Source organism: Malurus melanocephalus, unplaced genomic scaffold (assembly GCF_030028575.1).
Source record: "Malurus melanocephalus ecotype Western Australia unplaced genomic scaffold, MMel_1.1 scaffold_25, whole genome shotgun sequence".
Taxonomy (NCBI): domain Eukaryota; kingdom Metazoa; phylum Chordata; class Aves; order Passeriformes; family Maluridae; genus Malurus; species Malurus melanocephalus.
This window is the reverse complement of record NW_026623257.1, coordinates 1661538-1724845: the sequence shown is the minus strand read 5'-3', so window position 1 is coordinate 1724845 and position 63308 is coordinate 1661538. Positions and strand designations below refer to the sequence as shown.

The 63308-nt window shown below is 40.7% G+C and overlaps 2 protein-coding genes and 1 long non-coding RNA gene across 5 annotated transcripts; 1 reads left to right on the top strand and 2 right to left on the bottom strand.

Moving 5' to 3' along the window:
* Positions 1 to 3392: 3392 nt before the first annotated feature.
* Positions 3393 to 17075, bottom strand: OTULIN (OTU deubiquitinase with linear linkage specificity). Of its 2 annotated transcripts, none has more exons than XM_057390379.1 (8): positions 16891 to 17075; positions 15055 to 15384; positions 12512 to 12585; positions 11634 to 11728; positions 10351 to 10494; positions 8010 to 8135; positions 6723 to 6992; positions 3393 to 5475 (listed from the first exon to the last, which is right to left on the bottom strand). In XM_057390379.1, exons 1-8 carry the CDS (start codon positions 17034 to 17036, stop codon positions 5281 to 5283), a joined length of 1380 nt encoding a protein of 459 aa, XP_057246362.1. In that variant the 5' UTR covers positions 17037 to 17075; the 3' UTR covers positions 3393 to 5280. The 2 variants fall into 2 exon arrangements, with proteins under 2 accessions (XP_057246362.1, XP_057246363.1); XM_057390380.1 differs by having other exon boundaries at positions 3394 to 5475; positions 15055 to 15380; positions 16891 to 16953.
* A 4131-nt stretch (positions 17076 to 21206) lies between these two features.
* On the top strand, positions 21207 to 32867 carry LOC130589172 (uncharacterized). The gene is made up of 4 exons (XR_008967070.1): positions 21207 to 21276; positions 22515 to 22634; positions 24001 to 24090; positions 32810 to 32867. It is a non-coding gene; the product is annotated as an uncharacterized LOC130589172 (long non-coding RNA).
* Positions 32868 to 33458: 591 nt separating this feature from the next.
* Positions 33459 to 55866, bottom strand: OTULINL (OTU deubiquitinase with linear linkage specificity like). 2 transcript variants are annotated; one of them, XM_057390376.1, is made up of 8 exons: positions 55694 to 55866; positions 40566 to 40725; positions 40426 to 40457; positions 40230 to 40321; positions 38024 to 38173; positions 37148 to 37276; positions 34748 to 35020; positions 33459 to 33638 (listed from the first exon to the last, which is right to left on the bottom strand). In XM_057390376.1, exons 1-8 carry the CDS (start codon positions 55785 to 55787, stop codon positions 33459 to 33461), a joined length of 1110 nt encoding a protein of 369 aa, XP_057246359.1. In that variant the 5' UTR covers positions 55788 to 55866. The 2 variants fall into 2 exon arrangements, with proteins under 2 accessions (XP_057246359.1, XP_057246360.1); XM_057390377.1 differs by lacking the exon at positions 55694 to 55866 and adding an exon at positions 52033 to 52090.
* Positions 55867 to 63308: the final 7442 nt, after the last annotated feature.

Sequence of the window (63308 nt, the reverse complement as noted above, 5' to 3'; positions counted from 1 at the left end):
CTGAAATTTGGTGGGGTTTTTGCTGTTTTAGTCGTAAACCCTCCCTTTCCTCTATGTTTTCAACCCTATTAGCCAAGCAGCTCAACAATGACCCCAGAGAAGAGATTTTATTGCTTCTCCTGTCCCCCTTTTGAATCTAAATCCAAAATACATGCTCAGGTGAGAGAATAGAAACTGCTTCAAACTGCTGCTTGCCAGCTTCTTGAAAGGAACATGATCCTCCAAAATGCAAGTGCACTCATGACGCAGTTTGCTACACCCTGGCACAGAAGCTGAACTTTGGCAGCAAGAGATGAACCTGCCTAGGAGGGGCAGGAAGCAGGCTCTCACCCAACCTCTTTCAGCTCTGCAGAACCACCCCTCAAGCAAAACACCCAGGTCTTCTGTATAAAACAAAGACCAAAATGTTATGCAATACTGGGGAAAAAAAAATCAAAGTAGAGAGCTTTGGAAAGAGTTTGAGTGAAATGGCACATTTTGTAGGTTTATGCCCCATCTTGTACATCCTCCTTGCTCAGCATAATTTATTATTTCTCTTACCTTTTACACAAAACCAAAAAAAAAATCTTGTGATGCAGAAAACATTCAGAAACATGAGGACAGTAACAGTTCAGCAAGTGGTCCACCTCTAAATATATAGCCTATTCAGTTTTACACTGAGTGTGTCTTTCAGCTAGAAATATTTTTTTTCATCTCAGTAAGTGCAGTATAGGCAATAATGTTCTGTTTTTCAAGGCACTTTAAATTTTTGTAAGTATCTAGGCTACAACTGTTTTCTCCCCCTCTCTAACAAGGACAGTAAAAATAAAATATGCTTTGTGCACCTTCAACTGCAGTTGGAAACTTAACAGGTTTATACATTTTAAAAATTATTTGATGTACTCTTGGACAGTGTGAGAATCCAACCTCACCATTTCTCCCCATACATTTTTTTGGCACTATTGTAGCCTCATGTTTGTGAAGCAGGAGTAAGTTATGGTAGAACACAGACTCTCCAGAGTGATTCTGGCTGTGAAGACCCACATRCCTCAATACTTCACCTGAAGGTTTGAATGAATCCATAAACAAAACCAGATACTTAGCAGCCAGAGGGCTTGCTACAAATTTCAACTCCTGCTTGCAGATTCTTTTTCAAGSTATAAAACAGATGAACTACTTGATATTCAAAAGACTAAAAATGTAAAAGCATGAAAAATCTCAAGTTTCTTGCCACTTCATTTCACGGTGTTCCACATGTCTTCAAAATGTCTTTCACCTCCCGAGGCAGRAATAGCTTTAACTAATATATCCTGTCATGCAAGTCTCTAGAGATAAGGCTGATGCTGCTAAACTGTGGTCTTTTGAGATCACTAGATCACGAGGCAAAGATCAGCAGATCACTAGGTCACACGGTCATTTCGGTGGTGCTGTATTTTCTCAGCACGATCGGTATTTGTGTSTCGTCACCGTGCCCTGCGTTGGAGCACCACGCTGAAGTGACAAGCCAGCAGATGTCCTTGCTGTGCCTCGGGAAGGAAGGGCTTCGGGTGCCACCAGCTGGGCAGTGTGGAAGCATGGGCAGTCCCTGCGTGCTGTCCCCTGGCCTGCAGGGACACCTGGTGACAGACTGGGAGGGAGTGTGGGCTCGCCCTGCGGGAGARGGGGACCCGGGTGAAGAGCTCCTGGGCTCCCCTGCAAAGCCACTCAGAGCCCGCGGCAGCGGCGGGACAGAAGTGAACATTTCAAGCGATCAGTCTGTGAAATGCCACAAGACTGTTTCAGAAGAATGGTACTTGTTTCACAATTACTGTACATGTTTTTTCTCTCTTTTTTTTTTTTTTTTTATTATTAAGTCCAGGAGTGATTTGTAGGAATGAAGCATGCAGTAGGTTTTCAAAGCAATGTTGTTAAATCACTGTTTATTTTTTTTTTTTTTTTTTTTTTTTTAATATAAGTTGTGTGGGTGCACAAGATCCTACAAGGGCCGTGTCTGAATTCTGTCCCATCCCAGCGAGCCACAAACACTTGAAGAATTATCTGATTCTAGAGAGATGGGGGGCAGGAAAATACCCACCATGTTCAGCCTACATAAAAACCTAATTTCAATAAAATGAGGGTTTKGGGTTTTTTCAATTTTAAAAAATTRTATTTTTCAGACTKRAARCCTGACACTTAAGAGCATGTGCAGAGACCACCTACTACAGCCGTTGCAGCAGCTGACTGCTGCAACAGCCCAAAAGAAAYGTATCCCATCAAAGACCTGGTGGGCATGGGTCTAAGAACACCACCCCAAACCCCACAATTCCAACAAGGGGAAATTTGGCAAACAATCCCCTAGAGGAGAGACAGCTGGTGATCACATTCAGTGCACCCTTCCTTCCTCAGCATGCCACAGTATTCTCCCAACAGCCCTGATAAAACAATTTTGTCATGACTGACCAGTTCTTCAATGGCTCAGTACATTTCAGGGTGTTTTATTTTGCCATCCTGACAATTTACAGAGAAGTTATGAATAGAGGTAAGAGAACTCATCAGCACCCAGCCAGAAATGAATGCTCTGGGGAAAGGGGACTAGAGAGCCAACTTCTTTGAGAGGMCTCTAACATGCTGCACTTTTCCTGCTCCACTTTCAGCTCTGTGGAATTAATAACATTCTCATTTCTGAGTGCTTGAAGTTCTTCCTCAAGAAATTCATAAATGGACATATTCTTTCAACATGTCTGGCTTGGAGCACATGAGTCGATGTCACAGCACAAATATTCATTGCAGCAASCTTCCAGAACATGCTGCCTGTCATCTTCCAACATTAAGCAAAAAAAGGAGCATTCATGAAGTACATTTGGCCATCTTCAGACATTCTTGGTCCTGTACTGCCAGCTAGCATACTACAAAAACAAATGGCAATTATGTCCAGAAGAAATCAAGATACAGGAGCTGCACAGCCAACATTATTTATATACCAGGGACACAAGATGACGAACTGAGCCCTGCACTCAATATACAGTGCAAGAGCTCCCTCTCCCCACTTCCCTTCAATATCTACTCGGTTCCCTGACCACATTCACCAYCCAGGTGAGATAAAAGTTCCCATGTTGCTCTCCACCCTCCTTCACTAGYTCTTGATGAGAGAGCTGTTGCTGTCATGCAAAAATACTTTTGGCCAAGAGCTGGCCAAGCTTTGGCTCAACTATCTGAATAAAAGCACAGTCCTGAACCAAACACACCAGGTCCTGGTGACTCCCACAGGACACTGTTAAGCTTCTCCGAGCCACACCCAGCCTGAGCTCGGACAGATTGCCGGCTGCAGAACCAGGCATCCATTAGCTTTGTAATTTACTAAGAAACAGAATAAAGGTAAAACAAAACTTTGTGTAGACATCAAAAGTTTTTAGTGAAAAATACATACAATATGACTTAAGCACCTTGTGCCCACTCCCACCTTCCCAGTTCAAGATACAAGCAATGATTTGAATGTTTCCAGTCTTAATGGCTACAAACTCAGCCCCTATAAGGCCTCTGCTTTAGAGGCTTTTGTCATACATTCAGAATTACTGCTCTAAATGTGCAACAATACCTTTTTCAAAAAGGTGTTAAATCTTAAGAACATACTACAATTTGATAATCTCAGTCAATTAAAGAATAACTACATAACTTCTATCAGAGTTGTCATTTGCTAAACTTATTTTTGCTCCTCTTCAGCTTTTCTTGGATAACAGCAATACAGGGAATTATTTGGCTTTGCTGCCCATGTGCAARCAGCCTACTTTACATGGGTAACTATACTTTGCAACTTTCATGAATAAACGAACTTCAACATGGATTTCAAAAATCAAAACATTAAAAATATAAAGCAAGGCAGAAAACAGGCCATAAAACAAGAAACAAAATGCTGTCAGATGAATTAAATTTATGTTTATTCCCTTGTAGCTCCCAGAAACTTGCAGTAACAAACTAATTTATTTAGAAGGCAACAAAAACATGACAAATATAACAGAGTACATGATAAGMCTCATTAATGTGTTTAAAACACATTTTAAAACATAGTGAATACACATTTTCATTGTGTATATTACCTTTCACAATAATAGTTAACAAATTAATTTCAACTAGAACAGAAGAATTTTGCATGCCGTTTTCTCCMRAAAATTCTAATGTRAAGTCTTTATAACCTTATCCCATTTACGTAAGGCCTTCTAAGAGAACTCAAGTGACCTTTGTATGACCAGCATTTCAGTTAAATCAGCTTTCACTCTCTTGTTCAAAAAGTCATCTGTAGAACATACTTCCGCTTGAACCTAAAAACTGAATGCTTCATTGTTTAATTATTTTAAAGGTTTGTCAGCACTTCCAGCATCTGATACATTTGGTATCCTTTCMGTTTAAAGCATACTGAATAACTGTAAGCAGAAACAGAACCTCCCACATCTCCACTCTTKGGAGGAGTAAATTGCACCAGAAGTTAGTTTCCATCTACTGCACTCCCTGCCCAAATAACAATCCTCATGTTCTCCAGAGCAGCTGCCAGAGAGGATTAACACTACAGGAGCAATAACATGAACAGACATGGAAGCTATCAGGCATGTGGGTATCTCCYATCAGCTGTCATAAGTGGGAATTCTGTGTAGTCTTTGAATTTGTGACTATCCAACAACTTTTATATTCCCTTATCACATTTGCCACGTTCCTCTCCACAGGTTGAAAGGGGAAGAGCAGCTCATTTTCAATGCAACAACTGGCTCTAAGTAAGAGACACTCATATAGGAAAAAAACAACTCAAAGCAGTAGAAAACTTTAAGTAACATCTCCTTATAGCATAAACCATGGCAGGCATTAAATTCTAACTGCAAAAGAATTGTATTACTTCCAGAGACCCAAGATTTGTATAAACTGCTCCTAAGCACTGTTACAAATATTAGCCAAGACACTGCCACTTTACTTTCCCAGAAATTTCAATTGCCATTATTTTGGGGAGCAAAAGGTTAGCTCATGTTCTGCCACTGACCTCATTAAAAGAAATAAAAAGAATAAATCTATAGTTCTCGCAATTCTATTCAGAGTAAGTCCTTCAAAAAAAGGACTGCAGGAGCTTCCTTTTTTTTTTTTAATGGAAACAAAGCCATGCTTGCAAAATTTTTGCTATTTAGGATAGTGCCTATTTGATATTTTATTTCAGATGTCAACTTCCAAAACACAGATTTCAAGGTGTAGATTTAATCATACGGATTCTGTCATCGTCCTGTTTCAAAATAGCGTGGAAAACCTCCACACGCAGCACAAGTCTGTCTGACAAAACTCACTTGTTTACAGCATTGTCTCTTGGCACATTCTGACTGGAATATTATAATGTCTATCATCTTCAGTTATGAGAGTCACCACAGGCCAGTCCTCCTCCGGGTCATTGGGGTAAAGCGTGATGAATTCATCAGTGCTGTACTTATAGAGTCGGTACACTTGGATGGTATACTGCAGAGCATATGCAAGAAGAAACATTTCCACCTACATTGGGAGAAAGCAAATATAAGTGAAAAATTCAACATACCTTATACATGATTCCTCTCACAAAARTATAAAACTAATATCTATCAGATATAATTTTTCAAAGAAAAAGTTTATGAAGTGAGAAGGCATCTCTTGTTCAGTATTTCCATCATACACCTCTCTGACACAATGCATTTAACAAGAAATTCTTCAGACCCACAATGGCATAGCAGGAAAAAAATCCGAAAGAAAAAATACTTAACACAGAGAGTCTCACTTCCCTACTGCTGCAAGCAGGTAGGAAAGACATTCTCTCGTATCAGTATTCAGCCTGTTGAGTCACTTAAAACCAGACAAGAGCAAGTTTTAGGCAATTATCCTCTCACTCTTACAGGGTACTTTGAACATTCCAGCCAAATAAAAAGTAAATGGAAAGCCCTTACAAAGCCTGTTGACCAGAGACGGAATTCAGGAAAAGAAGCTGTAAAACTCTTCTACCTTGTCTACTACAGTGGCAAGCATATCCTATTCTAAATAATAGTTTACAAAGAATCTTACTGAAATGAAAAAATCTAGTCAGCACAAAAACAGGCAACATAACTTCTGGACTAAATTGAGCAGCAAAAAAGTCACCAGTGATTCACCAATTTTCACAGAAACAGCAACTGTCTCATCTATACTGCAGTAGACAGATTTTTAAGACAAAAAATAAAACCAAAACTTCCACATTTCTATAATTACAATTAGGTAGAGATTTTAAGTGCAGTATCCAACTTGTAACGAATTCAATKGGATTTTTTAAAATGGATGTTTCTAGAATCTTTTAGACTACTCAGACATTTTGGCTTGGGGCTTTTTTGCCCCATTTTTCATTTAAGTCATGTATAAATCAGTAATTATCATTAGCTTACCAGAATTCACCAAGCATATGCACTATATATGGTCTTCTCTTCCTAACTTGAGTATTAGCTTTTATCATAGTATTTCTTAAAAAGCTAAATCTAAGAGATTATTAAAAGTATTCTATTAATAGAAACCCCTCTTTCCAAGGAATGCTCCCTGTCAGCCACCAGMCAAAAACGTGTGTCAGAGGAAAGTCTTTACAGACTCACTACAAGCAAACAGTTCTAATACATTTATCCCAACAAAAGATCAGACAGCACAACACACACCACTTAGTCAGCCCAACAAAAGCTGCGTGAAACTACTTGAAACTAAAATCTCCGAAACAGGAAAATAACACTTTAGGAACAATCTTTCCTTACTTGTTCAAGGCCTCCACTGTGACCAATATGATTCAAGTGATTATGCATTAACTGACAAGGGTTGCTGGATGTATCCCGTGCAAACAGGAGCCAGGAGAAGACAGGCACTCTCCTTCCATTTTTATCGGCGTTGTATAATTCAATGGCAGTGTTAAGCATCAAAAATTTCAGCGCTTCATAGAGACTATACTCCTCRTCTTCATTTTTAAACAATTTATCACAAGCTTCTTGTTTCTCAGTGGGACTCTTTATTTCACTTATATTCTTCCACTAAAAAAAAAGCAAACCAACAAGCCATCACACACAACAYAAATCAACAGCCATCATCCTGTGAGAGCTGCAAAAGGCCACTTTTGAGTTGTCAGATGCTCAGCACAAGCACTCAGAATTTAACTTATGAAGGGCTTTGTGCCTTTTCAAAAACAAGAATATTTCCACAACTCTACCCCTATCAAGGTCAGGATGACTTAGTTTGATTTTGCTTAAATTGATCTGTAAGCAAAGCAAAAAGAGGGGATGCTGACAATTGTTGCAAGGTGGCGGAACAAATATTGTCATGGGACAGTAAGCATTGAGGKAATAACCTATTTATCTCCTGCCCCATAAATCCTACATACTTCCTATTCTTTACATTTCTGTTACTCAGAATGCGTATTTCATTCCAACCCTCAAGCTGCTGAATGCAGTATTCAAAATACTCTTAAAAGCCTTCATAAAAAGAGAATTTGCATTCACAGTAAGACAGGAACAACTGAAAATTTTTTAGTAGGTTCCAGAGTTTCAAGAGGGAGAGACCATGAAGTAGGGAATATGGTATGAACACTTAAGGCCATAATCATATTCTCATGACCTAGAATTAAAGTGTGCAAAAATGGAACAAAAACTACTCCTTTGAAATTACTTCAGTGTTGTTCTGTATTTTTCTTCCCTTAACCTCATCCAGCTAGGAAAAGGATTTGTCCATAGWACACATCATTCCTTCAAATAAATAAAAGGAATAATAGAGGCAAAAAGCTACTCTGTCASATTAATTTCTTAATTGAAGTCTGTCGAATTAAGTTTTCTACAGAGCTGCCTGCAAATTAATTCCAGCTATTCTAAGTAGTGCAAGATCAGACACCTCTCACATATCTGAACAGCATCCTCTACTCAATTKTTTTGAAGTATGCATACAGAAAAGGGACTTTCACTACTGAATGCATCCTTATGCTAAATTCACTACATTCAAAACTCTTCGTCACTTTTCTTATTTACAAGTGATCAAAGAATATCAAATACTTTTCCAACCTTTTTCCTTAGAAGTATTAAATACTCTTTTATTTCATCACTTATTTCTCCCATCTTCTTGCCAGGTTTCTGTTTCAGCTGCCACTGCTTGATCCAGTCATACTTGCTCAGCAAGTTTTCAGGAAGCTGGAAATTGRGAGAAGAAAAGGCAGCTTAAGTCAAAAGTCTGGAAAGGGAAAGCCACTAAGCGGCATATATATATATATTTTTAACACTTTGCACCTTAAAACAATGCATCATATGTTCTTCTGAACACATCACAGTAAGATGACCATAGCCAAACACAACTGGCTATTTATAATATTTGTTGGGTAACCATCAGAATGCTGGTCTATTACTATTTGCAGATCTAACAAACACATGAACACTGGAAAAATTATTCACTATTCTCAGGCCTTCTTTTTTGTTTGTTGTTTTATTTTGAAGGTTTGTTGTTTTTTAATTAAAACACTCCCCCACAACAGATAGATGGAAGTGATTGTGTTTGAAAGTGTCCCTGAACCAACAGAAGACAGCATCCATCAGATAATCCAGAAGTCTTGGTGGACTGCAAACTACTTCGTCCAGAACACATAAACTGCATTTCCTTTTCAGGAAGCACAATTCAAACAGTCTGAGATAGGTATTTTATTAAAGAAGAAAACAACCTGGAAATTAGCTGACGCATCAGATCATGCTTTAGCCTCWGAAGTGCTCCTTTTACTACTCATTTGCTATACCTGTTCAGTTCAGAGCTTTTACACTTCTCCTTAAGGATATCCTTCCTGGCAGTTGCATATCCAGTTTTGTACCCTCATCTATTAACCCAACTTACCACTCGAACTGGAAGACCAACTTGTGTCTCACAATGGATTAAATACTTGTCTAGAGCAGGCCACCAGCCACTACCAGCCAATTTTCAGTTTATTGGGACTCCAAACTTGTAATATGTTCTCTTTAATGGCAACCAAGTATGTGTCAGATAGACACACACCTTCCCTCAGCCTGGCATCATATGCTAAATGGACACAGAACTAAATAYTCAAAAATTATATGCTTCTACAACYAGACATGTGCTTGTAATCACCATTTAAAATTAAAAACAAGAAGAAAACAAAAAAAATATTTGTACTGCCAGCTGTCACCATACACATTTCTCTTACGTGCCTTCTGCTTTGATGCAATTTATCATTTCAGTTAAGTTTGCTTTGTAGGGGTACACCTTTTTCAAAAATTGTTGATTATCATTTGACATTTTCTTCTATGAATCAGTAGCAAAAAAAAAAGAGATGAACATCATTAAAAACTTCAAAGTACATAATTTTAAAAAAGTTTGCATGCTCTTTAAAGCAGCAGTGGGAAAAYTATGTTCTTTAGTCTAATAATGTGGAAATGGTTGACAGCTGAATGTGTTTTTTTACAAAAAGGAAACCATTTTGCAATGTACTKGCAGTAAAGCACAGAACTATTTTTATCAGTAAGTACAAAAATATAATCACTAGACATTTACTTAACAATGATAGTGGCCAGAATGTGAAATTTTCAGATGTCCTCTAAAGTTATACAGAAAGATAGTACAGAGCAGCGTGATTCTACCTGGGCTGCTACTCTGTACACTGAGTCTGCATCAAACATTCACCATGCACATTCTCAGCAGTATCCTGACAACTGCAACCTTACTCAAGTGGCTCGCTTTCGTGTAGGCAGCTTCTTAAACGTTTTTCATGTTCATCAATACCAACATTGTTGACACAAGAAAACTTCTGGAATATTCTTCTTCTACTTGTAGGAAGATACCTTGCTTTTCTTATATATCAGTGCTCCACAAGAGCTGTTCTTCATGTCACGTTGGAGTTGCTCTTATGCTTATTTTAAGCGACATTTATGACACACATTCTGCAAAGCCTACAGCATCCAATTTGTTATTCTGCTTTCTAGAGAAACCATATATAGCACAGAAGAATAGAAACTGTAATTTTGAAAAGCTGGGGGTTCCTCAAATGTTAGAATAAATTGTCCATATTTTTTGTTATTGCCAGCTGTTTCCAGGAAAACCTCTTATTGCCACATTATATGCAGTAAGAAGAAACCAAGAGGGCAAGATAAGGATACACAAGTCACATTACAATTGACATTACAGTAACATTTATATACATTATSAACTGGAAACCAAGGGCACCTAGACTCTATTCCAAGTTGAAAGAATCACTGTGCACAAACAACCATCTTGAACATGACAACTTCTCAGGGGACAGTGAAAAGTGAGCATATATACTGCGTAATAGAGAWATGAGGTCATGTAATTATCAAATAGGTTAGACTCAATATTACCCTACTGTCAGAAGATCAATTTGACACATACCATAGTAAAATCCTCACTCTGCAGCCACCTTGGCAACTGGGTAGCTTGGCTTAATGCTTGGAAAAGRGTTGCTCTGAAAGCACAATAGTTATCACCTCGTATTCTCCTTATAGATGCAAACTTCTGAGCAACTGCTTCATACCCCTAGAAAAACAAAAAACCCAAAGAACATGAAAGCATTAATAAAACATTGTGACATCACATACTGGTAACATAAGACATATTGGAATATTATCATCCAAATCCTAATCCTATTTAAAAAAAAAAAGAAAGAAAAGCTTGACCCACTACCCCTTTTGGAARTTCAAATGTTTTTATATTAAAATTATGCTTTGAAAACAACAAACTGAAGAAATCTAATAGATAATTGGTTGAGGCACTTGTTCGATGCCAGAACATAAACATCATTGAAATRTGGGTAGCTAACTGACTTAGATTTCCAAAAAATATCAAACAYACACAAGGCTACACATCATGCTTAAAAAGAAATTTCAGCAATGGTTAATACTACTTACCCAATACATGTCACATGTAGTTTGTTTCTGCCTCAGGGAAAGTTTGTGTTTACACTGAAATATCTTGACATGTGCCTCAGCACATTTGTTCCCTCCCTGCTGTTCCCATAYGCAGTTGCAGCAGAAGCCACGATGTTGAAATGCAGCTTCTGTAGCTCAGCTACCCTGGCAAGGGCCAATGCCCTTTGTGTCTGTATTTYTCACAGTATCCTCTTCAGGGTGGCATGGGGAGTTTTTGATTTTTGTAACATATTTTTTATGTTGACTCATACATATTGCTTAATTTTCAAGCAACAAAACAACTGTGCTTTCTTTTCTACCATTCTAGCTCAAGATTAATATAAGAAAATTAGTTCAAAAACTGGGAAAAAAAATCTGAAGAAAAATATAAGAAAACCCATGGAATTCACCAATTTCAGTTATCCGCCTTCCGTCCAAAAATTTGGTAATCAGCTCTGTACTTCAATAGTCCAAAAAATTAGCACTTTATGGCCTTAAACGAAATATAGAACTTCAACTGAAAACAGTAACAAAGGACTGTATTAATCAAACTCCTAAACTATCAGCAAGTAGCTTTATTAAAAAYACATTTGGTATGAGCACAAAGAAAAGCATCTGCTGGTTGTCAACCACTTCTAAGACCTCCCAATGTACAATACTGCTTCTGCATTTCCTGTCTTAAAGGACTGACCCCATAGGAAATCATGCAGCAAACATACAATCAAAACCAAAGAGCCTAACGAAATTCAACTAAAATAGACCTGCTACCTTTCTCATTCTTTTTGCTACTGGTGTATTTCCTCTCCATTCCTTTGCGCAATACTCCATGATGTCCATTTCAGGAGAAACACTTGGCTTATGTTCTGTGAAAATAGAATATGCAACATTATACAGAAAACAGAACAAGGCAGAAAGCACATCAAATTTCTACATACACTATCACTTTAAAATTACATTAGTGCCAAATGAAAYTGGCAGCACAACCTGTAGCTACTAAGTAATTATTACTATGGGAGGGGATAAAATCAGTTTGCTCTGAAAATTACACATGAGGAAAAGTAATGATGTAGTTCAACAAGACAGAGAATACTCTGTTCCTCTCTTCTGCAAAAATTAATTGGCAAAGAGGAGAAATCAGTAAAGTACTCTTCATTTTCTCAGCAAGCAGAAAATTCATACAGCAGCCAGACTATCAAGAAAGATGAGGCATCTTTCAGAGYAAATCAGTAACAGTAGCAGAAAGAAGAGATAGTTTTGCCTTGGAATCCCAACAGCCTTCATCCCAAAACCAGACTATACTGAGSTTATCAAGGCATCCCAACAACAGATGCTGCTATGATGATTATGAGTAATTCTCAAGCACAGCACTCATAACACAGACTATATGACTGCTTTCCAAAGAACTCATATYCACTCGTAAAGTAACTACAAAAACACAGGGAATGATATACTATGAGCAATTAATTTTACAGAGAATTGATCTTTTTGTGAATTAAACTGTACTATGAACTCTGTCATAAGTAACTGCTATTGYACAGACATCTGTGCACAAAAGCCCCAGAAGAGAGGGTGTCAAGACAACACACATCAGTGCTACAGTGAGTYGCAATATAACATTTGAAACTTAAYACAAATTTCAATTTTACCTGATGARTTTGCTTCACAAAGTAGTATTTTCTCTCTCTGAATTTCTTCTTCATCACGATACATGTCCTCCTCACTGCAATAAAAATCAATACATACTTCATGTAACAGCACAAATTTTACTCTCTTTTTCAACCTCTCCCCTGTTTACAACTCAGAAAAGTATTTAAGTTTTTCTACCTTTTTTTTTCAACTCAATTTGCTTTCCATCTTACACATTTTCATAGAACCAACACTAGCTTTCAGAAAGAGAAAAGTTTAAAAAACCCTCTCAACAGTTCCCCTCCCATATCTATGACACTAGGTTGGTAATAAATCATTGTCTGAATTTCTCTTCTCTGGCTGAATAGATAAAAAGACCCTTTGTGTTTTTAAATTTTACAATATAAATTTGCAAAAGACACAAGCCAACACATCTGTTGCATTTATGAATAATGCAACTTATGCATGCAACTAAGAACACATTACTCAATAGGGTTTGTATCATCAACATCACTGGGACTGACCAACCTGCCCAGTACTGAGCAGAATACATGACAGAATACAATGAAAAGTTGCCAACTACCTGCATCTAGTTTAAATGTTATTAACTCAAAGGAGAATTTCCACCATGATCCAAACTGCAGCCTACAGGCAGGCTGAAATACAGAGAAACATTTCTTCCTCAAATAATATGGGCTTTTTGGCCAAGGTATGTTGTCATAAGAGTCAAACAGCTGCATTTGAGCCTATATACGACATTCTGAAGTCAAGTTATGACCATGAGGGAGGAAATGATACCCTACAATAATACAGTTTTTATGCACAGGCTAGCATATGTTCTAGGATGTGAACATTACTTTTGAGAACGAAGGTCCATATGATGTTCAAAAAACTGACACTAAATTGCTCATTCCATTCTTGAGAGGTGTTTGTCATATAACTGCATCTAGCAAATAAATTTCTAAAAAGTACTCACGGCTTCACAATTAGAATACTTAAAAAACGTATGTCACCAAACATATTAGTATGTTTTAGGCTTACCACTAAGAGAAGATGACATCGAAAGTCAGTTTTTTGAAGAAAGTACATAGGCAGAAAAAGGCTGCAAGGTTATTTTTTACTGCCCACTACAGTTAGTAGCTTCTAATCTACTCCCCAAGAACACCTCAAATCCAAACCACAGTCTGCCTGCAAAAGACTAGGAAGAAATTAAGGTAGTGACCCTGCCACATCTTACATCCCTAGGAGAGGACAAGCAATTAGGATGACTGCAAGAAAGGGTTTAATGTAGCCAGATGGTAATTGGATTACTTTCATTAAACTTAAAARGATAGACTGCTAAATGGTGGCTCTGTATTTCTTTTTCTTTATATCCAAACCAGCTTACTCAAACGATCTGCATATATTTCCATTGAGAAAAAAAAAATCATTAGGATAAAGGGTAATGCAGGTTAATACTCGGAAACTCATCTGCTGTGCTGTCATATAAAACTAGCTCAGTTTTTTACTCAAGTGCTCAAGTAGCTGCTTGAAATGTCATTTTTAACAACACTAAATTATTAACTGAAAGTGAAACAATAGATATAATAGTAGGTATTACACATAGTACTATCTGGTGAGAAGAAAGATCATAGAAATATTTGTTTCAGGTCTATATTCACTTTACTATATGACACTGGACAAAGCCTAATTTCTCAGCAGTTTGAAGTCCATTCAGGTCTGTGAAGACTTTCAGAATACTTATCCTTGCTTGAAAATACTATGAAAAAAACCCACCCATCTTGGTATCTGTCAGAAGCAATCTCAAGCTTATCTTAGCTAAGGGTTTAAAATGTAAAGTGACAACTTGCCCCTCTGAGCATGAAGAAACCTGCTGCTACGGGGATCCCACAGGGTGTCAGGGCAGGAGAGTTCTTCATTTGCAATACAGCCTTGAATACATTCAGTGTAAAATGCAACAAAAGTGCTCAAACTGACTAAGCTAGTGAGATTACTCAAGAAAGGGGAAGTTTAGTSTAAAGGAAGCAGTGTCATGTCCCCTCTGCAGGTATTATTAAACCACCTTCTTTCAGGGAGTTGACAAAACAGACTGAGAACATGACAGATTAACATCCAGAGTAAACAAGGTACTGCAATTCAAGAGTTGTTTTGAAATCCAGGTAGCCAAGAYGTGCAATCCATCTGCATAGGCACTAACATTCCAGAGATGAAAATATGTCACAACATTGTGGTAGCAGAGAAATTGTTAAGTAATTCTGTGGAAACAAGAATGTGGAAACTAAAGCCGTTCCTCATTCATGTTCACATAAATATTTAACAAATATAGWGAAAACAAATTAAGAGGTGGAAATGAATGTTTAAATGAAAACATGCATGCACAAAAGAAAAAAAAAACAGTTCAAAAAGTTCTATGTAWATACTTAAATTGTTGAACTAGCTAATCAGATTTTGCTGAACCAAAGATATCAAGGAAAAAAAATTCAGGAATTTACCTTAATAAACTGTAAGTACCCTCCCTTTCTATAGGAAAACTGTTAATATATTTTTAAAAATAAACCCTTACCTCTCCTCAGATGACTCCACTGCTGAACGATTACTAGACATTGGTACATATAGTTCACAGTTCCTAGATGCCTCCTGATCCAGCACAACAGATTGAATCATATCTGTCTTCTCAGGTCTCCAACTACTTCTGTATACACAGCCTTGTCTTATTTCYGATGTAGTTTGCTCTTTCTGGTCTGCAGCTGCATTTGTGGAGCCAAGTTCCTCAGAAGCAACACCAACTTCATTTTTATGCTTCATCAGCTGTGTGGGAACACTCTCTTTTCCCTCTTCTGCACCTGCAGAAAGGCTGGGTGGTTCTGTCATCCATCCTTGAAGATTATCCTGGCTTTGAAGAATGGAGAAATATATGAAGAGTTTCTCTCCCAGAACAAAAGCAAATGTTTTAGGAAAATGACACTATTTTAACAGTTATGTTACATTCTGAGGATTCAGAGGGTACATAAATTATTCAAAAACAGGGAAAAAATCCAGAACCATTTGGTAAAATACAATAGCACCCAAGCTATTTTCTAACTCAATCCCCTGACYGTCATTTCTTACAAAGGCTAAGCTGTGCCAGTTCCTCAAACACAACTTGCACTACAATTAGTGCCCTGATTAAACACACCTGCTATTCTTGAGGTGCATTATCCCCTAAAACCTCAAGGATTAACAGAAATTCTAAAGAAACAAGTTTCAGTCCTGCAAGAAAAGAATTTTTACAAACTGGTACTCTCATCCATTGCACCAGGACTATTGCTTAGTACAAAAATTTCCCATCTTTGTGTCTCCCAATATGATGCCCAAGGTATCAAGACAGGATGCCGACAATCCATTCTAGAAAGCTCTCCAAAGCTTTAGGAGGTGCTTACATAGTAAATTTTCAGAAATATTTATCTTAAATTGACACAAAAAATTTCCTAAAAGTTATGGTTTACTTGGCAGTTGCACCATTCATGTTCTAGACAATTAGTGGCTACCCAGGCTGGRCACCTCAGAGCTCACAGAACTAATATCCATTCTATAAACCTTAAAACTGCACAACACGTTTCTATTTCTTGGTTAAAGCCTAGAACCTTAGAACGGACAACAAATCTTTGCTTACAAATGTTACAGCCCTTCGGCACTCGAGCCCAACCATGTACAAAGCTGTCCCATAGCACAGAGCTCAGGACTAGGGTTCATAGAACCACAGAACAGCCTGGCCTGGAAGGGGTTTAAAAGTCACCTAGTTCCAAYCCCCCTGCTGAGGGCACGGACATCTTCCACTACACCAGGCTGCTCAGAGCTTTACCCAGCCTAGTCTTGTACACTTTCTGGGCTGGAACATTCACAACTTCTCCAGCAACCTTGTTTCAGTGCCTCACCACTCTTACGGTAATGAATTTCTTCCTAATCTCTAATCCAAACCTGCTCTATTTCAGCTGGAACCATTCTGCCTTGTCCGGTCACTGGGTGTCCTTGTAAAAAGTTCCTCTCCATTTTTCTTGGAGGCTCCCATCAGGTACTGGAAGATCACACCTAGATCACCCCAAAGCCTTCATTTTTCCAGTCCGAACAGCCCCAACTGCYTCAGCATTTCCTCAGAGAAGAGGTGCTCCATCTCCCTAATCAACTTCGCGGCCCTACAGGGGACTCACTCCAACAGGTCACTGTCCTTCCTGCGCTGATATCSCCAAAGCTGGATACAGCACTGCAGGTAGGATGTCACCAGAGCGGAGCAGAAGGGCAGAATCCCCTTCCCAGGAACTCCACGTCCCGATTTCTCTCATCCCCGCTCCTCACGGTAGAACAACGCAGGCTTGGCGCAGCGCTCGGCCCCCCGTGCCCGCACTGCGAGGGAAGGCCTCACCTTTCCGCCGCGCTCCGTCCCGCACCGCACCGCTCCGCGTCACCGCCCCAAGCCGGCACCCCGCGCCGAGCCCCGGCAGCCACCTCCGGGCCGGGCCCGAGAGAAGGGTGCGGAGCTCGGCCCGGCCGCCGCCGCTCGCCGCTCATGCCGGCGGGGCCCCGGGCACAGCCGGCAGCTCCAGCCCCGGCTCCAGCCCCGGCCGAGCGCCCGCCCGGCTCCTGCGCGGCCCCGCAGCCGCTTCCACCCCGCCGGAAAGGGCGGCCCCACCGCCCCCTCAGCCCCGCCCGCCCCCTCAGCCCACGGCGGATCCCGGGCTCGCACTGCCAGTGGGGTAAAAGCCGTGAAGTGAAACCCATCCTGAGTGGAAGGCAACAGTGAGTTGTTTTCGAGAGCCATAAGTTCTCGAAAACAGAGGAGAGAACGGAAATAAGAGTTGCTTTTCGGCTGGCAGACGCTTCGTGTAAAAGGAAGTGCAGTAAGGATGTGCGTACGTTTGTGGAGCTCATATGGACCTTGTCAGGTCCGTGTGGAAGTCTCTCTTCCGGGAGAAAAAAAAACACCACCGAATTCTGATACACCTTTGTGAGACTAGAGGCAGGAAGGAAACGCACACGGAGAGTAAATGAGAAGCCTTTAAAAATTACATGCTACTGAAACAGTCCATAATAATAAAAAAAAATAAAAACAAAAAAGTCGGAAATCTGTAGGCTCTGCACTGTGATAGAAAAAGTCCACTGCAATTTCGGCGTTTGGAGGGGGGTTTCACCTTGAAATTGGGCCTGGAAATGAAGAAGTATTTGTCTTCATTCTGAATTTTCCCTCATAAGGATAGGCTTTCTCTGAGTAAAAGTGGTGCTGAGACTGGAGGTAAATAACTACTACAAACAGACTTGTCAGTAACGGAATTTGAATTAACAGGATTTTAAGAGTATCAAACAATATTGGGAGAGCATTTTAAAAGCAGAGGTCAGGAAATAAAACCAATAAAATGTTAAAATGGCAATGGTAAGTATTTTTCAACATCATGCAACTTAATGTAAAAYTGATTGGCGTTTTTGTAAACAAGCCTCTTCWGTTTCTTTTATCCCTGAGGTGAATTGAGTACCATKAATGTTTGACGGAAAGGGGGGGRAAAACATTATCTTAGGYTTCTTTTAATCACWGCTCTTGYGGATCAAATTCATGTTGGATTTCTCTTGACAATGACGTCTTTAAAAAATCTCTTTATTTGAACAACTCTTTGACTGACAGGTTTGTCTCCATGCAATCTCATTTCCCACTGGAATTTCAGAATTACTCATTATGAAACAGCTGATCCACTTGAAAAATACCCAACTGTTTGCTGTGTTCCCGTAATTTAAGTAATTTAGATTGAGTAGCATCAAAGAACCTTTACAGTTGCCTCCTTTTTAAGATGAGGTATTTCATTAGTTACCCTTTGCTGTTCTCTCAGAAACTTTAAGGCAAAGATGTTTTGGCTGAACATTTCACAGTCCTTCAGAGAACTACAGAGCAGAATAGGTGAAGTAGCAATCTAGACCTCTTATATCATGATGAGCAAAATAAAGCATGTAAAATAACACTGCAAAATAGTTGAACTGTACCTGAGTTAGGAAATGAAATTTGCAAATTTTGTGCGTGTTCTATTTGGAACTGTTTCCTTTTAACAGAAGGTTCCTGAACAGCAAATTTTATTTCCTTTCTCAAGAAGTATTAGATGAAAACCACGCCACGGCGTCACATTTCAGTCTGCATTGCAGTAGCCCTTGCCTTGTGAACTTGAAAGAATGGGTGCAGTCTCTGTCATTTGGTATTTGGCTGCTTGATGATCGGGCTTTTGTCAATCGCGTGATTAARTTTTCTTTTCTCTGCTTTACAAAAAGACCAAAACTAATTACCCAAAGAAGATATTTTCCTAATGAAACTTTGTGCTTGCATTAACTGAAGTAAAGTATTCCACACGYCGTTAGCCGAATGAATATATCTTACGGTAAAGTCCACTCTGTCCACCCAATGCTCTGCCCTCAAGAAGAACTGGAACAAAGTTCATAATCTTCAAATCGGATATATACCATAGTTGAATTGATAAAGGTTAATCAAGGGAGTATTTATCAGTTTTGCCTTAATGTAAACTACTTCTAAAAATAAGGTTTCTCTCTGCCTCTTGTAAACAATATATTGCAAACTTATTTTACATTTATTTTCTTAGCAAGGGGTATTTGCATGTCTGGTGTTGATATGTAATAGATATGCCACATATATGGTGTCTGGAAATATTTGATAAGTTCTGTGACACATTTCACAAGATTGAGTGTGCCAAAAAGATTGTRTATTAGTCATTGCCTTCCAAGTTGCAGAAATTCTACAAATAGTTTTTGCTTCCAAATAAAAATCAGTGTGTTAGACACTGAGGCCAGTAGCTGCAGTACCTGTTTAAAAACATGCAACAACACTAAACAATTTAACATTAAAGGTAAAGAAACAGGGGTAATGAAAGTCCAGTATTTTTACAAATATGTCTAGAATTATGCAGGTTAAACAAAGCAAAAATATTTGTGTGTATGTGTTACAAGTGCTAMCAAGTTGAAAAGAAAAAAGGACTTCAGTATACAGTGTTGAAGTTTGCTTTCTAAACACTGTGGAAGTGATGAACTCTTTTTTTCTGAGATGATTTATTTTTAAACAAACAGACCCCTCAAAACAAATAGACCCCTTTGTGATTTGTATACTCAGTTCCATATTTTAATAGGTGTGTTTATTTTAAAAAAAAGCTCATTTGCTCAAATTAACATTTGGTCAAGCAACATTTCTGAACAGCAGATTTACGTAAACTATKCAGTGCATTAGATAAAAACACAACTATGCACTGTTTACTTTTGCRCACACAGCTGCTTCTAGTGTTTTGCATGGATGGTGAAGAATAAAATGTTAGTTATACTTATYTTAATTTAGAGCTTGGGCCATGCATGATCATTCATATCCATTGACAATGCTGTATTTTCCAACAGAGCCAGTTGCCCTTTTCAAAGTCCTCAGGGAAGAGGTAGAATCTTGCTTTTCAGCATTGGTGAATAACAGATGTATGTGAACAAATTAGAAAAATACTGAAATTAAAGATCATAAGAAAGCTGTCCACGGGATTCTGTTGAATTTCTGAAGTTAGTTTGAAAGAACAATGTTGACTTATTCATAAAAAAGTCACTGTCTGTTAAGTTCAAGCAAGACAGATGTATCTATACAGAAAAAAAATGGAGCAGTTGTTTGTTGTTGATGTTAAAATAGTTATGCTACTCTTTGAGAGGGTTTTGTTTTTTGGGTTTTGTTTGAGAATGGGGCCTAAGCAGAATTTAGATATGTAAACCCAGGATATTTGTATTATTTCTAAAAACACCTAAAAGTTGTGTTTTCAAACTTCTATCTGCAAAGTAGGCAGTGAACGAAGTATTGCTGAAGTCTTCAGTAAAAACAAAAACCCATGCCTGTTGTCTCCTTGTATATGATCTATTCATAGTTCATCTTTTTTCACTTAAAAATCTCATTCTTTATTGTCATAATTGCCAGTGGAGTGTCTGGATAGCTGCTGTATTTGTGGGGGAGGTGAGACTCAGCCTCCTAAATRAAAATAAAATTGAGATTTCAGTTCTTAGCCCCAAAGTACTAAGGTCAACACCACAGTCATGTAAATCTGAATGAAGAAGATCAGCAAGCACTACTTCTAATCTAGTGCAATTCTGTGTTATAACTCACAGTTTTGCAAGAACATGTCTCTGGGTTGCTGGTCCCACCTGGAAATGGGTTTAGCAGAATTTACTTGTATCTTTAAGTTCCCCATATCCTTAACTAAGTGTAAGGTACAACTGTCAAACTAACTAACAAAATTCACGAAAATATACCAAAAAGACACTCAGTGCAATACAGGAGATCAGCTTTTGTACGTCAAGTATTTCTGTATTTGGTACTTTCTGGTAAAGGGTGCTAGCAGCTGAGATTTTGATACAAAAAAAAACCCCATCAAACACCATGAAAAAATATTTTGATTTTTTTTTTTTACCTTAATGCATGTTGTGCTTGCCAGCACTTGTTATCTTCTTTGCTAAACCAATTACAGTGCAATACTTGAAAATGCTTCGCAGTTTTCAGGAGTATGATTAGAAACCTTTGGATGATCAGTTCTTGTGAYCATAAGGGAATTCTCTTTAGAAGAAAAATAGATGGGGAAAACCCACCAGTAAGAGTCAAATGGGCAATACCATATCCATTACATACTTCTATAATTACGTATTGCCAATGAGTGATTTTCTTTTTCTCTAGCATCCCTGAATTTGTTAGAGTTTTTGAAGATGTATTCCTAAGAAGATATGTCTCCTCCCTGGTACATAAAGACAGGTATATAGAGATACTGCTTTCCGTTTTTGCAGTTTTCAGCTTTATATTTTCTTAGAGGGACTTCTAAATTGCCATGCTGCTGTACATCAAGCAGAAAGGTATATTCAGCACTCTATGTTCCTTTTTTAAATGACTGAGAAAACTATGTAGGTTCTGGCTTTGGTGCAGTGGGTGGGGTTTTTTCAAACAGAAAATGGATCATGTGTGAGTCATATCAGTATAACCCATRCATCACTGCTAAAAATTGTGGCTGTTTGCAAATTAAAAAACCTGTCATTATTTTTTCACACGCACCAGCCTAAACGATTAAAGTTACAAGCCTTAACAAAAAGAAAAAAAACAAAGGCACCTTCAAAAATGTGCTTCACTTCTTTTTAACAAGCTTAGTTTGCASATTTGAAAATACGTTATTAAAATAGGCAAATAGTCTGTTAATTTGATTAAAATATTTATTAAAAGAAGTTACAGTATGATGTAGCTATTTTCTCATTATTAAACGAAGAGTACTTCATGTCCTCTAATTGGGAATTAATTATAGAAAATTATTTTTAGAGGGCTCTCAGTAAACTAACATTCTCAGCAATTATAATGTCAGTGTAAGCCAGCAGTATGTCCTGACTGTTGCTCAGATCAAGAACACACATAGTGGCTCAATCAGTTAACTAAACCTGCCTGAACATTTTGCATATTTCATACCCTTTTCCTCTTTGCAGTTTCTGCAATTAAAAAAAAAAATAGGTTATATAGTCTTCAGAAGGCAAATAGTSATACTAAATGCAAAATTCTTGCAGGTGTATGAGACAAAAATTTAAGAAACACACAAATGTGGGTTGGCTCATCTTCTCCACCCATAGTATCAAACATATATTTCCTTTATTGATTGGTTGAATATTTATTTTTCTTTAAGCTTAAGGAGAAAGTTTAAAGTGACAATTACTGCTTTGCTTTTTGCATTAAATCTGCAAAAGATGCTTGCATTTTTATTACACTGTAAAGAAGCAATCAATCAGGTCTTGTTTTTGTAAAATAGCTGRAAAAAAGTAGCATTTTGCATGTGTTAAATAGCATGGCCCCTGCTGCTGCTGCTAAAACTGACCCTGGTCTGCAATACSAGGCTGTGTTTTTCAGGAAGAATATTCTGCTAGTAGCAACAGTAGACACAGGGTTCCACTGAGAAGCACAAAGTTGGTGACAGGGCCACCAGCTTCTGCTTTGAAATGCTGTGATCTCCTCTTCAGTGAGGAAGGTGATGAATCTGCCTGACCTCCTGAGAGTAACAAAGAAGACGAAAGACCAGCTGTAAGAAGCAAACCTCCCATATCGCCTGACTGGAGAAGAGATCAAGGTGAAGTCAAGTGGTGAGTTGTCACATTCTGCCCGGTGACTCTGACATGACTGCATCCATCACATCTGCCAGGTCATGTGATGAAAGCTCATCTGCACCCTCACTGAGGAGCACGGAGAGACCACTCTCATCAGCCATGCAGWTGGAAAGCCTGGCTGAAAATCTAATGAGAGGTGTCTTTTGCAGTCAAATGTACTCTGTGAGGTAGTATACCATTAAGGTCAAAACAACCAGAGAAGGAATGTTAAATTGGGYTACTAACTAATGAAACATCCCAAAAAACATCTCAGAGTACACCAGCGCCATGATAAAAATTACATTTTGGTATAAAAAATCAAGATGTTAAGGAGYTTTTATTGCAGTGCTCAAATTCATTTGTCCATTTTACTGTTTTCTGAAAAAGAAGTGGTATTTTGCTCTAGTAAGTCAACAGGTCAGCCTCAAGATCTTTTTCAATTCATTAATCAAGTGAACTCAATSCATTCATTTGGAACAAATACATCTCAGCTGATGTTCATGAGTCTACCTAATGAACAAGCCTTTGGAGTTGCTTGAAGGAGGCTGCCCATGTGCATACCTGCTTGGAACAAGGAATGTGTTTATGCCTGCTGTGCAGCTGCTCTCCAGCTGACCAGCTCCTCAGACTCCCAGTGGTTGATGATTGCTCCTGTCAGCCGCCTTTGGTCCTTGTTCCCTGACAAGAAGCAGCTCTCCACTCCTGGCTTGACCTTGCACCATCCTTCCCCAGCTCAGAAGACCAGGCTACTGGAGCTTTCATCCATTGCCTCTCTGCCAAGTGTGGCACTTGAATTGTTTTTGGGGATGGTGTAAGGCTGCTTCTCAGAGTGCAATTGGCAACATACACTGATTCCCACCAAGAAGGAGACCTTATGCCTCAGCCACAGCATAAACTCTTTATATGGTACTGTTCTTAAACCTTCTCAATACACACAGAAAATGTTCAGTTAAAAAAAAAAAAATAGGAGGGCTGAACTGATCCATAYGATATATTGAACTAGAATAGAGCAGAGAGACCCCTGAAGCAGAGATCCTTTGGAGGGTTGTAGCAGTAGGATTAAGTCTCTGGGCAACTGCTCACTTTCTTGAGGGAAAAAAAAAAAAGTTCATTCAGCTTACCTTACTGAATATAAAAGGAGCATAACTACTGGAAACGCTATGTCCTTGTCCAGTTCTGGTCCACTTAGTAGCTGGATCTGAAGCATAATGGYCTGCTTGATTTTGGAGCTTTTAGGATGGGAAACGTCCTTAAGTCTTCTCTCTCTCTGAGGGGGGAGTCTATTTAAGAAGTGAGTCTTCTGGAAACAGCACAACGCTGTCCTCAGGAAGGTGGTAAATTAATTTATTGTTGTCTTTAACAGGGAAATTTTTGTCCAATTCTGTGATCAAATTGCCAAGAAATTAAGTGTAAAGGCGGTGATAGCCCAGAAAATACTTTCAGGTCCTTCACAGTAAGTACACTGTATTGTTTTGCTCCAGTGGACCCATGTAATGTCTGAATGGAGATTGTATTTACAGACACAATTTGCTGTGGGCAGTGGAACTCACTTGTTACTAATTTTCTTCAGGCCTTATCATTCTCCACATAAACCCAAAACCTTCCATAATTTTACCTCAAAGATTAATGCTTTTGGATTTTGGTTTCTGGGGTGTTTTTATCATCTCATCTAAAAGACAATGAATATTTGAGCATATATATTTACCTAGTTATTTTACTCTGTCACATTTGTCATTTTTACATTTAGAAGTTGCTGTGAACTTTTATGGGGAGAAGARAGGCAGCTACCATGCCCAAATAATAAGGAAACATTCCCTATGAGACTGGTCTCATTTAAAAGTATTTAAAAAGTTATTGGGACAAGGCATATGAAAGAAAATATTGTGAAAAAAAAAATAAAAATAATAGAAGTATTATGGTTCCACAGGTCCTTCTCCATGGGATCTTCAGTTTGGGTTTTTCTACGTCATGTGAGTAAATGTGTGGACAATTTCTAAAGACAAAATCTCCATTACTACATGCAGCTGATACTTTTTGTACATTCTGAAACAAATGTCCAAAACCTGTTCAGATAGAATAACTTTTGGAAAGGAAAAAGCTTCAGGATGTTTCTGTGATTTGTTTTCTGACATCATCTTCAGATATTTGGAGCTGCCAGACTCAGATGTTCTTATCATCTGATCAGCTGTTCTTAGGTCTTAACCACCTGCTTCTTAGGTCTTAAGCACCAGCTCACAAGGAGTTCAGTCTGGTCACACAGGTATCCCCACTTCATATCTACAGTGTTCAGTACTGACAAATTGCTCTGGAGCAAGATCTTGTAGATAGACTTGGAAAACTTTTTGATCTGTACACTTGTTRAGAAGCTTTTCCAATTAAAAGATTTTTATTCCTTTCTTAAATCTTCTAGTTAAGGAGTCTACTTCTAACTTGAGAAATGACTCACCAGACTGAGCCTGAACAGTGTAGCAGTCCAGGAGCCTGCAGTATTTGAAATGTAGGGAATGCAAAGACATAAAAAATGCTGGTAATTCTGTAACATTGGAGCAAATCCTTTCCATCCCTCTTCATGGTACATTTTTATGCCTAGGATGAGTGGTTCAGTCATAGTGGGCTTCTTATTTCTCTTTGCCTTTGGGAAGACTAGTCATCTGTGGTGATTCTCTGTTCTCACAATAAGTAATTAACCTGTTGCTTTTTCCATTATTCTGATGTTTGGTGTTTTTGGGTTCTTTTTCTGGGGGTTTTGGAGTATTTTCGTGACCATGTGTTTATTTCTGATGGGTTTTTTTTCCTCTGAGTCCTCATTTGTCTCTGAATTTTAAGGGATTTCTTTTTTGGCTACCAGTGTCAGATAATTTTTCTAAGACTTATTTGTGTCTTTATTGGAATTAATCAGTCAATCATAAAAAAAACCAGATCCAAACCTACTCTGTGATCCTTTTGCTCAGATCATAGAATAAGCTAAACAACTTTTATGGTTCAAGGACATGTAAATSTGGTTGTCTTTAGCTGACCTTAATTTACCCAGTCCAAATTTCTGCAGATACTTACATGGAAAGTCCTATGGTAACACACATGTGGAGACAAAAAACACACCAAGTACATAACCTGGCTGTGTATGTGCTGCTGTCAGGCTCAAGAACAGCCATAGTCCTAGATGGTTTGCAGCTGGACACTTGCATAGTGAAGTGCCCATAGGTTTTGGGGTATCCTAGACTTAAAATACTATCAATTTTTGGTACTCCCCTACCCATCTTACCAGCTGACAACATTGCCTGTCAAATCTGTCTTCTGCATCTCAGACCAACCTTGTGTTTAGRGATAGATTTTGCCTTGGAGTGTTGAAAATGCTCATTTACATTTCAGCTGAAAAAGAGGACTTTGGGGAATAAACAGAYAGATCTCGTTGCAGTTGTTGGGTGTGAAGACAGAAGAATGCCAGGCAGAAATTGAGTTTTTCTATAATTTTCTCTTTACAAAATGCTCTTGCAAGACTGATGCAAATGCTAAGCCTTGCACCTAATATTTGGAGTACAAGATGGAGGAATTCATAACCACATTATTGGAAAGATTTGAAGACTGAAGATGAACCTTAAAATAAGTGAGTGGTATCTGTTCAGTTTGCCCAGGAAATGTTAAGGGATTTGATCATGTTCTGATAGGAAAATCAGTACATGTTATCTGGCCTTTTAGTCAAACAGAAAAAGGTGTATCAGGATTCACTGACAGGTAGAAGTAGCCAGACAGCTGAAAAAAGGCATATGCTTTCAAAAGTGCAGATAATTCAGTCTCTTTCCCCCTCAGTTTCCCCAAAAACTGTTAAAGAAAAGAAAATAAGGGTCAGCTCTATAGTCTTAGCTGAAATTAGAAGTGTAGGAGGAGAAGGGATTCCACTCAAAGGCTGCATGRTTTAATGCTTGGCAAGAAACTGGGAATTTCTAATTACTGGCAGCATCTCAGAGGAAACATTTGCTTTGTTACTAAATTACATGCATCTAGGGCACTAAAATTATCTACAGCTATAATTCCTTTTTTAACATATTCAAATATATAGCTGTCATGAAACCACTCTGTTAATTAATATCCATGTATTTTTCTATTAATAGTTCACATTTGTGACTCACCAAGGTACAGTCAACATAGTCATATTCATTTACTTAATAAACTCTTGATCAAAACCAGTATTTTATGCACTTAATTGGGCTGGTATTTTTTCAGGTTTATGTCTCTTTTTGGAAAGGGCAACAAGATAAATAGGCTGGTGGCTTTCCACACAAATGGTGTTCTCTTTTTATTTAAATCATGTATTTTACTTCCTTCTCCTAGCATTTGCAAAGTGCTGGGCTACTAGCAGCTCTAACTCCAACAGCCCTAATTTGATTCCTAAATGTRTCATACTTACTCTGTGCAGTACTCTGGAGCCCTAGACAAGTTACACTTGCGGGACCAAATATTACAGCTATCTATCATTTCTGACTAGCTCTGCTGARAACTGCATTTATTAAACCACTTTTACAGTCTGAAAAAAATGTCTTTCATCCCTTTTACAAATACATCTGTAATAACATTTCTACAGTTTGAACTGTCACGCCTTTTTGTTTTTCTGCCTGTGAGCAATTCAAAGAGCAGTTCTATGTAGAAAGGCAGCAGTTCTGGAGCTGCCCAGAACAGAACTAAAATCTTGTGTAGTTTGCATGGGTTCTTGAAAAAAAAACAAATCAACATGATCTGCTCACATCTTTTTTCCAACACTCATGGAAGCTTTGTGCTACTAAACCAAGTAGAGCACCCATGGCGGCTACTGAACAGTTTTGTTTGTGTTCCCATGACTTTGGTGGAAGCCCTAAGGAATATCTCAATTCCATTTATCTCTATCTGCAGCTTTCCTGAGTTATGCTCACACCATATGTTGTGATGAGAAGAAACTCACCTTTTGGGTCTGCTCAGCCTGTAGGTTTGACTCCCACTTTTCTCCTTACTTAGGGAATGTGTTGAGATTCAGATGTCTGTCCCTGAGAGCTCCCAAGCTCCCATGCTCAAAGCTAACCTGAAAAGTCTAATGAGGGAGTTCAGTATTTCCCTGAATATACCTCTGGGGTCCCTGAAGACAGACTTATGGTCCAATTGGTCATGATGAGCTTTTCACAGTCTGTGAAACAAAATTTGCTTTCATTCATGTCTCATTCAGAGCTGCAACAGGAAGTGGCTGAAGTGTTTCTTGGGTGTATCATCCCTGCTGCAGCAGCAGCAGAAGCACTGAAAATGCCAAATGTGGGGACACAATCAACAAACAAGAAGCCGCCTTAAGTGAAGCTGTAAGAACAGGGAACGTAAGAAACACCTCTGTTCTTCTGAGGTTCTTCTGGAGAACCTTCATRGTGATGAAGTCCTCTATTTTGAAAGGGCAATTGAGAGAGGCTCGGGTTACAGTAGGCACAATCTATTTAATGTGTCATATTTTAGGCTGCAAGAAAGAAGAGCTGCAAGTACACTTTCTGCGGATGATGCACTGGAAAATTTTCCCATCTTCAGTCATAGACTGGCTGTTCAGACTAGAAAATATCCATAGACTTGCTAAGTCTTCCTTCATGAATTTGCATACTTCTCCTAGTCATGTCTTTTCCATACCTCCTACTGCCCTTAGGTCATTGCTTGAGCTCCTATGTATCTCCTGTGTGAGGTCCAGAATCACTCCAGGATTGATTTTAATCCCTTACCTTCTGAGCCTCTTCCTTTAGAGCCTTTTACTTTATTCTAATCCATGTCCTATAGAAAAATACAGGCACATATGATAGCACATTAAAGRAGCAAAGAGGGAAGACAACAAAAACCACAGATTTTACTTTTTCCTTTTTCCGCCTTCCAGTAGCATGGATAGAAGCTATATTAAGCTTCTTAATATAGAAGCTTAATATAAACACCTTTATAAAAACTGATGATTAACATGTAACATACTAAGTGTTTTAGAAATTACTTACCCAAGCCAGCATCAGAGCAAGTACACCTAGAAGGAGAAAACTGCAGCCTGTGAAGGATTCCCACTGAAGCCTGGGAAGGGAGTGAGAGGCCAAGAGAATTCACCAGATTCTGACTGCAGACCCCCTACTCTGCTCACTGCCTCACTGATGGGACTGAGCATGGCCTGTGCTAATAGCAAGGGAGGGGAGTCTGGAGTGAAGTTGAGACTGGAAAAAGGGGACCAGTGTTTTTTTCTTAAGCATTCTAATGTATTTTTACATTTCCCAATACCCAAATCTGTAGTTAAACACGCTAATTGCCAGTAAATTAAGTTAGATTCCCCAACTCAAGTCTGTTTTGCCCATGTCAGTGCATGAGAAGTGATTCCCCTGTGTTTATCTCAGCCTAAAAGCTTTCTTGGTCCTCTACTTGCTGTTTTTTCCCCCTTCCTGCTGGTGGTGGAGTGAATGAGCACCTGTGTGGGTACTTGGCTGTTGGCTGGGGTTAATCTACCACTGGGGGTGAGTGACAATCAGAGAATTGCAGGAGAACAGAGCTCATTGAACTACATTTTCTGTTGCTTGGAAGCCATCTAAAAATAGCTTTAAAAATTCCTTCATAACTAAATACTCTATTTGTCATCTGAAACGTAATGAAAATTTTCATCATTTATAAGACCACAGAATCACAGAATGCTTTGGGTTGCACAAGTGTATTCAACTTAGTTCCCTCTCCATTCCAATGAAATGTTAACTATGGCTAAATGCTTCACTAGAGAGGAAGGTATTTTGGTTAATTGGCCTCCCAAGGCATTTAAACTCAGAATTTTGCAGATCTAGGATATGTCAAAAGATTAAAGCSTCCAGGACCCATTCTATTTCTTTCATGCTTGCCATTTTTCGCTCCCAGCAGCACTGTTYAGCACGCGCAGCTTCCATCAATGCTCCAGACATCCTCCTCCCTCACTGGCCCTGGCTGACACAGAGCTGACTCAAATCTCTGGTTCATCAAGAGAGATGCAAATCAGCCAAGACCCAGGGAGAGATGTTTTCTGCATTTATCTCCTGTCCCTTCTAGGTACATCATCTCCTGCCTCTGAGGCATGTAGGTCTCTTTGGAAATTTTCTGACAAACCTTAAGAAGCCTCTGCAAGGCTCCTGGCTCCATCCCTGGCCGAGGTCAGGGTTGGATTAAGACTACAAGGGATGCCTCCAGCCCAGCAGCCATGCCAGGCTCCTTTCCAAAATAACTTTAAGAGAAATAATACAATCCTCACAGAGTTGTATCCTTGCCCTCTCACAAAACCAGGCCCAAAAGGAAAGTTTCTCTCTTGCCAGGGTGGCTTTCAAGCACCCTGCCCAAAGCAAGAGGGAGAGACCAGGTCTTCTGTGGCACCAAATTTCCAGCTTTTTCTTCCAAATCAGGAGCTTTTCATAAAAATGAAGCCTCTAAAAAACATTAGCGATGTTATGGTACTAACATAAAAGGGTCACAGGCGGGACTGCTGTAGTATTGATGAAGTATAAAGAAATAGCGAAATCCAAATCCCAGGAAAAAAAACAAAAACTTTTTTGTGCTTTGACTGGACAAATCTTTATTCTGGGCAACTGAACTATTTTGAAATCATACATATGCCTGAAATCTGTGCTTTAGGCAAGTTTTAAAACTGCATTTGAAAACTATTTCCTAGACATTGAACTCAACACCCTAACCCTAWGCAGGTGAAGTTACCAACAACAAAAATACTACACTGAGCAATTTTTAATTAGCTTCACCTTAGTAGCCACAAACTAGATAAGATCCCATTTCAGTGACAGAGCTGAAGAATGAGTACTGACAGTATTTCTTTTGGAGTTAAAATGAAATGTGGAATGTGGTTCATACATTTTTTGAGATGCAGTTTTAAAAAAAGATGACATTCAAAACCCATGACATTTTAATCCATATAAGATATACATTTCTTCAGTTGTTCTGTTAAACTCCTAACACACATTTTCAAGTTCATGGAAAAATCCAAATCTGATGCTGAGGCTTCAGAATGGTTTCTTCTTCTTGCTAAACTAAAAATAGTAAATAATAAACACATCCTGGTTTAGGCTGCCTACACACTGCATTTAAAAAAAAATCGTAATGACTGTGTGCTTCTGGATTTGAACAGAAAATTTGTCTCTGCCACTGACGGGAAAAGATCCTGCAGCACCTGTCACTTACATAGTGCCAGYTTTCTTCAGAGAACTGAAAAAAGGTTTTTTTGCACTTTACTGAGGATGAGTTTTTTTAATGCATTTTTCTTATATACACACACTCCCYCAAATATATGTATATATATGTATTTATTTATACATAAACAGATTTGTATTTTTTGCTTTATATATATGTAAAATATAGTACCAGAGAAACTGGCTAAAACTGAGTGCAGCCCCAAACCTGTCTCAGTGTTTCTTAAGGCCCTGTGTAGAATTTTTTCTGCATTTATCTCTAAGACTCATGATTATCCATACCTGAAGCTCCTCTGTTTTCACCTCCCATGCCTCCTCCTGGCATGATTTGGCTAGCATCTCTGACACCCGATAAGTCACCAGATCTGTTTCAGTATGTCCTTTCTGGATTCTTGGGACAACATTAATTTCACCTAACTTCAAATATTTAGGGCATTAGAGATTAGATTAATTAGATTAAATTAGAGATTTATGCTGACCACTGCCAGCTTCCACTATAGCAGTAAAGAGAACCAGTCTCTTCTAGAGACCCACCCCTTTGGCTTCCATGTGCCACTGCCTTCCACTGACAAGGCAAAGAGCCCAGTGTGACCTGGTTCAGCTGCAAACATCCAGATTGGCGAGGTAAATTCCACTGTCTTGGATTTTTATTAATTCCCCACTATTAATATGCTCAAGATCACAAAAATGTACATTTTCACAATTTATCACTTTCAGCTGTAATGCTTTTGCATTCCTAATCACAAATAATACACAAATAATTTAAAAGCCCACTACAAAAATACCTACTTTTTTGGTATGTCTGTTTGCACCAAAACAAGAATAAAATATAGMCAAGTTTATTGATAACTGTAAATGTTACCATTGATGCAAAATAGATAACAATACTCCACACTTAGGTATTCTAACTTTTCCTCATGCAGAGCAGAACAAAATTTAAAGTAAGAAAATTATTTCATTCAGTGAAAAAACTTCCTTTTAATAAATAAAGTACTTGCTATGCAGGTTTTGATGAGATGAAATTATTACAGCTATCAAGCCTTAATTAAAAGCTACAAGTCATTGAACAAAACTGAACTCAAACTCTCAGAAAACAAAACAGCTACAATAGAGAACTCAGGTGTTTGTATTTATAAATACATATATATATATATATACACACACACACACACACACACAAATAAAAGGAGCACAAGGGATAAAATTGCTTTCCTTTAAACAAAGGAAGTGAGCACTCTCCACCAACTCCAAGCATTACCACGAAGATACCTCATGCAACTGCTTTAGCTCCTGCAGGCTCTGTTCACGTATTTGCTACTGGCTTGCATTTTATCCCACAGGAATTAAAAAACAAACCTGCCTGTCCCCTCTAGGATAAGAAAAGGAAAGGCTTTGTTTCTTAACAAACCCCACGCTCTTCAATAAAAYCATTAGCCTGTGGGATTGTAATATTTTCACAAATATTTTGCAAGATCTAATATTCCTTCAAGTTAAGGTCCCTTATTTTAAAAGAATCAAAACATGTTGATTCTTTTAGAAAACAGAACTGAGCAAAATGTTCCATGTAGTAAGGTAAATTTCRTTTACTTGTCCTGGGCAGACTTCTTCAAACATGGAGGTCTGAATTAAAAATAGCAATCTTAGGCAAGGAGATTAATACATAATCAGAGGGTTTAACATGTATGCAACACTGCTGAATTCACACAATCCACAGAAAATTACTATTTTTCTGAAAATGCAGTGTTTCTGCATGTATTCCATGCACAGCTTTCTCAGATGAATTGCAATGGAAATCTTAGGTAATGATGAAATCAGCCCTTAAAGGATTTACAAGTTGACAAAAGCCACACACAGCGACTGGGTCTACCTGCTGCCTGTGACCTATTACTGCTGCCCTTTTGGCCTTGGAGAAAGCTATGAAGTTTCCTCTCTTATACAGGATATCTTCATTTGGCACAGTATTCTTGTGTGCTGYTTTTTTCCCCCATGTAGCAATTCTTCACCTTCAGGGATCACCGCTGGGAGCAGACAGTTCCATTTCCCATCTGAGCACAGCCTGCAGCTGCCTGCTCTGCCCAACCCTGGAGAGAGACATTCCAGCAGCAAGGGAAACCAAGTGGATTTGAAGCAGCCATGCAGAGGCCCAGTTTACATCCTCCATCCCAAGTCAAAGGCAGTTAAATAGCCCGGAGTACAAACTGTGGGACCCCAGGCATTGTTCCCCTGTGATCCATCCTCCCTAGCTAGAGACAGGACTGGGGGAAGGCAGTCATTGCTTTAGGCACTTGAGTTTAACCCATCCATGGATGTCAGAGTAAACCCTTAGGCTARCAATGGAAAATCCAGCATAACCTTTCCATTTACTGTTAGGCAATCCAATTTTTTTTTTGTCTGACAACCCTCAAATGACTCATTTTTTTTTCTCCAGACAGTATAGCAATGTATTTTATGTTTTTTATGGCTGACTGATGGTGAACTAAGCAGCAATGGGAAAGCAGAATGTTTACACAATAAATCCGCAAATCATTTTGTAATCATTAATGAGCATTCTCAATATTTTACTGCTGCTGATTAAAAACCTAATTCACTGGAACTGGTCACTCACTATACTATACAAAGGAAAGAAAAAGTCACTGGTTYTTCACGTTCTGTAAAGGGGGATGTGATAGTAGCGGTCATCCTCAGTCAGGAGAGAAATCTCATTCCATTCCCTTCGGTATTCATCTGGATAGTTTACTTGAAATTCCTCAGTATTAAACCTATGCAGTCTGTAAACTCGTATCTTTACTTGAAGTAAGTATCCAAGAAGAAACAGATCAACCTAAAAATGAAAGAAGTCTGTAAGACATTTATTTCTAGACTTTGAAAAGTAAACTGAAATTAATCCAAGTTAAGGCAAATAATTTTGCTTCAAACATCAGACAAGGAATAAAAGGGGCCTTTTTGCAAGTGAAATAAGAAAATTAAAAGTTTGAGGGCATTCCCAACAGCCAAAGGGAATGGAATTCTCTTTTGCATGTAGAAGGAAACATCCCTCCTCCACCTGACACCATATATAACCTACTCCCAAGGCAGYTCACACAGCTTGCTGGGGAGCAAGAAAGGACTAGGTATGATCAAAATTGATACACCCTGAAAAAATGGGAAGTCTGCCACCTTGTGATCATTTGCTCATATGGAAAACATAACAGCAAAAGGAAAAGGTTTCCTTGTACTWCACATATATGAAAGTGGAGAACTGGCATCTTCATTGATACTTCTTGCAAAGGATTGCTTAATCAGGAATAAAGATTTGGAAAAAGTTCACACCTTGAGCATAGCCTGCCAGAGCAGAACTTCTCCAGTTATAATCAAACTGCTCCTAAAGCTGACTGCATCATGTAACAGTTGACTTGATAACTGAAATTGATTACAAAAAATAATTTCAGCCACTGGAAAGTGAAACCATTTGCAGAGTGGCAGTGCAGAGTTTAGATGTCAGCCCTGAACTCCTCACTAATTATAAAATTGGTAACAAAACCCTTAACATATAAAGGGGAATGGTAGAGGTCTCATTAGCTACTCTTAATAGAYATTAGATCTCATGAGAACCAAAGGGTGAGGAGAATAGAGAGTGATACTACAGGGTTTGGCATAGTGGAACAGATAAGAAAAGCAGAACAACAGGTCAAAACGCACAATATAAAATTATTTTACATATCAAAGGTATTATTATTCTAAATGGTATCTTGTTGATAGCCTGTAGCACTGAATTTTGGTTCACCCTTACAGCAGTTTTATTCCTGGAAGATAAATGGCTATCCATTCAATCCACCTCCCCACATCTCAAAGAAAAATAGGCCAGCTGTCATGGATGATGTATGATATAATCACCTAATCATCACAAAAATGAAATAAATTTTGTGATTTGTTTTTCATTTATATCCTTACCTGGTCTAGACAAATAGAGTCACCTATGGAGTTCAGATGATTCATCATGAAACTCAGAGGGTCAGACGAAGAATCACGAGCAAAGAGAAGGCTGAAAAGGTTGTGTACAGGTCCTCCCCTACTCTTTATCTGCTCATAGGCTTCGACAACTTCATAGAGCATGATGAATTTTACAGCCTCATATAGTTTGTATTCCTTGCTTTCATCAGARAATAGTATATGACACATGTTTCCTCTTTCTTCATGATCTTTTGTAGCACTTATTTCAGYCCACTGGAAAGCACAGAGAAGAATATCAATAAAATGATATAGAATTCTACTTAACACAAAAGATGGCAAAACAGGAAGAGAAGCCTGGTTTAAGTGTAAGGTACCTATAAATTGACACAGCCTAGGCACAACAGCATTTGCTGGCAGCAGCCCCCAGTCTGACCAAGACTTGAGGTACATCAGGGCCAAGTGCCAGCTCCTGCACTTGGGTGACAATAACCCCAGGTGGCTCCATAGTCTGGGGGCAGAGTGGCTGGAAACTGGCTCAGTGGAAAAGAATGGAAAAGTGGGGGTGTTGGTCAACAGCAGCTGAACATGAGCCACATGTGCCCAGGTGGCCAATAAGGCCAGCGGCATCCTGGCCTGTACCAGCAATTGTGTGGCCAGCAGGACCAGGACAGGGATTGTCCCCCTGTACTCAGCACTGGTGAGGCCACACCTGAAATCCTGTGTCCAGTTTTGGGCCACTCACTATGGGAAAGACTTGAGGGGCTGGAGCATGTCCAGAGAAGGGCAATGGAGCCAGTGAAGGGTCTGGAGCACAAGTCTTAYGAGGAGCAGCAGCAGGAGCTGGGCTTGTTGAGCATGGAGAAGAGGCAGCTCAAGGGGAAATCTTACCACCTCTACAACGACCTGGTGGTGGGTCAGTCTTTTCTAGCCAGGTGGGGGTCAGTCTTTTCTCCCAATTAACATGTCATAGAACAGAGGAAAAGGCCCTAAGTTTTGCCAAGGGAGATTTACATGGGATACTAGGAAAAAATTATTCATGAAAAATATTGCCAAGCATTGGAAAGGGTGATCCAGGGAATTGGTTCAGTCACTGTCTCTGGAGATATTTAAAAGTGTAAATGTGGCACTTGTGSACATGGCTTAGTGCTGGCTTAATGGTTGGACTTGATGATCTTAAAGGTCTTTTACAACCTAAATGAATTCTATGATTCTATGATGATGGAGCTGGGAAAGGCAGCAAAGAATGCTGGTAGTAAAAACAGGCAAAAATCCATCTCACTGGCCAAACACCATCTTTATAAAAATAAATGAAGTTCAGAGCTTGACCTCTGTTTACCCAGTAACAGCATAATGCATCACAGAGTTGTTTTGAAACAATTCGGGAATTTTAAGGATTTATTAATTCGGTTGGCTTGAAACTTTTTTCTTTAAAATGCAGTTTGAATGCTTCGGCACTAACATCAGCTAAAAGAACTAAAACAAGCTAAAAATAAAAGCCAAATAACCCAATATTGGGAAATGCAAAGAGCAACCAGAAGCAAATGATAACTGCACATAAAAACTACCAGRCACATCTCAAGAAGATAGGCAGCTGTCACTTTGGCACAGCAAGGGTGCAGGCAAGGGATCAGATCTCTATTTTAATTCCCTCTTTTTCTTACTAATGTTTTGTTTCTAGAGCTAAATAAGTCTGTTTGGGGTTTTGGTTTGTTTTTTGTTTTTTTTAATTAACAATTACTATCACTGCAGATGCCCAGAAACCCCAGAGGAGCTCAAGAAAGGTGCAAGATCTTGACAGCCTAACTCTTTATCTCTGTTTCAGAAGACTTCGGGGCTACCAAGTCTCTCCAAGTTTTAAATATGTAAGCAAGAATTACAGTCCCAGGCTGGGAATTATGGCACTCTGGCAATGCTAAACACAGGGGGAGAGTGAGGCTGAAAGGTCTTTGCAATCAAGTGTTTAAACTACAGGGAGAAATTATAGCAAAAATAGGTAATTAAAACATTTAATGGGGATAGAAGCAAAGAAAAATACAATRGTTTTAGAAGAAAAGTACTGTTCATTTGCTCCTTCCCATCTGGGGAGGGAATCCAGAAGCATGTCATAGAGCATGCYGATTTTTAATCAAAATGATGAGATACTGCAGGAGCCACTTGATGGCCAGGACTAAATGTGGGGAGGGTGCCTCCCAAACTTGCAGGTGACTCCCCAGTACTTGGCCTAGTGGATCACCAAAAGCTGGACTCCCCTGCAAGAGAGGTCCCAGCAACTGGAGCAGTTTGAACCTGGGAGGAAGGATGACTGCTCCACAAATATGGAACCAGGAGCAGTTCCCTAACTCTGTCTGAACCCATATCTCAGGGCTTTTTTCCCCTCCCAGCCATTTCCTGGATACTCACATTTGTCTTTAATGCCTCCATACATTTGCGCAGCTTCCCAAAGGCATTGGGACCCGTGTATCTTTCTGGCCCAAAACTGTATTGCTGAATCCAGTTACAACCTTGAGAATACAAAAGCTTTTCAGGGAGCTGGGAAAAAAACAAAAGGCAAGCTAATCATAACCATAACAAGAAGCAGAGTGTAAGGTTATGTAAACTTGTCTACATACAATTTACGATGTGGCTCCATCAGCTGTACAGTTCAAATAACAAAGTAAATGGACCTCACAACTCAAATGCTATGAAGGAGGATCCACTTAACTGCCAAGTCCTTAAGAAACATAAAACAGGACCACCCAAAAAGAGATGAAAATATGCTCTCAGCAAAATATATAATCCACACTCTGGAAAAGCTGGATACTTCCAAATTCTGTGATGTATTTAGGATTACACCTTCCAGTGTGCACACACATCCCTACAGGCAGAAGCTATAGATCCCACCTCCCTGACACTGTCTCCTGAAACCCATGGCAGGATTCCTTCTGCTCCAGCAACACAGCAGCTCCCAAGTGAGCAATTGAACTTTACATGGATGCAGATGGGGAGGATTCGAATAACCGGTTGTGTTAAGGGAGTGACATCTAGCAGGATTGCAGTAACATCCATCCATCCACTTTCACTCTTCTTCTTAGAATCATCTAGACTCATGTTCACATTGGTATATTTGGATCAGGGACAGATTTTCAATTAAATGTAGTTCAATGRGCTTGAAAAACTCTTTAAATTCTGATAATGATTCTCTACTTCAAAGCCACACATCACTTTTCAAACAGAACAAAGCTTCCTTCTGCTGTGCATGGATAGCTGAAATGTGCYCATTTAGGAAATCAATTTTACCTTCAATATATCTCTTTCCTTCATCCATGAAGGAAAAGGAAYGCCTTGGCTGAATATCTGAAAAAGCACCGCTCTCACTACACTATAGTTGTCCCTCTTGACTTGTCTCAGGTATTTGACATGATGGGTCCTAAACAACTCTTCATATGCCTAGAGAGAGACCAAAAAAAATTAGCAATAAAAAAGGTTAACTCTTGGAAAGAAAACAAGCTGCTTAAACTCCAGTTCCAAACTACACATAGGAGGGAGCTAGGGGAATGAGAGAGTATATTTTTAAGTTTTACATACACAAAAATATTAAACACCGTGTTTTTGTAAACACCTTAGACTGGCGCTGCTCCTTAAAAATGATTTTACATTCTTTCCAAACCCAGTAACTCGTTCAAGTCTCTGCACTGATGCTACTGTAAACATTCAGACAGTCAACCAAATTACAGCAAAGATTTTTGTGCCATAATAGCATTAACCTCGACCGCTTCACAATTTGCACTGACATGTGAGATGCAGCAGCAAAAGGGCATGAACTGGAGAAAACTCCTTTTGGCAAAAACATCTTACATTGACCTGAACCCCTTGTGCAACCCTGACCTGAGGCTGAGCAGATCTGCAGCTCTGTGCTGAAGTGCACAGCCCTCGGTCCACTCTGCTTTACCTCTGGCTGCCATTTGAGCCCTTGTTGAGACAATTCTGAGCAATAAGCTGGCAGAGAATTAGGGAGAGGACTCTACAGTCCCGCAGGCTGCTCCATCACTCTTTCAGTTTGCTTCCTGAAGGGGGCAGCAGGATGGTCTCAATCCCTCATCCTCTTTTATCTTGGTTGTTCCCTCACCCCATCCCACCACCACTTCTCAGCTGCGCTCTGTTCCCTTACTCCTACTTTTTTTCAGCTGAAATACTAAGCTTATTAAACGCTTTCTGCTGAAGGAGCTTCCTGCTGTTTCAACAACCTCGAGGGCCTCAGAAAAGGCTCTTTCTRGATGACCTGCTTTATCAGCTCACCTTGTGGGTGGACTCATCCCAAATAAGATATCAGAGMCAGCACAAAAGAGGGAGAGGGACTGCTTAGCTAAAACAAGGCAAGAAAGAAGGGGAGACAAGACAAACATGGGGTTGCCCCTTTTGGGGACAGCAAACACATTATAATGGTTAAGGATCTCACAAGATCATCCTAAAATGTGCTCCTTACCATGACTCCTTACCAACTTCTACCTGATGTAAKCAGACATGCACTGGCTGCTCCATATACCGGAGTCTCCTTTCCAGGTCTGATCATCCAGAAGGCTCACAGATTTTCTGCAAGGCTTTTTGCCCAGAGTGGGCTTGCAAATTTATTAGAAGTTTTGCTATCTTTTGTTACTTGCTCCTCCAAATAGTTTTTGGCCTTGTGTGTTGTTCTGTGAACTTCTGGCACTGCAGTGTTCTCACACTTAATGTGGTAAAACTGGGTATTTTTTTCTGTTCATCACTGGAACACAACTCCAGCTTTTTGAAAACTTTCTTGTTTTTTTCTACAACTCCCTTATGCTACTGTTTACCCTTTAAGTCCTTCTTGGTATGCATGTGCTCTGTGATTCCAATACCACAACCTAAAGGCACATCTATGTCAAACACACTGGTGCAGTTGAAGTGCCTGTCTTTTCTGCAGCACCCTGTGCAGGGGAAAACACCAGCACAGAAGTGTCTGGTGGTGCAGAGCTGGAGCAGAGGGATGTGCCCAAAAGCATGAGATGGTCACCATCCAGCACTCTGGCTCTGTGACTGCTGGGTACCACCCAAACTGGCACAGGTCAGATGCCAGTWCCTGCCCTGCTGCAGCTGATGCTGCCAAAGAGGGGAAGGCTGGCAAGCGTGGACCTTCAGAGCTTAGAAGAGCTCCCTGGAGTAAGAGTTTACCTTAAATCAAAGGTTGGCTAATTCATGGCGTCTAAAACCAAATAATCTGGGCTGTAGTACTGGGGATTTTTCTTCTTAAGGTGTCTGTGTGCGTCACTGCTGCTAGAGCGGGGGACTCAGAATATTGCAAGCCTAAAACCTGATCTATATTTTGAYCTGTACTGCTCACTCTTTATTTTGACCCATGTTGACGCTGTTCCTTTTGCCTTTCATTTGACTAGCCAGTGCAGCAGACTTTGATAGCCACTGCAGCTGCTTGCAATGGGAGAGCTATTCCTTTCCCAGGTACTGGTCATTAAAATTTAACTCTTACCTCCCTCATGTGCTTGGCYTGCTTGGTTTCTCCTTTCCATTCTCTCACACTATAACCAAGTAGATCAACTTCTGGCAGCACACTGAGATTCCCTAAATGGAGATTGATTCACAGGTTAGTTACGTTCTGCTGTTCTGCATCTGAAGGGGAGTTGCAGGGGTGTTTAATGGATGTGGAGTGACAACAAAAAGCTTACTTATGAGTTTTCTCTGAAGGTAGTTGCTCCACCTGAAATACAAAAGATAAAACAGGTGTCAACAAGAATGTGTCAAAGGTCAGTATTTACTGAAATAAGCAACAGTGTAGAAGATTAAACTCTGCATAACAAAAACCTACCGTTTCAGTAGCTGTGYTAGGAAGCTGTATAGCCTTCTACAATACCAAAAAACAGCGGCGAGGAAAGACATGCTTAACATTAGCTGGACTTTCACTTTTTGCCACATGAGACACAAGAATTCCTTGGCGGCTGTTGTCCAGGACCACACCTCATGCCTTCCTAAAATAAGGGATAAAAAGAGACAGGRGAAAATCTTATCACTAWWTWAAAATACTTGTTTCTATYTGTTTYCTTACAAACAGAAAKATCATYCAAGTATGATACCACTCMAAACGAAACACAAAACACGAAATGCAAAAGATTAGTATATTTTACTTAATACACATAATTTATATACTTAGTTTTTCAAGTTTCTAGGGGTTTGAGTGCATGTGGTTCACATTTCCACACTTCCTGCACACAGTGAAGGCTACACATATAGTTACAATGGAGTCACAGGAAGACTGGTATCAAAGCCACAGCTCAATAACAAAAAAAAACCCCAAATTACTATATTTTTAAACTTTAGGATGTGCTGATATAAAGACCAGTACTGTCATTATTTTGTCTCTAAGTCATGGCTTCAAAGACCAGGGGATCCTGTCGTCTATTTATAGTCGACAAATGGGCCATATAAGGCAATATTAGCTGRCTAAGCATCATACCACTGCCTGGGGAATTGAAGGAATGTTCCTGCCTCAATTTGGGTAATTTTAGGGTCAATTTAAAACTCCAGAGAAAGATCCTCCCCAGGGATGTGGCAGAAAGCTCAGGAGATCATCATAAAGGGGGTGCACACTTACTGTCCTTCACAGAYGTAAATAAGAACATGACTCTGTCGCTTCCTTGGCATTGCAGACAAGGTTAAGAAAGGTTATGGTTGTCTGTGGATGATAAGCAGCCCTACAACTGAGAGAGGGCCTGGAGACTGAATAGTTCACAAAGGCAGTATCTGCTCCCTAAGCAAGAAATTTGTCCTCTGGATGAAATTTGAATATTGGAAATTCCCAGAGCTCGTGATGAACAGCTGCTCCGTTATTAACTTATTTACTGATTTAGTACAAAATTTTAGAACTCAACTTTTTATAAAGGCATCCRCAGAGAAGGCTGAAAAGATCCTTCTCCGGGAATCTACAGAGGGAATCACTCATTCTGCATATTTTCATGTCAGCTGAACTTCTGCCCCCTCCTGGCTTCAAAAGAAAATTTAGGAGGGACTTAAGTTTTCCAAGCAACTTAAGCCCATGCACTGTGGACAACAATCCAGTCAAAGGGTTACATATCAGTTCCAACCTTGGCAACAAGATAAACAGTGATGCATTCATTTTTACGAGCACTGTTGCATATACACAGAGCACTGCTGATCCTTGGCCTTTCCCGGTATTCTGTTGTTTGAAGAAGTTTTATTACAAGATGTCACATGCAAGTCATCTGGTGGTGAGACCCAGACCTCATCTCTCCTGCAAACTAAAAGCAAGTTAAGAGCTGTAAGTGAACAGGTGTCAATAAACTTAGAGATGTAATCAGAGGTGGAGTTGGGGTGCTTGTTCTGAAGCTCCAGAAAATGTTTATTACTGATGCCAAGTAACAGACAACAAAACATCAGCTGTAAGGTTTGGAAATGGAAAGCCTCATGGAAACCGGACACTCCCACTTAGAGCTCGCACACGCATGCACAYGCACGGTTCCTGCTGAGGGACACCAGGAGGCACATTCTCAATAAGCACACAAGCTTCTACCTAGAGAACAACAACTGAGAAATCACAATCCCAGCACAATCAAGCCACTGCAGTTTCTTCACTCTCTTCTTTAGGATAAAAGYATCAGCATTGAAATAAACCTCAGTGGACTGTGAATAGCTGAACCTTCTGTCAACTGGAATGGAGCCTGACGGCTCACCGATGTTGTTCAGCCCATGGATCAGTGGGAATTCTGGATTTACACCGTTGGGTGCAAACCAGTGATGATTGAAATTAAATTATTTAACACCATTTCAAATACACAATATCAAAAAAAAGTTGCAGCAGACTTTCATTTCATTACTTTAAATGACTCTATGGTCCACTMCCACTTTTGATTTTGAACAAACTGGGTCTATAAAAAAATCAAGAACGGGTCCATCTGTTAAAGTACATACTCTGCATTATGGCRTACCAAGAAATACATGCAAATGCCAAATTTCTTCCTTTACTCCTTTTACATGCAGAAAGATGAGAGCTCTGCATCAGCTTTAAAACTGAATCAAGCATTCTTTTGAAAAAGCTTTTGATGGTAATAATCCTGAAAAAAGCTCAGACTAACTGGAGTTCAGCAAGCTCTCTTTCAATGCACATGGTTAACAAGCGCATAAACAACTGCTCCTCAAGGAGTGCTGGGGAGCACTGGCTTACTGATTTCCATCAAAAACACATACTGATGTCAGAGAACACAAGACAACCAAATACTGTTCACCTATTTTTATTTAATATGGGGGGTTTATAAATAGTTATTTACCTAATAGAAATCCTAATGGGTGATGGGGAAACCTGTAAACAAGCAATTTTGAGTATTTTTGCTACACTTGTATTGCAGCATACCTTGGACTTCAAAAACTTTCCCTGTTGTCATGGGAAMGCTGCTGTTCAAACAGCATTTGTGATTCAGTTACGATTTTCACTGTTTGTGCCACACTTAGAAATTAATTACATTTTTTATTCAAGTAAATGACATTTAGAAGTAGCAGTTGGATTGCAAAGTGCTGCTGGTAAAAATACATCATGAGCATAAATTAAAGAAGGCGGCAGCTTAAAATAGATCTTTCCACCCCCTCCCTGCACCCTCCAAAATTCTTCAGAAACCAATGAGCAATTAAATTAATAACACATTAGTGAGGGGAGTCAAATAAAGCAAATCCATTCCCTGGGATATGGCACAATTCATCCCGCTCCTCAGCAGGCAGTGACAGGAGCAGTTGTTGCTGTGACCAGCTGCTGGGCTCCTTGAAGACTGACTGTGAGCATCACCATAATGACAGGGAGGCATGGCTCTTCTGCCACGCAGAAATTTGGGAGAACAGAGGCTGAACAGCGCTGGAGTAGGTGCTGATAGCAGYGTTTATCTTACAATCCAAATAGTACACCACATTTTCTTTTCAAGCCACATCAGCYTCCTGCTAGTGCCAAGCCTTAAGCTTTTACCCCCCTCAAAGTCAGCAGGAGAGACACATGGAAGAAGAAAACCAACTAAAAAGGCCAGAAAAAAAAGGCAAGTAAGAGACATCTGTAACATCTGTTTCATTCCCAAGTAACTCAGGAAGAATCTCTAAAGGATTTGCTTCACATTTGACCCCCTCACAACTTTTTTTGAGGCTGCCACCTTAAATATGTGTAATTGATGAAATGTGAAATGTCACAGGTCAGCTGGGGAACTAGCAGACAGCGCTGTACACATTACTGAATATTCCACCTCGTCTGATGGCACATTCACCCTTTACTTTTTTTTCTCTGTGCTGTTAACAAGGCCATCAGAAAGAGAACGAAGCGCCTTCCCAAATTAAAAACTGAGAATGACTTCTTTTCAGGACATTTCCTCTTCAMCTTTTGGTACCAAAAGCAGGACATAGGACTTGTGGCCAGGTTTCATATTCCCATCACACAAAATTATGTTCCTAGTTCCCAAAARGCAGGTATACCTTCATTCAAAGAGGGAGGTGGAATGTGGGACCCCTCTGTAGCAGCCCTTCTGTTGCCCCCCTATACCCCACCTTCTCCCTCCCCCTCGACTGAGACACATGAGGCTTTGTGGACATCCAAGTCTGCTTGTGTTCAGTTCTCTTCATAGCCATACATTACATTGTTTTTTTCCAGATTACACACCACCACAGAACAGGCTACGTTGCTCTTTTAAGAGGAAACAAACCTTCCCCATAGAGCAGGCACCAGCACAAGCATGATACACACAGACCTCACTGAATAAAGCAAGAGGGAACCACAGAAAAAATATTATTAATGATGCAAATTCAATACCTACAAAAGTTTACATCCCTTAATGGCTTAGAAGAGAGAAATACGCTTTTTTAAGTGGTGCCAAGAGATTACAAATTTTCTGATTTCCCAGTTTATTATCAGCACCGCACCAAAAAAAAAAAACAAAAAACTGAAAACAGATCAAACACACACCAAGATATATGGGAAGCACTGCTTAATTCAAAACCTATYTCATTACAAACCCTTTCCTTTACAGAACAAAGCAACTTGTTAAGCAACATTCGCCTGTTCTAACAAACAGGAGAGATGAGGATCTCTCCTTGGTATAATAAGAAAAAGGAAATAATTTACAGGCAAAGATGATAATCATCAGTGACACATCAAAAGTTTAACCATGTCTGCTGATCAGATCTCTTCTATCCAAAAACAAAAAAAAAAAAAAAAGAAAAGAAAAAAAAAAACAAAAACAACCAAAAAAACCCAACCCAAACAGAATCTCAGCCCCAAACCATAAGTGGAATCACACAATTACCTAGAAAACAAAATAGTTTTGGTAAAAATGAGGCCCATCAGTTGCAAGAAAGGTTTTATTTACACCGATGTTCTGCACAGGGTTGTCCCAAGTGCCCTTTTGTTGTTGCCCAAGTGCCCAGGTTGTTTGATTTTTTGGGGTTATTTTGGTTTTTTTGTTGTTTTTTTCTTTTTTCAGAAAAATATAGAGAATATAGAGCTGGCAGCCTTTTTCAGCCTCCTCGATTCTCAGCTGGAAYTGCTGGTGTTAATGAATCTATCCAGTTGTGCAGCAACAACCATAATGTGCTCTTACCTACTGTGTGATTATCTAAAATGTACCCTACCAGAGTTACCTTCACAAAACCTATTTCAGCTACATAATCAAGATATTAATGCATGCCTTAGCCTCCACATACCATTTTCTCTCTACAAATGCCTAGGAGAACAAAAGGAAAGTTCAGTTCTTCATTTCCTGTACCATTCAGCTTCCTTTTTAAGGCACAGCTTGCTTTATCCAAGACCTTCAGATGAATAATGCTTAGCCACACTTCCATTTAAGTAAGAAAAAACTTGTGAGAATCCTTCTGAGAATCTACAGCCCAGAACACTGGACAAGAAACACATGAAAAGCATTTCATGCCATAAAAAACCCATCAATCTTTCCCAAACGCTTAATATTGAGTAAAAATAAGAAAGAAAAAAAGAAAATAACCTCCTTTTAAAGAAGGAGCCTCTGGAATTTCTGCTACTGGTTTTCCTTAATGTGGAAAAAATCTGTTCCCATTCAAAATTGCTATTTAATGCCTGTACACTTCAAAGAGAACTTACGTAAATGCACTAAATCTATTATTTGAAAGAAGCCCACTCTAAGAATTCTTATTCTGCCTGCTGCACAGTTGCATGTTGAGTCATCCCTAATGCCACTCATGGTTGTTTCACAATTCTCGAAATGCTTTTCTTTTTTTCTTTGTTGTGCTGAATCCAAACTGACAGAATAAAGGAAATACTTTCCTCCTGAACATCTTAAGTCTAGCTGACAGGTATAAATACCTTGGGTTTTTTTATGTTGATATGTCTAGATAACTGAAACCTGGTTGGGGGGAAAAAGAAGTCTTACTCAGCACAACAATCATTTTCCTCYTCTTGATTTTTAAATCTTGTTTGCTAGATGGCACAAGACTTGTACCTTCCACCCARCCCTCCAAGGCTGCACAGTCACTGGGTGCTCAGGAGGCTGGGGACACCACAGGCAGCATCCCTGCTGGTCTGTCCAGGCAGAGATCCAGTGGCACTGCCCCACCCCTGGGGTTCCCCAGTGCAGGAGCTGAGTGCTCCTGGCCATGCCTGGATGCTTTGTAAGCACACAACAGAGGGCAGCCCAAGGAATTCTAAGTTTCTRCCTGTTGATAAAAAGTTATCCCAATTGACAGGCAGGAAAATAGAATCAAGTACCCAATGGCAAACAAAAAAATCAACTCTCCTGAGCTTGTTTACTGTCCGAGGAGAAARCCAGCCCCCTCTCATGAGCTGCATCCATGTCACTCATCATTCCCATCTCTGGACAGGGTCTGACTGCTGCACCCAACACAGATTTTGTGTCCTCAGAGCATGGCCCTCTCCTAAAGGGCATCTGATTCTGTSTGCAGGCCGTGCAGAGCTGTGTATTTTTTCATGTGGATTAGTAATTACATTTAATTTAGGATTAATAACCACAAATTATTCATATCTCCTGGTGGTGCCCCATATCACAAAGCTTGTGCTTTCTCTGCAGGTCTGTGCAGAGGTTATTCCAGCACTGTTTTCTGTTTGCCTGTGAGTTTTACTGGTGTCTTGCCCTCCATCAAGACAGATTAGAAGGACAAAGCAAGGCCAAAGAAAGCAAAATATCAAAGTTATCACTCTGAACACAAATTACAGAAATTGGTCTTGCATCTTTTTCCCTCTGTCTCTCAATGTTCAGTCTGACAAAAGCCAAAACTTCAGTTTGTTCTGCAGAGCTCACGGTATTTGTATGGAAGAAGCTGGAGTGTTTAAATCCTGCTCTCCCTCCATCATTTAAAGGGCAATACTTTCAAAATGGCACATTTTAATTAGCTCAAGTACACAGGAGTCCTCTGCCTTCTTCTGAGAGTGCATTACGAGGCACTTCTGGCCTAAAATCTTTGGCAAAAAAATGATGTTGAAAGGCAAATCTGATTGCATCAAAATAACTTAAACTTCAGTTATGATCACTCAGTGTAATAYCTATGTCATAGCTAACAGAAACATTTCATAAAAATGTGATTCAAGAACTTGGAATATTCTGTGTGGAAGCTCTTACTTGTAAAAGCACATTATTAGTATTAGTATAATTATGTATAATAATATCATTGTCATTATTGTAATTATTGTCGTTGCTAATGCACAGTTGGTATTTTTACAGACTTTTGGATGCAAGAGAAGTTTCAGGCAAAAGCCTTAAAACTGGRCAGTTCCATGGCAAGGTCTACACAGAATACAAATCATCCAGCCCTGTAAAATATAGTTAAGAGTGACTTTGCATGAAGGGCTCTTCTCAAGGGGCTGGCACTCGGTGGAGACACAACTTACTTTCATTTGGAAAGTAAGAAAATTAAATACAGGGCACTGGATAGTTTCTGACATGGAACCTGGCAGTATATTTYTTTAAGTTCTTAATTTACATGAAAACCCCTGTTTTCAAGGCCTTGGCTTTTGGCAAGCACATCACAGCTGAAATTCATGTGCAGGAAGTGGCACAAAAATGAAAGCAGAATGGAAGGACAATAAACCTATCTCCAGGTTGCTCCCAAACAAGCACATGATGCAATGCTGTGCTCAGAGCAAAACTGAGGAAAACTGGTAGAGCATCTCTTTGTCACACAGACAGACATGACCTGAATGGCTTCAGATTGAAAGAGGACAGACTTAGGTTACATACTAGGCAGAAATTCTTCACTGTGAGGCTGGTGAGGCACTGAACAGGCTGCCAAGAGAAGCTAWGGATGTCCCATCCCTGAAACTGTTCAAAACCAGACTGGATGGAGTTCTGAGCAACCGGGTCTAGWGAAAGGCATCCCTGCCCATGGCAAGGGCGTTGGAACTAGATGATCTGTAAGATCCCTTCCAACCCAAACCATTCTGTGGCCTGCAGGAAGCACCAAGCTTCCCTTGCTGCTGCTTTGCTGCCCAGTTGCGAGGGCAGACTTGATGAAGGCCAGAGCCTCACAGACACCGTGTGCTATCAAGGCACTGGTCTGATGCTCAGATACACATTTCTCACTTTCATAGCATCATTTACCCAGCCTGACTACCCTGCCCTGGAAACTGATGCTAAACACTTAAAATATGTGGAAAACCTCAGCATTATGCATGTACAAGGAACCAGAGGTGGAGTCCTGCTGAAGACCACAAGCAGAACCAGTAAAATGTCTGAGACTGAGCTTACACAGACACATCTTCCCACACTTTGAAGCCTCCAGCATCACAGAACATGGCTCAAATAAGGCAACACAAGTCTTCAGCTCAGTCTGCAGCATTCTCCCTTGAAAAACGTTGGTTGAAGGAAAAGTGTGGGCAGCACAAGTTGCCTTGCTTGACGCATCCCTCTGCACAGGTACATAGCAGCATCTGTCCCCACCGGTGACATGGGGACAGGACCTAGAGACACACCTTCTCTCTCTCTATTAGGAGCTTCCAGCACCTTCCCACAGGCTACAGAAAAATCCCAATCATTTGGATCTGGTTTTTGAGGATGTCAAAGATATACAGTGTGTAAAGCTGTGAAAAAATGGGAAGAAGATACAAGCACAGAGTAAGGCTGGRAAAAATCTAAAAGCTGCTGACTTAAAAATTTCTCAGAAAATGAATGAAGAAGTCTGTAGAAGTTCTGAAGTATTTTACAACATTTGCCTTCTCTGAAGCCCTCTCCAGAAGTTGACAGTAGCACCCTTACTTCCTTTTTGTCCTCACTTCTGCTGGGGCACACTTTCTCCATGCTTTYATGTTATCAGGCAACAGATAGCCCAACTATGAGTAACACTGTTCATGGGAAAAAAAACCAGCTTTCCATCAAACAAATTCTGTAATATACAAACMAAACTCTCTCTAGCACCCCAGATTGGTACAAGATCCCTTGCAGCAAACCCTCTCTCAAAACTGCCAGTGACTGCTTTTACATTGAAGTGGCTGAAGAACTGAAACTCGTGTTTTCTATCATGAAACTCTGACATTTTCACTAATAAGGAGCTGTCTCTGTCTCTCTGGACATTGTTGTGTGGGATCCAGAGCAATGCAGCCATGCACTGAGGAACTGGCATTTGCCACACTGGGAATCCCAGCAATGAACACTTGGGCACAGTTCCCTGTCACTGCTGCACACAGGCACCACGCCAGCTCATCGCCCCAGGAGTGCAGAAAGGATGCCGTGTGCTCACTGGGCCTTCCCAAATTCCATCAAAGCACAAAACAGATCCTGAAGAAATTCAGGGCCAGAAGTCAGACAGCAACTCAGATTAGTGTTTGACTCTAAAGAGTACTATAACTCTTTYAGAAGTCAGACAGCCATAAAAATGCCATTAGAATATACAGCCCAAAGGTAATATAAAAAAAATAAATTTCACAGCCTAAAACAAGAGGAGATTAAGAAGCTCTTTAAGGTAAACTTTACGCCATTCTAATCCACCCAAATTTAGTTACGAAACTGTAACAAAAGCAGTGTAATTATATTACCTTTTGACTCCTGAGCACTGGTWATTCCCTSTGTTTTCAAAACAACTAAATTATARCCATACTCATCTCCCCTAGGACAATTTGGCACCATGACTCCCACAGTTCAGCTGTGCAGGGTCAGGAGGTGCAGCAGARGTATTTCTGACATCTCAGACTCATTTGCCTGGGTAGTCATGCAAGATGAAACATTTCCAGACATTARGCTCAAGAAAAATTGCATAAATTTTTGAAAAACTCTTTAATGTTTTTGTCTTATCCTTGGTAGATAAGATTTGAGGATTCAGCTGGAAACTGTATCTAAGAAAYAAGGTGGACAGAAAGTCTTGATGCTGAATGGGAAATGAACAGCATCTTGCTAGGCAACAGGTTTCAAATAGTTAAATAAAATGAACAAAAAAACATTATATCAAAAAAGTGGCAAAAATTCTCAGAACAATAAAAATTTAGTATTTTCAAATACAGATATTTATCCATAAAAGCACTTACATTTAAATGTTGACCAGCATTTCCATGCTGCTTTCTCCCTTCAAAATAAATTCTAACTCACTTCACCCTGGTTTTATATAGATACGCAAAATGGCATCTTCTCCTCTTACCACAYGGAGACCCCCTCACTTTCTAATCAAATTATTTGCCCATGAATAAAGAAACTAAATTCTTAAAGGAACAAACTTCAGTGACTACAAAGAGGTTTTCTGAGCCTGTCATTTCTTCCTGTTTCATACACTTTGCCTCTTTGTTTCATCACTTGCTGAAACTGGAGCGGGCCAAAGGACGGAAGTGGGAATAACAGCACTCAGCCGTATGAGCAATGGAGCAGCGAGAACGGCACTAGCTAAACTCTTGCACTCAATACCACAGAAATCTGGTTCTTTCTCCAMTGCAGAAAATGAAAGCATAAGCTGCATGCAACTTGCACAGCTCCTCCTCAAAGAAGACAAGCCGGTTTAGTAAGAAAGGCAGCRCAAAATGAGAGCTGGGTGAGTAACCATCAAAGTAGAAATGTATCACAGAGCGTACAGCAGGAAAGCAAGTCAGCAGGCATGGTACCTTCAGTCTAAAAGACCACTTTTCAGTGACATAAGAGATTACAGAATCACATTTAGGTTGAAAAAGATCTTTAAAATCTAGTCTAACTGTTAACCCAGCACTGCCAAGCCCATCACTAACCAYGTCCCCAAGTGCCAGATCTACATGTCTTTTAAATCTCTCCGGAGATGGTGACTCAACCACTTCCCTGGGCAGCCTGTTCCAATGCCTGAACACTGTTCCAGTGAAGAAATTCTTCCTGATATCTAATCTAAATCTCCCCTGGTATGACTTGTTCCTTAGGAGAAGAGACTGACCCCCACCTGGCTGCTCCCTCCATTAGGGAGTTGTAGAGAGCAACGATGCCACCCCTGAGCCTCCTTTTCTCCAGGCTAACATCCCCAGCTCCCTCAGCTGCTCCGCATGGGACTTGTGCTCCAAACCCTTCCCCAGCTCAATTCCCTTCTCTGGACTCGCTCCAACCACTCAGTGTCTTTATTGTGATGAGGGGCCAGAACTGGACACAGGATTCGAGGTGTGCTCTCACCAGTGCTGAGTACAGGAGCACAACCTCTGCCCTGGCCCTGCTGGCCACACCATTGCTGGCACAGGCCAGGATGCCTCTTGTCCACCCGGGCACACTGCTGGCTCAGGCTCAGCCACGCCGGACACCGAGGAGCACCTGCAGCTGGCAGGGAGGTCGGGATGGTGCATCCACCTTCTTGGGTCCTCCTGAATCACACCTGCATTTACCATCCCCTTTTCCCTAAACCTTCACCTTTCTCACGGCAATAGAAGCCAGTTTGCAACACTTAAATTCATAGTGTGCACAGTAAGGAAATTAAAATAAATTAACCCCCCTAAGAAGACAGCCAAACCCCGCAGGAACACGCAATGTGAAAGCGGCGCACGCTGCTGTTCCAAGGCACCRTCTCCACGCAGGTCGGCGCTCATCCCGCACTCAGGACACAGCAGCTCCCCAGGGAAGCTCAGCCCCGGCTCSCACTCCCTCCCAGCATTTCCCTCACAGCCCCGGCCGAGCTCCCCAGGCGGTGCCCRCATCCCCGGGGGCACAGCGGGGCGGTCCCGCCGGGATGAGGAGCTTCCCGGGAATCGCCACTTCTGGAAAAACGGCCCCCAAAGCGGCAAGTGGAAAACAAAATCGGAAAAATAAAGAAACAGTAAATAAAGCCAAACCCTGTCCGCGACTTCGGGGAACCCTCCGGGACCCCCCAGCCCCGCCGCGCCTCACCCGCTCTGCCTCGCTCCTGCTGCGCTCCCCGGGATCCAGCCGGGATCCAGCCGGGATCCAGCCCCGCTCCACAGGCAGCGCCGGCACCGCCCGGGGCGGGGATCCCGCGGGGCCGCCCCGCTCCCGCTSCCGCWGCCGCTCCSSCSKKSCCSGGRAKYGGGGAGGAGGGATAACCCCCGGCACCCACTCCCGGCCTGTCTCCCAGCGGAGTTCTCCCTTTCCCCATAACCTTTGCCGCTCTCCGGGATGCACTTTGCGCTTGGGTGTCACTCTACGCTGTTTTACATTTTGTAGCAGCATGGAATCATGCAATGGTTTGGCCTGGAACCGGCCTGAAAGATCATCTAATTCCAATCCTCTGCCATGGGCAGGGACGCTTCCCACTAGACCAGGTTGCTGAAAGCCCATCCAGTCTGGCACTGAATGCTTCTAGGGATGGGGATGCCTGAAACACTTCCAGGGATTCCAGCTCCCTGAATGGAGACCAACACCATCATCACCTCTTTGAAATCCAGCCATTAAATGTAAACACAGCTGAATAACTTTCAAGSTGTTGGTTGGTTTTGGTTTTCCCCCTATCATTAATGCTGATTTCCTCACCAATTCACTCTTCCAACAAGATGGCGTGCATTTATCCAAAAAGAAATTCCCCTTTGCCAAGTTATAATGGACTTCTATGTGTCATTTCTCCCAGATGTATGTAAAGAATTTGCATAGACTGGTGTACTTTCTTTTCTGGTTACAGGTCAAAAACCAGTTTTCTTCCATCTCATTAAGGACTTTGCAGGAAAACCAGAAAGGAATTGTGATGGTTCAAACAAAGACTTAAATATTTTACAGACTTCCAATCAGTTTGCTCCAGTAAAGAGCTAAGATAAACTTACACTGTCTCTTAGTACTGAATTTTGTTTGGGTTTGTTTGGGTTTTTTCTCTAAAATATCACAATATATTAAATGGTTGAAGATCTAGACTTTTCATGAAACAGTGAAGAGATTTGTACTGAATATCACATTGTTTCTCCCTCCATCTCAGTGAATCTGGACAAGGAACAACATAGGCAAACCTGCTAAATACTGGTGTGCCAAGCACTCAGGTGCATTCACAGAAAGCCACAGACACATATATCCAAGTAAAAGAAAACCTAGGCTTAAAACCCAGCTAAAAATAGCAACAGGAAAGAGTTGACTTAAGAGCTTAAAGCTGTCAGTTGTTTAGTAGCCCTGCTCCTCCATCAGAAAATCCATTTGGAAATTACATCTCCTAAGTGCCACCTCTGAGCCTCTCCTCAGCACTGGTCACCTGGTGCTTTCCATCTGGACTCGTAGGCTGTGTTTAATGTGGCTCAGGAGCTGCACTGACAGAGATCCTGTCAGGATACAGCTCCCATGGCATCCACCTGAGGAGGCTTGAAGATAGCTGGAATCTATTTCAGAGCCATATCTCGTGTGTAGCTATCACATACTTCAGCTTCCTTTTCCAACTTTTTTCTTGCCTTGGCTGGGCCAGTGTTGGTGGCAGTGGATGGTTTAGTGGATTTTGCAGTTAAATCCAGGTGTACCTCTTTCTGCCCTCTCTTGACCTGTGTTAAGATCTTAGGATTTAATAGGTGAGTTCTTTGTGCAGGCAGGCTTGAAAGTTAATGTTTATCTGGCTGCTGACTCATCAGAGGAGAGAGACGAAACGTGCAGTACAAATGATGGAGATCAACCCCTGTGTCAGAGAGTCCTTCCCACTTCACTGCTCCCTGCTTTCCCCTCTGTGCTTTTATTGAGCACTTCAGTGCAATCTGGACAGTGACTTTGCCCCTCTATGTGTGGGAATAAGTCCTGGGACAATCAATTAATCAATCAATCAAAGATCACACACTCAAAACCTCTTGAGAGATTTTAAGCAGCACTGTCCATTGTGTCTTTTCTTCCTCCTACAGCTCTTTCTGGACTTCTTCCCTGAAGCTCTTCACAAAGAGCCCTCTAGGACCTTTTTCCATTTGCAGGYTTTGGCAGGACAACGCTGTCTCTCCTTGTGAGTGACATGGGACAGCCTCTACCTGCCTCTGTCCCCAGCCTTAGGTACACACACCTCGGTAAGGCTGAGSCAGGTGACACACAGCCCTCCTGCACTGTGGGACTGGCCTGTGTGTGCTGTTCCTGTTMGCTGAGTGTGGGTTAGGACAATCCTTGAGACAGGCAAGCAAGATCCAGGGCTGAGCTGGGATCAACAGCAGAAAGAGGAATAGCAGCCAACTGGAAGGCAGTTTCTTTTACAAACTGCCCAATTGGAAACATGGTGCTGCAAGGGTTTGGAAAGCTGCAGAAAACATCAGCTTTTCYAAAATATCTCARAKAAYYRTAGAATTAYAGAATGTTAAGGGCTGGAAGGGACCTTGAAGATCACCTAGTTTTACCYTCCCTGCCATGGACAGGGACACCTCCCACTAGACCAAGCTGCTCAAGGCTTTATCCAGCCTGGCTTTGAATGCTGCGGATAGGACACCCACAGCCTTTCTGAGTAACCTTTTCCAGTGCTTCATCATCCTCACAGGAAATAATTTCTTCCTAATGTCTAGACTAAATTCCCCCTCTTTCATTATGCTCCCATTCCCCCTTGTCCTATCACTACAGTTCCCAGTTCCTGATGAAGAGTCCCTCTCTGGCTTCCCTGTAGGCTCCGTTCATTTACTGGAAGGTTGCTTTGAGGTCTGGACACAATCTCCTCTTATCCAGGTTGAACAGCCCCCACTTGCTCAGCTTGTCTTCCTGGAGGTGCTCCAGGCCCCTTTACAACTTCATGGTCCTTCTCTGGACCTGTTCCAACAGAACAATGTAGAGAGACAGAGCAGGCCTGACACAGCCAGTGCATTCAATAGGTTTCAGCAGAAATAATGCATTCTCTGCTTTGCCTCTGRGTAGGCAGCAGCTCCACRGGGACAAGGGGACAGCTCCAGGGAGCTCAGACTGGAGGCAGCCTAAATTTGATTCTCCTCCTTCAGACTTCCTGGTCRTGGCATTTTGCATATGTTTGTGATACTCAAACAAGGCTATGTGCTGATGGCAAAGTTCTACTGCTTAGGGATATTTATGACATTTTCTTTCTTTAGGGGAATATTACGAACTTTCTCAACATGAACCTCCAGGTTTTCCCGCAGGTCATGGCATTTCCAAGCTGCAGACTGTGACTACCTCCCTCTGCTTGTACCCAGGTGAGACTGCACAGCACTTACAGCAAGAGCTTACACTGAAAGCCATTGCTAAGCAAGTGTGAAGCCATTTAAACCGAGTCTGTTTAAACCCACAAATCAGCAGCCAAAGCAACTGCTGTTCTCATCTGGAGGTGAGCAGCAGGATTATAATCGCGGCACAAAGAATGTAAACGATTCAAAATGAGTGCCGAGGCAAAGGCAGCAGCATCCAACCCAGCAGGAGTAGGAAACCTAGGCACGGAACTGGTGACAGCTTCCTCCTTCAGTTTTTCAAGCCTGTTTTTAACAGTCAAGAACCATTTCCTTGTTTATCATAACTTATTACTGCTGTCGAGGACAGGTAGCCCCACACACAGGTAAAAGCAGTACCCATGCTTTTAAAATCCTGCACAGGATTTTTCTCCAGCTGATCACCAGCTTGTTAGCATGACAAAATCTATAGCACAGCGCTATGAACTTACCAACCCTTCTCTCTGAGCTCATTCTGCTTCCCTTTTCTTGTTCAGTGAAGTGGTCTCTGTTCTTGCTGGCGTTTCTGTCGTGTCGCCTCTGCATCTCCTCTCCAGAGGATCACCCCCAGTTGGACTTTTCTCCCCTGACTGCTTTTTACTGGGTTAGAAATGAGTCTCTACAGGCTCAGCCCGTCCTCACAGATCAACAAGCTGTGAAAGGATCTGGCTTCCTGTTTCATTTCCGGTAAAATTTTCAAAGTCACACAGGCTGTCTATGCTTCTCCATATCCAAGCCACAAGAAAAAAAAAATTGAGCATAACTCAGCTATTTGTAAAGGTCACACTGCTACCTCCTTCTGCATCTCCCAAATTCTTGGAGGGATGGAGATTGAAGGGTGCTTTTCAAACTGTGGTGTAGCACCTCTACATGGTCTCTACCTTAGTGTTTGTCCAGAGAGAGTCACAGCCTCTCCTTTTCAGCTCCAATGTCCTTGGATTGCCAGGTTCTTAACAGTACTCACCATGGAATCAGCGTGCCCTCTGTAGGAACAGTCTGACCGTGAAGAGATAACAGGTGGTCCACACAAACATCCCTTCCCTATTAAACTCTGGACCATGCTATGTAAAAACAAAGTTTATGCAGATATGGTTAAACCATCATATAATATGGGATTTTTAATTGGAGTAAGCAAAAGGTCCTTTGAGAGAGTCTTTCCCTTTCCCTCCTCACTCACTGTTTTAAATTAAATGAGACAACTGTTTTCTTTCAGTCTAAGACTGTTAATTCCTTATTATTTGTGCTGTTGGAAGATARTATCACAATACCACATCTTGCAAGTTCACTAAATCTAGTCTTCCACTCTGAAAATACCCACAAGTTCTTGTTTCAGATGGAGAAGCAGACACTTGCCCTTGACTCCCGGAGATTCCTACTCTGTTAACTGTTGCTTCACATTTCAAATGCATTAAAAAAAAAAAAAAGTACAATTACTGACTCACATTTTCACTTTCACTAGAATGCCAGTTTCCCATTCCACCACTTTTCTTACCGTATTTTTGTTAATTTAGTTCTAAAATGCTATTTTTCCATTATCACCCTTGGATCAGGAGCATTTATTAAAAAAGATAAAATTTGAAGGGCAGTGTCAAGGATGTAACTGTTACCTGTATTTCATTATTCTTTTTGTTTGTTGGCACCTCAGGAGCTGCAGGTGAAATCTGCTCTTCCTGCACCAATSCAAGGTTTGGGCCTCATGACTGCAAGCCTGCCAACACTTCTCATTTCACTATTTACTGTGGAGGAAGGAAGAGAGGAACAACAAAGAGCTTCCTTTCTTAAAGTGTTCACTTGCTGTCTTTGAATGTTTTCATGCTATTCAGGCTCCATGCCAGTGAGCATCCAAAGGCAGCAAGAGAACTTTGAAAGATGGTGTTTAAATGGATAAATATATATATACACACACATACATGCATTTATATGTATATAGGCAAATTTTTTTGTCTATGTTCTGTTCCCATTAGCAGAACAAGAGAATTCTGAGAGGAGAAAAATTGTGGACTGGCTAYAGGACCAGTGCACCTCCAAGGGGAGATTTGGAAAGAAAATTAGTAGGAGAGAAGAGAGAAACACTGCATAGGCCCTCTTTTACCTTCCTTGCTCAGCACTAGCTCTTTGATATTTTTGCTTTGGTTTTGGTTTGGTTTTGTTTTTTTGTTGTTTTTTTTTTAAGACCAAAAAAAGCAAGGTGATTAGTTTAAATTATTCTAAATTATTTTAAATTAAAAATTCMTTTTCTGCATTGAATTCACCTTAAATTCCTCTGTTGTACTTCTGAATTGATTTTGGTTGGGTAGTTTGGTTTGCTCAGGCCATAAACTGTTCTGGATATKTAGCATTTCCTATTCTTCCTCTCTYCTTGCAGTTCCACTTTCTTTAACACATATACCACAATTCCTATCCAAGCAAGCTGGTTCACCTGGGTAACTCTCTAATATCTCTTCAGGCATTATCCAAGAAGAGAAGCATGAATTACCTCCCTTTCCTGCTGTGCTGGGCCATAAATATTTGCCCAAGATCTGCATTTCTTCCATACCTCAGTGAGCATCTTTAGGGCATGGTGAAAAYGCTGGGACATCTGAACCCTCTGTGTGGCAGGAATCTAGGAACTTGAAGGAGCTTTGGAAATTTATGCTGTCTTTGCTCCAACAGGATTAGGTGACAGGCAAAAAAATGCTCCAGAAGGGAGAAGGGGACAAACCAGGACCTTCTACACCCTTCCTTGCAGGAAAGCCCCAGGTGAGCTTTGSAGCTGGATGGAGTTACAAGAAATACAGGATGAATTCCCCATATACACCATACACCTTTTTTCTTAAAGTAGAAACAGCTAAGAGGTCATGCAAGGTTATGGGGAAAAGAGAAAGACAGAGTGGAGATGATGAGTTTGGGATGCTGGAGGCACCTGGGCTGACAGAATCCACAAAGAATAGCTGTGTTTCAGTAAAYAGCTGTGTTTGTTTGCATGCCTGCCTATTTGCACTCTTTATCACATCCACAGGCTGACAGGGAAATTCCCTTTGTCCRCCCCCAGGCTCCTGCAGTGGGTGTTATCAGACCTCTCCCTCGTTTCTGAGATGCAGCAAATGAGCTCTGCCCTTGTCCTCACCACAGCCCCAGGGGTTCTTTCCCTCCTCACCACAGACAGGGGAGCCCTTGGCCTCCAGCAGCAGCTGGGAAACCCAAACATGACGTGGCACAGCATCACCCAGCTCTCTGAAAGCTGCAAACACAGAATGGCCACTCAAGTTTGTCCTGGAGCTGCAGGCACTTTCATCCCCAACTTCTCACTCTCCTCCTGCTTCCTCTCTTTCTGCAGAAGCAGACTRAGGCTACAGGGACAAATATCCCCAAACTCCACTGGCATGTAGTGACTTTTGTTCTGCAGTGACAGGTTGTTCTACCATCTCATCTGCCACCTGGAAGAAAAATCACCCTTTTCAGAACAATTATCCTCATTGCTGACAACTTTCTGCTGCASCTGGGTAGGAGGGGACAGGAGAGGTGCTGTCCCAGGCAGGTGCTCAGTTGGGTACATGGTGGTTCAACAGATGCCCTTTTCTTTCTCTAGACTATTTAGGGCAACAGCATCAATACAATCTACTTTCTGGATTCTGGAAACATGAAATGCACTGTGAGTGCAGAATTGCCTTCTAGTGCCTGGGTTTGGGCACAGAAAATCAACTTCCTGGAGAAGAGGAACCTGGTCTCTGATGGACCTTGCTTTTTAACAATTCTTTTWAAAGCATCTGCTTCATACTTGGAATAAGAGTCCCTATTATGACTTACCACTTATTTTTATTTAGAAATCAACATGCAAAGGCTCAGCTATTTCTCCTTCATGCTGAAAAATATTACTGCCACAAGAAACAAGATACAGCCTATTCATAGGCTTTTTTTTTTTTTTTTGGTGCGTCAAGTGTCAATCCCTGGCTTTGCAACAGTGACTAAATATTTACGTTTCACTGCCAAAAGTGCATAGTTGCAAACCAAAGCTAGCATTTTAAGACTCGTGTGCTATGAGTGACTAAAGATGTGAAGATCAGAGCAGCACCTTCCCTGGGGTTCTCTTCTGAAGCAGGAGGAGCAGCTTCTGCCACCCCCGAGGAACCACACCCGTCACCAGCCATGGCTGTTCTGTGCTGGGACAGCAAAATGGGGTCACCGAGGGGAAGAAAGGAGCTCATTCTTCTCCAAGGAAGGAGTCACTCCAACCCAAAACATCAAATGCAGTGAAAAGAACAAACTTCCTTCAGAGGGAGACTTGGTAACAAGCAGGAAAATAGAACACATGTAAAAACCATGTAAAAACTGAGGGAAAGCAGTAGCYTGTGCACATAAGAACAATGGAAAACTCGTGGAGAGACAAGGACTGGAGCATGCACATGCCCCCTTTCATAATGCAGCTTATTGATCTAAATGTCTTTTAGATGACAGAAACAGCRACAGAAGATGTTCCTTTCTGAAATACACTTTGTGCAGCTGGCTGCTTATTCACAATTGCAAAGATAAACATCCTGGTTCTATTTGCCATTTTCTTCCCCCCGTCTCCTAACGATCCCCATCCATGCTGACAGCTGAAATTAATATATGCACTTCTTCATTTATCAGAAAAAMAACCTGCTTCTGAACTAATATAGGCTATACTTAACCACCTATTTCACAACACAGAAGGAAAGATGACATCAATTTCTTTTAATTAGGATACGGGACAGGAATTCAGAGGATGAGCATCTATTTTTGCCATTGCCAGAACCTTACATATCTTCAGCAAATCCTTTTATCACCTGTTACAAAGGGGGAAGGGAACTAAAAAGCTTTCTCCATCTGTAAAGTGAAGCTTGATGATTAAAATTGAGAGCTGCTGAAAATACCATGGTGATGGAGACTCTTCAGCTGAATATCCAGCCCCCGCTGTGATAACAAGCAGCACTCTCATCTCCCTGTGCAGTCAGGGACAATAAAGACAGAATTCTCCTCGTAAGGGATGGMAGTACCTTCCTCACAAAGGATTCAATGATTTCTCTTTCTGTAWTTTTTTTATGGAACTTACCCCTTTTGACATTTTGCTATTTAGACAGYGAGTATTAGGATTTCTACTTTTCTGGCAAATAAATGACATGTATTTTCTTTAAAAATTCCCTGGGAATAAGAGAATGAAATTTCCTGCCTGTTCCCATATGGCTTCTTCTCAAATATATATGTACATGCAAATTTCCCTGGACCCACTTTCCACCACAGAAATTTTGTCTTGGTGAAGTTTGGCTTTAGATGTTTATAGGATTTCCAGAGGAAATTCCCAAGGCCCTGCAGGAATTGCTCCCTCAGCTCTCAGCTTTTCAGGCGTGCAGAGATCCCAGATGCCACCCATGAGTTTGCACTAAGCAGACAGCACAGCATAGTTCAGGAGGTCTCATCCATCCCTGGCAGCCTCCAAATATGATAAATGCAGGTGAGAGGAGTCAGGAATTGGGGCTTCACTGCAGCTTCTTGCATCCATTTCACACAAAGGTGGGGGTTTAGAGCAGTACCAGAAGAACAAAGCAGAGTTCTTTCTCCTAAGGCTGGGAGAAAACTGTCTTGGATTCCGCCTCTATTTCCTCAAAATTATTTCTAGACTGAATAATGTCCTGTGAGTAATCTGGATTTACATTACAGCAGAAAAATGCTACTTTGTATGGCAGTTCAGGATGACAGTTTGAAGACTCTTGAAGCTGCCAGTAAATTTTTATAGGCAGTTTTACATTTAAAAGGATCATTAACTATACAATCCCATAATTGGATCCTTATGTTACAGGTTTTGTTTGAAAAGCTCAAATGGTGTCTACGTATGTTAATAAAGTTATTTCAGCACTAAGAGCACAAATGTGTGACAAATTGCCTTGGAGGAGAAATGAAAGGGAGACCATCTAAACTTCCATTTTTGTGAGGGAAGGAATCTGACATGTTGGGGGCACAGCAGGAAACCGATGAGGAACAGAATGTACAGCCATCACTGCTGTTAAATATAACTCCCCAGTTCTGAGCAGTGCAGAGCCTTGCTCTTGGGGTCTCTTCTGCTAACAGGTGTCTCATGTCCTCAAAACACCTCACATTCAGGATGAAAGTGGAATCAGATGAGGGTATTTCGCCTCTTTCTTCATCTACTGTAATTTATTCCAGAAGGTGTTGGAGCACTTTTCTGTGGATCATAAGCAGCATAATGTTGCTGGATTTCCATTTTTTTTTCTATTAATTTTTTTTATTAGGTTTCACCTAACTGTGACATGGCTCCATTCTGCCATCAGTTGAGCACTACAAGTGAAAAAGCCCCAAGCAGATGACTCTTTGTGCTTTGCTCCACTTGTTTTTTTCCAAGAGAATTCAGGATCAGTCCTTCTTCCACTGACCTTTGAGTATTACTGTGACACAAAACRCATTAGCATGAGTCAAACAGTGTGACTCCAACAGCCTCATGGCAAAGCAAATACCATATAGTTATACTTCCTTCCTCTGGCAGTATCTCCAGGAGACAGGCTTCRTAAAGAGCTACACCCAGTAGTAAAATAATTTGTGCTGAATAAACAAATACAGAGATGTTATAAAGTCCAGCGTGGAGCTCAGCCAGAGCTGAGCCACTGCTTTTAAGTGGCAATATGTCAGCTGCAAATGAGCAATATGACAGAAACCAAGACATTTGTATAGCCAAACTAGTAGGAGCCTAAACRCCACAGTTAAGGCTGCAGATGGCAGTAGGTTTTGCAAACTGAACACTCTGGGTCTCCATGCATGGACCTACAGCTTTTGAGAGCTTTCCCCCCTCCTTCCCCATGCTTAAATGGAACATTAGATTTGCCCTATTTAGGGAATAAATCAAAACATTTCAAAAAAGCAGCCTAACTGTGGCTGAGGAAATGGCAAATCCAAGCTAGACAGATGCCACACCCCATATTTTCCTCATCAGAACCAAGGACGGGACCTCACAGCATAGCCCAAGCAGAGATCTCTGCTACCACCCTCCCTCCATTGCCTGACTGCTCTGATGGCTTTGCTCTGCCATGCACCACTGTCACAAAGAGCTAAAGCAGTTTCGACTTTTTAAATAGGAGCCCCGTGGTGTGGGTCAGCTGTCTCACTGGAAACTGGAAGCTGAGGTGTGCCTGTCACAGTGACAGATCTGGGATGCAATTCCTGCTCCTCAGAGGGAGCCCAGGACACACAGTGTGCATCAAAACACTGCAAGGCAACTATGTTAGCACACACAAATTTTTATAGATAACTTAAGGGCTTGATCTCTTTTATATGTATATAAATGTATGTATGCATGTATAGATTTTACATTTTACCATTTTACACCTGAGCTCTTTGTTGCCAGGACAGGGCACTTTGGGATAAAGCTGTGTCCCCCTGTGTCCCTCTGGGCCATTCACCCCTCCTGTCTGCTGCATGTTCACCACCACGACTGAGGATACCAAGTCAGCAGAAGAGCAGGAATTCCCACACAGCTCTCAGGATTTGCCATCTGTATATCTTCATTTTCCCCCTGACAGTGTTTCTACACCCCCTCTGCCAAGAGCAGCTCAGAAAGACATTTTTAACTGTTCCATAATTAGGAAAGAGCCCTTTCACCTTCCCTCTCACAAAGTGCTGGGTTTGGGAAATCCCTAAGTATGGACAGAAGGGAAGAAGCTGGAGAAATACAAGACAGCTTTGGAGAGGATCTTGAGCAGAGCTTCCTGGAGTGGCACATAGTTCTGGGAATTGTGTTCTTCCACAGAAAGATTAGAACAGCAAATTCTGCTAAAGGTAACTTACATCTTTCAGTGTAAAACTCCTTTACAACGAAATAACATCATTTTCACTTCTATGGCTGGAGAAACTCAGAAATGCACAAAAAATCCCAAACCACCCTGTTGACAAGAAATTGCTGCAATAAGGCAGCCCCATGACAGCACTACAGCATAAAAGAGAAGTACAGCAGCTGTTGACACTTGGGACAATCCACACTTTTACAACTTTGTTGTAGAAGACCTCCAGTATTTACACAGAGATGCAGTCTTCATCTGATGCCCTTTTATCCAGTGGGAAAGC